This window comes from Vigna unguiculata, chromosome 3 (genome assembly GCF_037176805.1).
Source record: "Vigna unguiculata cultivar grain cowpea cultivar isolate G323 ecotype 2 chromosome 3, ASM3717680v1, whole genome shotgun sequence".
Taxonomy (NCBI): Eukaryota; Viridiplantae; Streptophyta; class Magnoliopsida; order Fabales; family Fabaceae; genus Vigna; species Vigna unguiculata.
In genome coordinates this window covers 36598662-36670750 of record NC_140794.1, presented here as the reverse complement: position 1 = coordinate 36670750, position 72089 = coordinate 36598662, and the positions used below count along the sequence as shown (strand labels likewise).

Here is a 72089-nt window from a genome sequence, read left to right as displayed (position 1 = left end):
GATCACTTTAGGAAGGCAGCCCTTCGTACCCCACACCTCAACTAGGAAATGATCCTTCAATGTATGGCACTCACCCTCCAATCCGACCCCTTCACCAACAATGTTTACCTCCACCCACTTGCCTCTATGCACGAGCTCAAGTTGCGTGCGGCCGACTACGTTCGCATGGAAGAAATGCAGACCCTCCACACCAAATTATGCAATGACTATGCAGCCACCTCCGCCAACCCAACCCCGCAGGCCCCTTGACCTATCCTGGTTAGCAACACATACCTTTTTGCTTGGTCAGCCGCTGACTTACCTAGGGTAGACCCTCTAGTAGCATCCCACAAGTTATCCATCTACAAAGAAGCCCGCTACATCTCCCAGAAAAAAATGCAAACTCGGCGAAGAACGACGCCTAGCAGCTAAGGTTGAGGCCGATAAGTTACTGAGCGCAGGATTCATTGAAGAAGCTCAATACACCACTTGGCTTTCCAATGTAGTCTTGGTGAAGAAAGCCAATGGCAAATGGCGGATGTGTGTAGACTACACGGATCTAAACAAAGCCTGTCCTCGAGATGCCTACCCCTTACCCAATATCGATCGACTTGTCAATGGCACAACAGGGAATAAAGTACTTAGCTTCTTGGATGCATACTTTGGGTACAACCAAATCCCTATGGCCGCATCTGACATGAACAAGACCGCCTTCATCACTAACGACGCCAATTACTTTTACAGAGTTATGCCCTTTGGTCTTAAAAACGCTGGAACAACCTACCAACGGCAAATGGACAAAGTTTTCAGCCATCTGATGAGACAATGCGTCGAAGTGTACGTCGATGACATGGTTGTCAAATCCCCAAGCCATCACCAACATGCCCAGGACCTCTTCGCAGTCTTCTCCGCATTACGCTAATACAACCTTCGCCTCAACCCCGACAAGTGTGTATTCGGTGTCGACTGTGGTAAGTTCCTTGGATTTATGTTAACCCAACGCGGCATAGAGGCCAATCCTGAGAAGTGCAAGGCAATTATCGAAATGCGTAGCCCCACCACCATCAAAGAGGTCCAACGCCTCATAGGCCACCTTACAACCATTTCCCGCTTCGTGCCCAAACTGGCTGAACAAACCAAACCCATAGTCCAACTCCTCAAAAAATTCGCCCGGTTCACGTGGACGGATGATTGCGAACAAATTTTTCAGAAACTTAAAACCATCCTCACCTCACCACCTATCCTCCACAAGCCAGACACTCGCTAACCCTTACTAGTTTACATCACAGCCACCGACCACACCATCAGCGCTGCGCTTGTCCAAGACATAGAGAGCACGCAACATCCTGTCTACTTCGTTAGCAGAATGCTACAGGATCCTGAAACCAGATATCAAATGATGGAAAAGTTGGCCCTGTCCTTGGTCCACGCAGCTCGCCGCCTACGCCCATACTTCCAAAACCATAGCATCACCATCAAAACCGACTACCCGATCCAGAAGATATTGCAAAAACCAGACCTGGCAGGACGAATGTCATCCTGGGCCGTTGAATTGTCAGAGTTTAACATTCGTTATGAACCTCACGGCCCCATTAAAGCCCAATGCCTCCTAGACTTCGTCAATGACCTCCAACAAACACCCATGGAGGACCAGCGGACACTTCATGTAGATGGTTCTTCAAATCCGAAAGGTGCCGGTGCTGGTATCGTGTTAGAAGGGCCCAACGATATTCTCATTGAGAAATCCCTCCATTTTGCCTTCAAAACATCCAATAATCAAGTCGAGTACGAAGCCATCCTCGCCGGCCTCTCTATTGCCCGCGAAGTTGACGTCAAAACGTTAATGTGCAAAACTGACTCCAAGCTTACTGTGGGCCACCTGAATGACGAATTCCAGATTAAAGACCCCGTCCTTTTACAATATTACCACCTGGTCCGAATAGTCATTCAATTCGCCTTTGAACAAGTCCGCATCGAACACATCCCCAAGACCGACAACATTAGAGCCGACATCCTCTCCAAATTAGCCAGATCCAAGCTAAAAAGCCGCCATCGATCTTTATTGCAGCAAACTTTATCTACACCTTCCATCACAAATACTTGCCACAACCTAACCCACGCCCCAGCCGACAATAACACCCCAATCCAAACCCACAACTGGACCACCCCCTATATCCAATATCTCCAAATCGACAACCCCCCACAAGATGCTGACAAAACTTGGCTAGCTAAGGCCGCCAAAAATACCATGATAGGCGATGACCTCTACAAATGCGGGTACGACCAACCGCTTCTCAAATGTGTCACTGCAGAACAGGCGCAGTATATCATTAAAGAGTTATATGAAGGCATTTGCGGCTACCACTCCGGCGCACGTACTATGGCCACCAGAATCCTTCGAGCCGGTTACTTTTGGTCGACTATAGAAGTAGACTGCCAGGACTACGTCAAAAAATGCAAACCATGCCAAAAACATGGCAACCCCATCCACCAAAAACAAGAACAACTCCATTCCATACTATCCCCATGGCCCTTTGCTAAATGGGGAATGGATATCCTCGGCCCTTTCCCCCGAGCAAGGGCTAGGTGAAATTTCTGATAATAGCCGTTGATTATTTCACCAAATGGATAGAAGTCAAACCACTGACCACTATCACGGCCCAGCAAGTTCAGTAGTTTGTCTGGAAAGATATTATATATAGATATGGTGTTCCACATACTATCATTACCGATAATGGCCGACAATTTATAAATAAGGAGCTAGCCAAGTTCTACACTGGTCTGGGCATTAAACACATAACAAGTTCTGTAGAGCACCCACAAACAAATAGACAGGCAGAGGTGGCCAACAAAGTTATCCTAGTAGAACTGCGCAAAAGATTAGATAACGCCAAAGGCCGATGGCCCGAAGAACTGGTAGAAGTGCTATGGGCTTACAGGTGCACCCCTCAGTCATCACGTCTTTACCTTTTCCTGGCCTAGTCGGCAACTCTGCTTTCCTTTTGGTACCACCATGCACGTGGACATCTACTAGTGAATCTTGCAGATTGCATTCACCGCCTTTTCCTTGTGCAAGGTTTGAAAAAGTGTCATTTCTTGCCCAGTTGCGCCATATGCCCTAAAGTCCACAATACACAAATCGTCAAAATACTCGAACGTATAACAATGCTCAAAGTTACAAAAAATACCTTCAATATCTATAATTGGGTGAACCGAATTATACACCCCAACTAAGCCCTTAGTGGGCATCTTATCGCTAAATTGCATCAAAGTATCCACCACATCCTTCTCCACCACCGACAAGTCCTCCCTCGATATCACCTTATATCTCTAAGGGTTACCAGTCCAGAAGAACGGAAATTTAGTGTTACCATCAACTGTGTAGAAGTGTGACCGACCAGCCGGTTTCACCACAACATTGAAGAATCCATCTTTAAAATGCTTAAACGATTGAGTGAAAGCGTCTAATCTGTTGAGACCAGGCCAGCTGATTAGTGACAACCATGTTATCGGACTCTTCGGCCTCGTAACAAAAAAGTATAGGAACGCTCGAGGTGACGGTTCCAAGTACAGCGCCATGCACAATAATCGAAGCACTCCCACGGTAAATTCGTCAAACGGTAGCCGGATGTGCAACTGCGAGAAATGACACATATACATATAAAAGAATTCTTCGGCTGATTCTTCTCGACCGTGGCACACACATTCCACAACAGTCACCCGCTCTGGAGCAACTATGTCCCTCTGTGCCCCCTTTTCGAAAATAGGCGTGCAGTTCAACCACGACCTTAACAAACGCGACCTCCAGAACAACGATCGCTGTGTCCGCACGTCTGCCGTCACCCATTCGTATTCGGTCTTTGCCGGCCAATTGCTCTCCGCCAACTCCTCGGGTGGATCTTCCCTGACTTCAACACCCTCTCCATTGGAATTCTCCCTATACTACCCATCTCTTCCCTATCACTAGTATCTTCTCGACTACTTCCACTATCCCTAGACGGCTCACTACCCGAATCTGACAACGAAACCCTATCGCTACTACTAGACATACCTGATTCTTTTAGAAAAGATGACGGAGGAGGAAAGGAAGATATCAGACAGCTCTAAAACGCACGCGAGCAGATTTTTTGCAAATGAGACAAAGTGAATGCACTGCCAACATTATCTTCATTTATACACACGAATCTCAAACGCCATAACCCTTTCCCGCCAAAAATACAACTCATTTCAATCATCACAAAGTATCAAAATGGCGGCACCAAACCTCCCTAAATTAGACTTCTAACACCCTTTAACCTCCCACAAACCCTTTCACCTACCACAAACCCCTTCACCTACCCGAAACTCCTTCATATTTTTTAGCCTTAACATTGTTCATCACATTTAAAGGCTAGGGTACTGGTGTATCACACCTAGCCGGTCACGACTAGTACATCAGCACATATCATCCTTCACCAACATACTATATCGGCAAAGGCTGGGGGACTGGTGTACCGTACCTGGCCAACTTAACCATATAAATAACAACAAACAACCCCCACATATATGCCGGAAAACACTAAAGTACACACCTCAGGCCGGCATAAACCTAAACCAGCCTAAACTCATAACAAAGGTTGTTAATGGAGCGACCAACCTAGGACAGTGCACGAACAAAGACGCCATAAGCCAACCTAGGAAAGTGCACGAACAAAGACGCCATAAGCCAACCTAGGACAGTGCACGAACAAAGACGACATAAGCCAACAAGAGAAGTAACCAGATCGGACCATTCCAAAAGACTTAGCGAAATCAAAACCCCCTGATATCCAATGAGCCCACAATAATCAAATGTAATTAATACTCTATAAATATGCGTGGACCCTAGTAATTAAAGGTACACATTCTTCTATTTTGATTCTGTTTTTATTTATTTATTTTATTTTATTATTTTTTTTTACGCATATACGTTTAATAGAGTTTGTTATTTTGTAGTCTTTAGTTTTCTTTTAATATATTCCAAGGAAAGTTCTATTTTTGTTTTGATTAAGGATTTCTTTTAAGAAATTTTTTGAGACTAGTTTGGAAAACTCTGTCTAGGAAAGACTTGGTATTTAAGTTGTCCACTATAACGCACCTCTCTTTCCTGGGAGTAGACCCAACGACATCTTAACTCATTTCTTTCTTAAAATCTTTCTCCAAAACAAGAATAGGAAGAAAAAAAAACACACAGGGAAACACTTTCAGGTGGACTGCATAGTGCATGACTCGGGCCAATCCGGGTCAATTTTATCAACTTGATTCAGAACTTGAAAGGAACTTGCATAAATCACGTAGGAGACTTGAACTCAGGTGTTCTACTGAAGGAGCACCGTCATCATCTGAACCTACCACTGAAAGTGTACCACTAGAAAGACCTCCGGTGATTAACATATCTTCTGATCCATCACCTGAACCAGAAATTCAAGAAGATAGAATGGAAGAAAGAACAATAAGAGAGTTGGCTTCACCGGATGCAGCAATTACACAAAACATGTGCATCCAATATCCAGATGGAGAATGTGAGCTTAAGTCTGGGTTAATCCATCTTTTACCCAAATTCCATGGATTAGCAGGAGAAGACTCGTACCATCATTTGAAGGAATTTCATGTTGTTCGTTCATCTATGAGACCTACAACAATGACAGAGGAACATATTAAGCTTAAGGCTTTTCCATTCTCATTGCAAGATGCTGCTAAGAATTGGTTATACTGCCTTCCTCCAGGATCCATCAATACTTGGGAGACTCTGAAAATATTATTTCTGGAAAAGTTTTTTCTAGCATCTAGAGTTGCTACTATTCACAAAGATATTTATGGGATAAGACAACAAGAAAGAGAAAATCTTCACGAGTATTGGGAAAGATTCAAAAAGTTATGTGCTTCCTGTCCTCATTACCAAATAAACGAGCATCTCCTCATTCAATACTTTTATGAGGGATTGAGTATCATGGACAGACAAATGATAGATGCTGCAAGTGGGGGGTCATTGGTGGAAAAAACGCTAACAAATGCAAGACAATTGATTGAAATTATGGCGTCAAACCATCAACAATTTTCCACCAGGAGTAATTCTATAACTCTATTGAAAGGAACCCATGGAGTAGAAGCTTCATATGTTGTAGATCACAAGAAAATAGAAGGGAAGTTGGATGACTTAGCGGCAATGGTAAGGACCTTGACAGACTTACAGAAAAGCCTACCCCTTCTACTTTATGTGGAATTTGTGCTTCTACTAATCATCCTACAGAGGCTTGTTCTATGTTAAAAGAGACAGGGACGTTAGACAATGAACAACCTCAGGCATATGCTGCAAACATCTATGGCAATAATAGACCACCTCGACAGCAATACAACCATGATTTGTCCTCCAACAAGTACAACCCAGATTGGAAAGAATATCCCAGCCAGAAATGGGGAAATCAACAGCCTCAACACCAACAAGTCTATGTTCCACCTCAACAGAGGCAACAACCACAACCAGCTGCAACCTCTGGTGATTCAAACATGGAAGCAATGATGAAAATGATGGCTGACATGATGAAGGGACAAATCAATGAGTTGAAACAGACGATGGAAGCAACCAATCAAAATTTGCAGAACCAGATTGGACAAATGGCAAATGAGTTAAATCAGATGAAGTCTCAACAAGGCTCAAGCAATTTGCCTGCACAAACTGTAATCAACCCGTGAAATGTAAGTGCTATTACTTTAAGATCGGGTAAGCAAATACAAGGCCTTGGGGATGCCCAAGAAGATGAAGATAAGGACAATGAAGTTGTACCTAATGATGAAAGAGGAAGATCAGATGAAGCAACACAAATGCCTGCACCTAGTGATAACTCCAGGTTGGTATCCCCTAATACTTGCTCTGAAAATTCTTCTCCTTATTCTCCTCCTCCTCCCTATCCAAACCGTTTGAAACCAAAAACTAAAAAGATGGAGGAGTTAGACAAAGAAATCTTAAATACTTTCAAGAAAGTGGAGATAAACATCCATTTGTTGGATGCTGTGAGACAAATTCCTAAATACGCCAAGTTTCTCAAAGAATTATGTACACATAAAAGGCGTATTATGGACAAAGAGGTAGTGAACATGGGAAGAAACGTGTCTAGCTTAATTAAGAAGCCTGCAGTCAGAATGCCGCAAAAGTGTAAGGATCCAGGTATGTTTTCTGTTCCCTGCATTATAGGAAGTACTAAGTTTGACAATGCTATGTTAGATTTAGGAGCTTCCATTAATGTAATGTCTTTATCAGTTTTTACTTCACTTCATCTTGGACCTCTTAAGTCTACTGGTGTGGTCATTCAATTGGCCAACCGTAGCACAGTTAACCCTGCAGGTGTGCTAGAAGATGTGCTTGCCAGTGTGGACAAGTTAATTTTTCCTGCAGATTTCTACATCTTGAACATGAAGGATGATGAAGGAATGAGTTCAACCACAATTATCTTGGGAAGAGCATTCATGATGACAACACGTACCAAGATAGACGTGCATGTAGGATCCTTAACTATGGAGATAGGAGATAAGAAGGTGCAGTTCAATGTGCTAGAAGCCATGAAGCATCCAATTGAAGACCATTCTTTGTTTTGTATTGATTTATTGAGTAATGTAGTGAACAATTATGCTTTTGGACTTTTGGACGTTTTATCTGGTTTTTCTTCTTCTTTGGATTTTTCTTTTTCAAATATTTCGGGCTCGAATTTAGACGAAAGAGAAAATTGTAAAACAGGTAATATTGAGGACGCGGTGTCACTATTTGATACCTCTGTGGCGTTCGAGTGTGATGCTGAGGTGGCTGAAATTACCTTAGGCAGTAAAATGTTGCCATCTGTAGAACAACCACCCATTTTGGAGTTAAGACCTTTACCATCTCATTTGAAATATGTTTATCTTGAGAGGGATGGGAAACTCCCTGTTATTATATCTGCCTTGCTTACTGACGAGCAGAAACAAAAGCTATTGCAGGTTATCAAAGATCACAAGTGAGCAATAGGCTGGACTTTGGCAGATATTTCTAGTATTAGTCCTTCTTTCTGCATGCACAGAATACTCTTGGAGGAGGATGCTAAGCCAGTGAGGCAACCTCAGAGGAGACTGAATCCTCAACTGATGGAGGTTGTGAAGAAAGAAGTCACCAAGTTGCTACAAGTAGGTATTATATATCCTATTTCTGACAGCACTTGGGTGAGTCCTGTACATGTGGTCCCCAAGAAATCTGGGATCACTATGGTCAAGAATGAGAGAACGAGTTGATTCCTACTCGTATTCAGAATAGCTGGAGGGTCTGTATTGATTAAAGAAGACTAAACCAGGCCACTAGGAAGGACCACTTTCCTTTACCATTCATGGACCAGATGTTAGATCGATTGGAAGGTAAGTCTCATTACTGTTTTCTTGATGGATTCTCTGGGTATTTTCAGATTTGTATTGCCCCAGAGGATCAACATAAGACTACCTTTACTTGTCCATTCGGTACATATGCTTATAGGAAAATGCCATTTGGCCTTTGCAATGCTCCTGGAACATTTCAGCGATGTATGATGAGTATTTTTACAGATTTGTTGGAGCATTGTATTGAGGTTTTTATGGATGATTTTAGTGTATATGATTCATCTTTTGATCACTGCTTGTCTAATCTTGCTAGAGTCTTGAAGAGATGTGAAGAAACTAACCTTGTTTTAAATTTTGAAAAATGTCATTTTATGGCGGAACAAGGTATAGTTTTAGGTCACGTTGTTTCCAAGAATGGTATATCTGTAGATCCTACTAAAATTGATATTATTTCACAATTGCCTTACCCCTCTTCTATGAAAGAGGTTCGATCTTTTCTTGGACATGCAGGATTTTACAGGAGGTTTATCAAGGACTTCAGCAAGATAGCCAACCCTCTCTCCAACTTGTTGCAAAAGGATGTAGTATTTGACTTTGGAGAGAGGTGCAAAGATGCGTTTGATACATTGAAAAAGGCGCTTACCATCACTCCTATCATCCAGCCACCTGATTGGACATTGCCATTTGAGCTTTTGTGTGATGCATTAAACTTTGCAGTAGGAGCGGTGCTTGCACAAAAAGATGGGAAGCTATCACATGTGATATATTATGCTTCTAGAACGTTGGACACAACGCAGGCTAACTACACCACGACTAAGAAGGAATTATTGGTTGTTGTGTTTGCCTTGGACAAATTCAGACCGTATGTACTTGGTTCCAAGGTAATTGTTTATACTGATCATGCATCATTAAAATTCCTTCTGAAGAAAGCAGATTCGAAACCAAGGTTGATTAGATGGATGCTACTGCTCCAAGAGTTTGACATTGAGATTCTAGACAAAAGTGGGGCACATAACTTAGTAGCTGACCATCTTAGCAGGATTGAAAATGGAGAAGATAACATTCCTATTAAGGATGACTTTCCTGATGAAGTCCTCCTAGCATTGACTGCTGTGAAAGGTATGTTTCCTGGACCTTGGTTTGCTGACATTGTTAACTATTTGGTTGTTTTTGCTATTCCTCCTTCCTTCTCCAAATATGAAAGAACCAAGCTAAAAAGTCAGGCAAAGTACTATATCTGGGAAGACCCAATCTTATGGCGCATTGGTAGTGACCAAGTCATAAGGAGGTGTGTTCCAGATATCGAGATACCTCATGTTCTTGAGTTCTGTCATTCGTCTCCTTTTGGTGGACATTATGACACACAAAGAACAGGTAGGAAGGTGTTGGATTGTGGATTATATTGACCTACTATCTTTAAAGATGCAAAGAGGGTATATGAAAATTGTGAGCAGTGCCAAAGGGCAGCCAGATCCATTACAAGAAGGGATGAAATGCCTCAACAACCCATGTTATATTGTGAGGTATTTGATATTTGGGGTATTGATTTTATGGGTCCTTTTCCTCCTTCTTTTGGGTTTTCTTATATTTTGCTTGTTGTAGATTATGTCTCCAAATGGGTGGAAGCCATAGCTACAAGGACTAATTATTCTCGAGTTGTTATGAGTTTTGTCAGGTCTAACATTTTCTGTAGGTTTGGGATACCACGAGCCATCATCAGTGACCAAGGGACTCATTTCTGTAATAGGCTACTTGAGAACATGTTGAAGAAGTATGGGGTGACACACCGCATTGCTACACCATATCACCCCCAAACTAATGGGCAAGCAGAGATCTTTAACAGGGAGATTAAAAAGAGACTAGAGAAAGTAGTGAAGCCCAATCGAAAGGATTGGGCCATAAGATTGGATGATGCACTTTGGGCACACAGGACAGCCTACAAAACACCTATAGGTATGTTGCCTTTTAGGGTGGTTTTTGGAAAGGCTTGTCATCTACCTGTGGAGATTGAACATCGGGCCTATTGGGCCGTGAAAGCATGCAACTTGGATTTGGAAGAAGCAGAAAATGAGCGAAAACTTCAGTTGCAAGAATTAGAGGAGATTAGGCTTGTAGCCTATGAAAACTCAAAGTTCTACAAAGAGAAAACCAAGAAGTTCCATGACCAAAAGCTTGTGGCTAGAAAGGATTTCAAGGTAGGCCAGAAGGTGTTACTATACAAATCCAAGCTTGGTCACATGAGTGGTAAGTTGCGCTCTACTTGGGAAGGACCATACATTGTTACAGAAGTCTTCCCTTATGGAGTAGTGGAGATCAAGGAATAATCCTCAACAAGAACTTTTAAAGTTAATGGGCATCGTCTTCGGATATTCAATAAAAATCAAGATATGCTGAATAAGACGATGGATGGGATGAACTTGACTTCTCCCTCATACCTTCCACCGTGAGGAGGTAAGTACCCTTCATACTTTTTCTTTGCATTTTATACATATTGAATACATTGAGGACAATGCATGGATAAAGTGTGGGGGTGTGGGGAGATTTCCCCCTTTTCTGATTTTGTTTTCCATTTGTTTTGTTTTTTCTTTTCTAATTTTGTTTTTTGTTTGTTTTTATTAAAAAAAAAGGTTTCCGCTTTCAATAAAACATATTGACATTGGATTTTGGGATTTGATTTACTAATTGGAACGATCATAATTCTGGGAAAATAAGAGTCATGTGCTATGAATGGATTGTTTTTGTGATTTACTAATTGAGTTGATTTGAGAGTTTTTGGAATAAATCTTTTGTGAAAGAGTTTTTGACCTTGTGAGTTTTGAGCTTTATTGTAAGGATGAACTATCATGTGTCATTCCTATTTTTCTTGTGTGACTTGTTCATGTCTTGTTGATACTCAAATGTTTAGCTTGATTCTGTTGTTTTGCATCTTAGGTGAACATGCATGATTTGATATGACTGAGGCATTTCTTGTTTTTAGCTACTTGGCCAAATAAGCTAACCATGACATTGATCCATTGGCAGCCCTTTGAGCTTAAACCTCTTTTTCTTGTTTTGAGCATATTGTTAAACCTTAAAAAGAAAAAGACCATGTTTTTCCTTACCTTAGGGAGAAAGAAAGAGCTAGTGGATTATGTTGAGATTGGTTGAGGAATAAAGTGTGGGGGTGAGTATTTCCCCCACAAGGTTATAAAAATGGCAAAAGGAAAATAATTGTTGATGACAGAGTGTTGAAATGAAAAATGATTGCTGTCTGAAAAGGAGCAACAAAGGATAAAAGAGAAAAAAAAACAAAGAAAAAAAAAGTAAGGATTGTTTTTGAAACTATGCTCCATAACTCTTTCTTCCTTACTATTTCAAAAACACACAAATCCTAAAGTTTTTCCTACCTTTGCCTTGGCCTCATTATAACGTGTGAAAAGTCCTCATGATTTTTGAATGCATGTTTTCTAAAAGCTGTGAATATTAGAGTCTTGCTAAGCATTAAGAGTGTTTACTTGAATGGATATTTTGAGTGAAAACACAAGCCAAAACACTTGAGCGAATTTTGGTGAGAAAATATACATTTAACTTGAGTGTTTCTCTTTCATATTTGATTATCTTGTAAACTCAAAAGATTAACTCATGTGTGAAAAACAAAATTTTATCCATTTGTTTGTGCATGACAACATGATTTCTAGAAGATTGATTTGTTTCCATTTGTATTCATTTCTTTAATCCACTGAAAATATGCAATAAAAGACCTCAGAATAAAAGTTTTGAAATTGTTCAATTTTTCCCAGGAGTGCAAAAGGATAAGTGTGGGTGTGTGATAAGTTCAAATTTTTGCCCTCATTTAATATTTAAATTTGAGGATTTAATTGAATTTGGGAACTTAAACGATTTGAAATATGAAGTTAAGGGTGTTCGATCCAGGCTGCTTACTTGTGGTAAGGGTGGGGAACTTAAACGATTTGAAATTAAGTTAGGGGTGTTCAACCCAGGCCGCTTACTTATGGTAAGGGTGGGGAACTTACACGATTTGAAATGAAGTTAAGGGTGTTCGACCCAGACCGCTTACTTGTGGTAAGAGTTGGGAACTTAAACGATTTGAAATTAAGTTAAGGGTATTCGACCCAAGCCGCTTACTTGTGGTAAGGGTGAGGAACTTAAACGATTTGAAATTAAGTTAAGGGTGTTCGACCCAGGCCGCTTACTTGTGGTAAGGGTGGGGAACTTAAACGATTTGAAATTAAGTTAAGGGTGTTCGACTCAGGCCGCTTACTTGTGGTAAAGGTGGGGAACTTAATAACAATGTGAAGGATGGATGAAGAGATGAGCGCATAATCAAGAACCCTTTGCTTTATTCATAATTTTTAGGGTGCCTCATTAAAAACTCCCTGGCCAAAACCCTTCTTAGGGAAACATGCCAGGTGAGGAAAAAAAGTACACCCAAGGTTACAAGTATTCGGTACAATAAGTATTCTAGCTAAAGTAAAATTTGAGATGGGACACGTTTCATGTGTTTGGTATTTCTTCGTCTGTTAGTTGTTCAAGTTTGTAAGCGCCACCCCCTGCATCCTCGCGTATTCGATACGGGCCGTCCCAATTGGCGGAGAACTTGCCATCCTTCTTTCTTGTGTTGCTAGCCATCCTCCAAACTAGGTCTCCTTTAACGAATGATTGCGAGCATAAGTTCGCATTGTATTTTCTGGTCGCTCTCTGTTTAGCTGCTAAGTTGTGTATTTGAGCTTTCTCTCTTAATTCATATAGGAGGTTGAGGTGGGTGTACATGTTTTGAGGTTTTGCTCCGGGTCATATAGTTCTCATCGTAGAGATGGTTCGTCAATTTCTACCGGTATCATAGCCTCTGCACCGTATACTAGGCTGAAAAGGGATTCGTTTGTTGCTGATTGGGGTGTACACCTGTAGGCCCACAACACTTCCACTAATTCTTCTGGCCATCGTCCTTTGGCGCTATCCAACCGTTCATGCAACTCTACTAGTATGATTTTGTTGGCTGCTTCGGCCTGCCCATTGGTCTGTGGATGTTCAACAGAGCTTGTTACATGTTTAATGTCGAGGCCAGTGTAGAACTTAGTGAGTTCTTTGTCTATGAATTGCTGGCCATTGTCGGTTATGATCGTTTGTGGGACGCCATATCGACATATGATATCTTTCCAAACGAACTGTTGGACTTGTTGGACTGTAATGGTGGCTAGTGGTTTGGCTTCTATCCATTTGGTGAAGTAGTCGATGGCTACTATAAGGAATTTTACTTGGCCTTTGATTGGGGAAAAGGGGTCAAGGATGTCCTTTCCCCATTTCGCGAAAGGCCATGGGGAGAGTATGGAGTGGAGCTGTTCTTGCTTTTGGTGGATGAGGTTGCCATGCTTTTGGCAAGGTATGCACTTTTTGACAAAGGTGTGGCAATCTGCCTCCATGGTTGGCCAAAAGTAACCAGTGCGGAGGATTCTGTTGGTCATGGTCGTGCGCTGGAATGATATCCGCATATGCCTTCATGCAATTCTTTTATTATGTACTGGGCTTGTTCGGCTGTGACACATTTAAGGAGTGGTTGGTCGTATCCCCACTTGTATAAGTCATTTCCTATCATTGTATACCTAGCGGCTTTAGCCAGCCAACTCTTGTTCGCATTAGGTGGGGAGTTATCGGTTCGGAGGAACTGGATGTAGGGGGTTGTCCAATAGTCGGCTTAGTTTTGGATTAGGTTAAGGCAAGTGTTTGTTGTGGATGATGCAGATAGTGTTTGTTGTAAGAGGGATCTGTGTCAACTTTTTAGCTTAGTGCTGGCTAGTTTAGATAATATGTCGGCCCTAACATTTTCAGTTCTGGGATGTGTTGGATGCATACTCGTTCGAAAGCAGATTGAATGATGTTTCAGACCAGGTGATAATATTGCAGGAGGGTAGGGTCTTTGACTTGGAATTCGTCATTTAGATGGCCCACTATAGGTTTAGAATCGGTTTTGCATGTAAGTGTTTTGACGCCGACTTCGCGAGCGAGGGATAAGCCAACGAGGATGGCTTCGTATTCGACTTGATTGTTGGATGTCCTGAAGGCGAAATGGAGGGATTTTTCGATGAGGATGTCGTTGGGGCTCTATACTGGCACCGGCCCCCTTCGGGTTCAAAGAACCATCAACATAAAGTGTCCATTGGTCTTCTTCGGGGGTGTGTTGTAGTTCATTGACGTAGTCGAGGAGGCATTGAGCTTTGATGGGGTCGTGGGGTTCATAGCGGATGTTGAACTCGGATAGTTCTACGGCCCAGGACGACATGCGGCCGGCAAGGTCTGGCTTCTGGAGTATCTTCTGGATAGGGTAATCAGTTTTGACATGATATTGTGGTTTTGGAAATAGGGGCGTAGGCGTCGCGCTACGTGTACTAGGGATAGGGCCAATTTCTCCAACATTTGGTATCTAGTTTTTGGATCCTGCAAGGTTCGACTAACGAAGTATACAGGGTGCTGAGTGTCATCGACATCCTGAACTAGTGATAAAGGATTGACCCCAACCAAGGATGAAGGCACATGCTTAAGAAGACTAAGCATGTTTAGAAAGGAAGTTCACTAATCCTTCATCCCTTTCATTTGTGTTTGTTATTTTTGATTCCCTAAGTTGACTTAGTTGAATCAACTTTAGTTGACTTGTTGACCTTCGACTTGTTGACTATAGTTGACTTGACTTAAGGCAACATGCTAATCTATGTTTATTTGCTTTGTAGGTTAATTAGAAGTAAGAAAGCAATGCTAGGTGGCGCATGGTGATTGGGGAGCATAAATGATGTGGAGGAGAGACTAAAGCAAAGGCATAAAGCATAAAGTAAAAGCCATGAAGCAAGTGTACCTATGTACCTTTGGTCTCCTTTGTTTTTAGCACACTTTGGCCACTTTTTGGAGACATATGAGACACATTCTTTGTCTCCTTTTGTGCTAGAACGAAATTAGCCTTGCACACACCATAGTTGGCTCTTTTGTCTCTCATTTTTGTAACCTTATTTGACCTAGCTTCTAGAAGCTAGGGTTAGGTTTTTGTAGAGACATCCTTAGGTATGTTTTATTTGCTTAGAGGCCCCTAAACTCTTCTATATAAGGGGTGCTCCTAGACATGTAAAAGGGTTGAACATTTTGAAGTAAAAACACTCTTGTGTCTCAACCATATGTGAGAGTTTCCTCCCTAGGGAGTGAATACTTTTAAGCCTTATCTTGCATAGCAAGTGGCGGCACACATCAACTCATCTTCAAGGTTGCAATGGCTTCTAGCCTAGCCTTGTAGTGGCGTGCTTCTCACATTTTTACCATTTCTTTCCTTTCCATTTTATGTTTTCTTCTTCCTTTAATTGTTCTTGGTTTTTCTATGGTTTATGTGCTTTCCATTTCCTTTTTGTTTGAATCAATCCATCATCTTCTTCTCTTGAGCTTTGTGAAAGGAACCTTTCACATCTAGATAACATGCTATCTTAATGTTCAGTGGAGATTTCACTTAACTTTCTTAATCAACTCACACCATATTCAATAATCTTAAAAGAAAACAACATACATTATTATAGTTTGCGGCTTGTTCAATTTTCTTAAGTTAGCAGCTTAGACCGCTTACTATTAATTGTTCGATATACATTATTATAGTTTACATCCTTAAGGGATTATGTAGGCAAATCTTATGGACATAGTCAAGTTAAACCGCCTAAATGTGGTATAATATATATATATATACATACATATGTATATATATACATATGTATATATATACATATGTATGTATACATATATATATGTATATATGTATATATATATATACATATATGTATATATGTATACATATATACATACATATATATATACATATATACATATATGTATATGTATATATACATGTATATATATACATATATGTATATATATACATGTATATATACATACATATATATACATATATATACATATATACATATATATACATATATACATGTATATATATACATACATATATACATATATATACATATATATGTATATATACATATATATGTATATATATGTATATATGTATGTATATATATACATGTATATATGTATATATATGTATATATATATATATATATATACATATATATATATATATACATATATATACATATATACATGTATATATATACATACATATATACATATATATACATATATATGTATATATACATATATATATATATATATATGTATATATGTATATATATGCATATATACATATACATACATATATACATATATATGTATATATACATATATATATATACATGTATACATATATGTATACATGTATACATGCATATATATACATATATATATATGTATATATATATATATATATATATATATATGCATGTATACATGTATACATATATATGTATACATGCATATATATATACATATATATATATACATACATGTATACATATATATGTATACATGTATACATGTATATATATATATACATGTATACATGTATACATATATATGTATACATGTATGTATATATATATATATGTATACATATATATGTATACATGTATACATGTATACATATATACATGTATACATATATACATATATATGTATACATGTATATATATATGTATATGTATGTATGTATACATGTATATATATATATATATATATATATATATATATATATATATATATATATTTATATATACATGTATGTATATATGTATATGTATATATATATATATGTATATATTTATATTTATATATATATATATATATATATATATATATATATATATATATATATATATATATATAGATAAATAGATAGATAAAGAAAGAAAATATATGAATAAAATAAAATAATAAGTCATATATATATATAGGTAAATAGATAGATAAAGAAAGAAAATATATGAATAAAACAAAATAATAAGTTCTTTTTACCACATATATCTTATATCTCTCATATTTTTATAATTTATATAAATTTTTAACATTCATAATATCTCATATTATAATTATATGACTCATAATATTTTATATTGTAATATGTGTATACAGATACATATATATGCATATACATATACATACATACATATATATATATATATATATATATATATGTATATATATATATATGTATATATATACATATATATACATCTTATATCTCTCATATTTTTATAATCTATATAAATTTTCAACACTCATAATATCTCATATTATAATTATATGACTCATAATATTTTATATTGTAATATGTGTATACATATACATATATATACATATACATATATATGTATATGTATATGTATATGTATATATACATATATATATATATATATATATATATATATATATATATATATATATATAGGTAGATAGATAGATAAAGAAAGAAAATATATGAATAAAATAAAATAATAAGTTCTTTTTGCCACATACATCTTATATCTCTCATATTTTTGCAATCTATATAAATTTTCAACACTCATAATATCTCATATTATAATTATATGACCCATAATATTTCATATTGTAATATGACTTTTAAAATTTCATAAGTCCGCATCTCAATTAAGTCCGCATCAAACTCTCAATATCAAATTGCGAACTTAAGCGAATGCTTACTGTATGTGGGCAAAAATTTTCAATCTTCATGCTGATTTGAAATTTTTAAAATTCATAACAGAATTTTATGCCTTGGGTCTATTGTCAATTGAGGCAGATAACCCTTTTATGCCTCGGGTCTTGGAACACCCCATTTAATTAATAACGCTAATTAAAGGAATGTCACGCAAAATAGTATTAGAAACAAAGTTCTGGAGTATAAACACTACTCCTCACAATTATCCAAGAGAAACTCGAATAGGGGTAGACTCTCGCTTAGGCGAGTTCGTGATGAAGGATTATCTTGTTCCTTTTTAAGATTATTGAATATGGTGTGAGTTGATTAAGAAAGCAAAGTGAAATCCCCACTGGACATTAAGATAGCAAGCTATCTAGATGTGAAGGTTCCTTTCAAAAAGTTCAAGAGAAGAAGATGATGGATTGATTCAAAACAAAAAGGAAATGGAAAGCACATAAACCATAGAAAACCAAGAACAAATTAAAGGAAGAAGAAAACATAAAATGGAAAGGGAAGAAATGGTAAAAATGTGAGAAGCACGCCACTACAAGGATAGGCTAGAAGCCATGACAACCTTGAAGATGAGTGGATGTGTGCCGCCACTTGCTATGCAAGATAAGGCTTAAAAGTATTCACTCCCTAGGAGGAAACTCTCACAAATGGTTGAGACACAAGAGTGTTTTTACTTCAAAATGTTCAACCCTTTTACATGTCTAGGAGCACCCCTTATATAGAAGAGTTTAGGGGCCTCTAAGCAAATAAAAGATACCTAAGGATGTCTCTACAAAAACCTAACCCTAGCTTCTAGAAACTAGGTCAAATTAGGTTATAAAAATGAGAGACAAAAGACCTAACTATGGTGTGTGCAAGGCTAATTTCGTTCTAGCACAAAAGGAGACAAAGAATGTGTCTCATATGTCTCCAAAAAGTGGCCAAAGTGTGTTAAAAACAAAGGAGACCAAAGGTACATAGGTACACTTGCTTCATGCCTTTTACTTAATGCTTTATGCCTTTGCTTTACCTTCTCTTCCACATCATTTATGCTCCTCAATCACCATGCGCCACCTAGCATTGCTTTCTTACTCCTAATTAACCTACAAAGTAAATAAACATAGATTAGCATGTTAGCTTAAGTAAAGTCAACTATAGTCAACAAGTCAAACCTAGTCAAAGGTCAACAAGTCAACTAAAGTTGATTCAACTCAGTCAACTTAGGGAATCAAAAATAACAAACACAAATGAAAGGGATGAAGGATTAGTGAACTTCCTTCCTAAACATGCTTAGGCTTCTTAAGCATGTGCCTCCATCCTTGGTTGGGTTCAATCCTTCATCAGATCGCGACAGAGGGCATAGGAAGTTTCGCGAATGCTCACTTAGGCGAGGCATCTCGCCTGAGCGAGATGGTCTTTCGCTCAAACCACAAGTCGCTTGCCTGAGCGAGTATTCGAGCAAAACTCCTAGGCGAGGTACTACTACTCTCGCTTAGGCGAGATGAACTCTCTTGGGCGAAAGTAATAGTTCCCTCCCATTGTTCTACACCTACAAAACAGAAAAAACAACCGAGCACTCCCATACAAATCATTCATACACAAAATACATTCACTTTCCATATTATTTAACACATGAAAACAGATGGGAACAAACCACAAACTTCAAACACGAAAATGGTCTAGCTTTCCTTACGTGGAATTAAGCTAATAACAGATTGTGACCCTTAAGCCAATGAACCCAGCAGCTCTAAGAGCAGGTTTACGAACTGGAACAGCGACACAGAGAGAATAACATGGTTACTACTGTGACCCCTAACAGAAACCACGAAAACAAACTTAGAAAGGGGGGAATATGATTCAAGGACCAACTTACGTGAGACGAGGTGAGCTTTTGAGCTAGCACGAACAATAGGGAACCAAACCCTTGCAAAGCTTCCGTTGAGAGGGAAAAGGGAGAGAGTAAGGTATTGTTTTCACAAGAATGGTAGAAATGAGAGGGGTTAGGCTGCCTTAGGGGCTTTGGACACCCTATGGGCCAGTCCTTAGGCACAACTGATGGGGCTAGGCCCCTTTAAATTTTTTGGGCAGAAAAGAGGGTTTTACATTCTCCCCAACAACAAAAATTTTCGTCCTCAAAAATTCATCGATGAAGTAGGAAGGAACTATGTTCTCCTTATATCCTCTGAGAACCACCACTCAGACGCGAATGATATAACTACTCCAACACCTATAGTCACTGGAAACTTTGCCTCTATGCTAATCGATATGTGTTCAACTGTGTAGATTAGTTTAGTCACTACTCTTGAAGCACTCCTAATCCTCCAACCTTAAAACTAGAATGCTCCCCCATACCTACCCCACTAACTTGTATTTGATATACTGACTCACTTACCATATGCTCACCACTACCCCTTGTAGGTTTTTACCAAAGTCTCAAATGACTTCAAGTCTCAAACTAAAGCATGTTAGTTATCACTTCACACCACCTTTTTCCCTCCTTGAAGCATCACTCTACTAACTTGATCGCCTTTGACTTCTGGTCTACTACCTCATATCAACACTCTTGGTCACCTTTATCCATGACGACACTCATAACATCTTGTCTCCTTTACTGACTCAAACCAATGATAACAAGGTCCTCAACCAAGTCATTCCATTTCCAAATTAAACTTTCATCTGTTACAACCACCCAATTCATTTCGGCATCTCACCTTCATTTCTGATCTACTAACTTGTAACAATCCTTCCACAAAAGCCTTAGAACCATTCTTTCCTTGACTTGAAGTTTCTAGCTAGATTTATACTTATAAACTCTGAGATACTTCTCAACTAAGATTTTTCTGAATTGCTTCTTCCTCAACCTTGTTGAGAGACTCACTAGTTCTAGTCGGATGACTAGGCTAATGAAATCTCCTCACACATTCTCTTCCCAACCCAAACACTTATGTTTCTCAACCAACCCTTACTCTTAACTCATCAAATCACGGATCTTGAATTCCATTTTCTGGCTAAACATCTACTCTCACTTTCTCACTTCCAAGTTGGGACCCCATGTAACATCCCGTCAGGATATTACGAATTTAATAAAATAAATCAAAGTAAAATAATTACACTGCATTTAATAATACCTCATTTCCCAAAAACACGGGAAATTTAAAACTTTAAATATACGAGTTATAAAACCAGGAGTCCATAATTCATAAAACTGAAATAAAAGTCAATGGCTCCTGCCAAGTTTACATAATCTTCACAAGGATAAAATAATAAACAAAATACATATGTATCTACATAATATCCCATGCTAGCCCTCGCTCCGAGTCTAAGCATCTCCTGGTCCACTTGTCACATCATCTGCTCCCGGATAACAAGTTAGCCGATCATCGCCACATACACACAGAAAGGGTGAGCTATGCACAACATATATATAAAGAAACATGAGTATAAATATGTTTCCCAACCCAAAATAACATAACTAATTTCATATGTCATAATCACCCAACCATGACCTCATAGTCCTTCATGAGTCATATGCATGAACTAGGTCTTGGGACTTCCCTGTGCTCCCACGAAATGACTCATTCGTGGTCCAACCCTATGAGCCTATCCCGCTCATAGTCCTGCCCTACAGACTCCTCGTCTGTAGTAAAAACATCCAAGTCTCACACTTGGACCCTGGCACGCATGCAATCACCATACTATGGACTCCTCGCCCAATAGTAGTTGACGGGAACATCACAGTTCCTTGCCCATCGTGCGCCCGACACATGCAATCACCATACTAAGGACTCCTCGCCCATTAGTAGCCGACGGGAACTCAACCAGTTCCATGCCCATCATGTGTCCAACCACCGAGCACATCCCAAACCCCTAATGGATTTAATCCTTCAAGCCCACACACCACACACATGCATATACATACCTACCTTGGTATAAACATCCAAAACCCACTCACAAGCACATAAAAACACAATAATTCACATAAACTCGCTTAGGCTAGGGACCTCTCGCCCATGCTAAGCCCACTGCTTCGCTTAGGCTAGTTCGCCTCGCCTGGGCGAGCTTTAAACAACCACAATTTCACGTTATCTCGCTTAGGCGAGATTCCCTCGCCTGGGCGAGTTATACCATCGCTCAAAGTAACACCCTCCCCTCACCTAGACGAGGAACCACTTAACCATGTCATTTCACATCGCGACCTCGCTCAGGCGAATGTCTCTCGCCTAAGCGAGACAGAGTCGCTCAAAACACCAATAATTCTCGCCTGGGCGAGATATCGCGCTCAAAAGCGCTCAAGTTTCCTTGCGACCTCGCTTAGGTGAGCTTTTCCTCGCTTGAGCGAGACTGAGTCGCTCAACATCAAACCAAGGTCGCCTGGGCGAGCAGCGCGACCCCGCATCAGACCTGAGGTTCTGCAACTCTCGCCTAGACGAGATAGATTCGCTTGGGCGAGACTTGTAGAGTTCCCTCACTGTCACATACGAATTTTACCCAAAACAGTGTCAAACCATACCCAAAAACATACCACAAAACATGCAATTGATACCAATGTTATTGTAATGGCAATTAGCACCCAAAACCATACTTTCCACACAAAATTGGCAACCACACCCGAACATACAATCACCAACAACCTGAAAGGTCAAAACCCTCCTCCCACAACACATTACCCACACATGATCAGGCATCTAAACTCAAATACCCCAATTCCCAATCACAATACATCATATACGAATTTTTCCCAATCAAACAGGACCCAATTGGAAACTCAAAGTCATACCACATAACAGATTATTGACACACGCAAAGTACAGCTCCTCTAACCTGGAATTAGTGACCAAAAATCAAAAAAGTAGAAGCCTTGATTTGCAGTCCCTGCTTGGTCCAGCCCTTACACACTCACAACTCCACTCACTCTCTCTCAAATTCGTTCTCCTCTCTGTAGGCACAATAACCAATTGCAGAAACCCTATTCTCTCTTCAATTTAGCCTTTTATAAGTGGCTCATGGTAGGTTAATGCAAAAAAAAAAAACGAATTAGACTTAAGTGTGGGCTTAATAGCTATTCAAGTCACTTAGTGGAAATATTTTTTCCAACACCTAATGGTTATCCTTCTGCTAGGTTTTCTTTACCCCTTCACATTCATACCACCACTAATAGTTAGCAAAAATAAAGCCTACTTTATGCCCAACAAGGTTTGAACCCGTGACCTTCCCCTCATAAGGCCAAAACACAACCACTATACCAAACCACATTTGGTGATACTCACAAATCAACAATATCTTATGATACTTATCACATACTCATACATATCCTTAAAAATCAATAACAAAAACAATCACACATAATTGGCATACATAGGACTCGAACCCAAGTCCTCTCACACAATCAAAGTACTCTCAACCACTTGAGCTAGTACTTTTCCACGTCACATTAATCAACAATTAATGCCATAAAGGCAGCTTCTACCCGTATTTATTAATTAATTAATTATTTAATTAATTAATTTTCCCGGGTCTTACACACCAACTTGAAATCATAACTCAAACCATCTCCTACTTCTCTTGCACAACTTTCTCTGAGTAACTCCATAATTCCAACTTTAAACGATCCCTGAACATCCTTAATTGATACTCATAAGAACAACACTTTTGTTGTTTAAAAAGAACTGGTTGTCGTAGTAATCCTCTAGGTCGTGACTAAAATAGTTCTTTTCAAGCACCTCTTACCCTTCCTAATTATCACTTGTCATCATCCCGCTGCACTACTCTGATCAACACAAAAAGTCACTTATTTGTTTACTCAAAATGATGCTCCTTTCATGTTTACCGTGACAAGGAATCAATCATCGTTGAGAAACCTTCCTCCAAAACTTCTATGAAACTTGCAAAACTCTTTGGACTCCCTTGCTTATACCCTTAACATCCTATTTTCTCAGCATCGCATCCACCCTTTTTTTTAAACCATATGTCTTACTAGTTACTCCAACCTTTGTCAATACTCCTCTTGAACATTCTAAAGACTCTCTTCATATTTGGAAAACTCGCCGCTAAACCTTGATGATACTGCTAACCTGTTTGAAACTCCTTACCTTCATCATGTTCCCACCCTTTAAAACCATAGGCCAAAAAAAGTCTATCCTCCCACTACCTCTCCTTTAAGATTCACCAAACTTGCAGTCATCCTTGTGGTTATACTTAGTATAAGCCATTACTTCTCCAACCTCTCCCCCACTTCAGTATTTACTTCTAATTCTCAGTTGGAACCATCCAATTAGGAACTATTGGCACAAGTCTTCCTTCAGACACCAATGCAAAAGTGAACTCCACCACACCAAGGTTTAAATTATAATACTTGCTTTAGAACATGTCTACAAACTCTTCTACTACCAAGATCCTTTGCGTTTATTATTCACTTTCCTTTGTGGGCCACTTTACTTCGAACATCCATTCTCCTCCTAACTTGGGTAACTGCTACCGCTGAGAAGACCCGACTACTCCTTACTGAATTGATCTGGTATATAACTCCTAATATACTTCCTTCTCCTATAACATCATTATACTTGGCTGATCTTCAAAGCTCTACCTCCCATAAGCTTCCAACTACACGTCTGCTTTCCCCATACACTTCATGGACTCTGTAAGACCCGTGAAATTTAATTAAATAATAAATCTAGGTCGTAGAAGCCTTTATGGCATTAAATGTTAACTCTCATGACGTGGAAAAGTGCTAGCTCAAGCGGTTGAGAGTACTTTAATTGTGTGAGAGGACTTAGGTTCGAGTCCTATGTATGCCAATTATGTGTTATTTATGTGATTTTATAGTTTAATATATATATATATATATATATAATCATTTTGGGGAATGATATAGTAATTAAATTATATTAGTTAGCATGAAACATGAATTGGCATGATGGTTTGGTATTGACTTGGCATTTCAGGGTTGTGGGTTCAAGCCTTAGGGAACCCAAATTGAACTTCATTTTTGGCTATTTTGGCTTTGGATTAGAATTTGAAGGGTTAAAGGAAAACTCTAATGGACATGGCAGCCAAGAGTGGCTGAAAAACAGAAGTTAAATAGGATATTGAATGGTAATTAACTTAGGATTAATGCCATTTTCGTTTTCTCACATTAAACCCACTTTAAGACCACTTTAAAAGGGTATTTTGAGGTAGGAGAGAAGGTTTTGGTTGGGCTATAATTGGGGTTGCAGAAGAGAGCACGAAATTGTGAGTTTTTGGTGAGTGTTGCGTAAGGTTGGGGGCTGAGTTGGAAGAAGGGCAAGAAGGCTAGTGGCGATCAAGGAGGAAATAGAGAACTTATCAAATTAAGCAATGAATACATGTTAGGGGAGTTCTCACTGCTTGTTTTTATTCTGTTATCGATTGATTATATGATCTGAACCATAATGAAAGAGTAAAACCTGTGTATTCTCGTTTTCTTCGCGTTTCTTGATTTTTCCAGAAACCGCCTGGCGGCAGTTCATGCGCCGCCAGGCGACCCATGTGTGTAAGCCCTATTTCTCTGGGTTTCCTTGAACCGCCTGGCGGTTGTGCGTGGTCCGCCAGGTGACGCTTCCTGTTTTGGTCAGTTCTGGTTCGTGGTGAGTTTTGTGATATTTGTGATGTTGAAAATAATTATGTAAGCATGCGCAGATGCATTTAAGGGAGAAAACCCGCTTGTGAATTGAATGGTGTGTGTAAAATTGGTATGAATGGGAATTCCATGTGGGGTTGGGGTCTATGGGGTGAGAGATGATGAAATGTTGTGTTGAGTTTGATCTATTGGATTGCTTGTATGATAATGGTATGAACGTAAACTGACATAGACTCGGATGATGGAACCACTTATATTTTGACTAAAAATGCGGATTGGTTTTGGTAGTATAAGTGGGGTGTGGGGAAGCCACGAAGAGTGCAAATAGACCTAGGAAAACCCAATTTTTCACGCACCGCCTGGCGGCAGCCTTAGCGCCGCCAGGCGACCCATGAGACTAGCAGAAAGGTTGTTTTGGGTATGTTCGCATGATGGGAGTGGTTGAGTGGGGAATTAAATGCGTCGTGGTATGTGATAGATTGGAATTAGTAAGCATGATAAGATTAACTGGCTAAGTTGTAATGTGTAATGTGAAGTAGAAGGGCATTCATAGTTAATTAAATTGTATGTTAAGAACTGAGAAAATGATAGGTGCAAAGTGTGTAAAAATGCTTATCAGATTTATACTCACGAATGGACTATGGAGAGTAATGTTTCGAAGTGATGGAGATTATATGCATCCTTACTTGTGTATTCCAAAAGTACATGTATATTATTGACAATCTGGATGGCATGTTATATTTAATTGTTGGTTTGCATTGATAAAATTTTTGGAATATATTGAGTGGAATAGGATAAAGTTCAATTCAGTACATAAAAGAAATCATGGTGTGTATAAATGAGAATAATTGTCCTATTGACTTGATTAAGAGGTGTGCATTGTGATCGAGTCATTTTAGCATAAATGGATAATTGTACATGTGATGTGAGTTATGAAATGTGTGATTTGAGGTCCCTTAGGACCTGTTTAATATGCCAAGAAACCAGTAACATAGCGCTACTGGTATGGCGCCTAGCGGCGAGAGTGAGCTGCCAGGCGGACAGAACACAAATTAGTGGCAGTGGCCACTGTTGACGCTTGGCGCCTGGCGGTAGGGGGAGTTCTGCGAAGCGGTATTGTATAGCAAAGATCCTGAAGGAGCAGTGGCGCCTGGCGGCGCGAGACAGGTGCGCCAGGCGGTGGCGGCGAGTGGCGCCCGACGACGTGGTGGAGTCCGCCTAGCGGTGATGGTGCAGTGATGATGCTGCAGGCGCGTGGCGCCTGGCGGTGTGTGATGCCCGCCAGGCGGTCTGGACCCAGTGTTTGCCTGGCGATGTGAGATGCGCGCCAAGCAGTTTTGGTTCAGTGATGGTGCGCGAGGAAAGGTTTCTACACAACTTTAGGTGAGGTTCATGATGCGAGGCTTTGGCTAAGGGTCCAGTTACGAGTATAACCCGTATTGGAGTAACACGTGACCACTCTAGGTTGTAGCCTGGTGGTTTAGGAAGTCCAGTGGAGTGTGTGAGTTGTGGCTCGTACGGCGAGGTTCGGGTGATTGCCCTCTTCAGAGTATTCTGATAGAGTTTTGGTAGTCTAGAACAACTACAAACTTTATGTTTGTTTCGGGGAGCTCCACTCGGTGTCACGGTGAGATGTTGTGACAAGGTTATTCCCACGTGTGGACTATCAGGTGGTGGCATGTAGTCGGAGGGGCGAGTAGACACTCGTGTAGCAAAGATCGATCATCGTTCTCACCTAAAGGGTATAAAAATGATAGACATCTAATGGAAGTAGAGAAGTACGAAAAAAGGGAGAATAATACTAACCCGGGTTTAAAATGTTTTGATGTTGTATTTAATATTTTATTGGTTGGTTTTATTTAAATGAGCTCACCCTATCTGTGTGTGTGGCGATGATCATGTAACTTGTTACATGGGAGCATATGTTGATGCAGGTGAGCGGACAGGTACATAGAGACAGAGTGGGGATCTCTTGGGGATTTTCTCACTAGTTTATTTTATTGGACTATGGAGTTATTGTAATAATTTTATAGACCATTTTAATTGTATTACAGTATTAATGCGAATTACTTTATCTGTTTTGGCGCATTGAACTTAAGGTTTTAAATATTTCATGCGTTTTGGGAAATGGTTGAATAATAAATGAGGTTGTTTTATTGAATTTTATTTTTGTTTTATTTTAATAAGTAATTTCCGGCTAGGACGTTACAGACTCCACCCTTAACCTTAAACCTCCCACACTGTTCCACTTTGAATCTTAGACATTGATGAAGGATTATCTTGTTCCTTTTTAAGATTATTGAATATGGTGTGAGTTGATTAAGAAAGCTAAGTGAAATCCCCACTGGACATTAAGATAGCAAGCTATCTAGATGTGAAGGTTCCTTTCACAAAGCCCAAGAGAAGAAGATGATGGATTAATTCAAAACAAAGAGGAAATGGAAAGTGTAAGACCCGTAGAATTTAATTAATTAAATAAATAATTAATTAATAAATACGGGAGGGGTAATAATTATGACATTAAATTATGGTTGGTATGACGTGGAAAAGTGCTAGCTCATATGGTTGAGAGCACTTTGATTGTGTGAGAGGACTTGGGTTCGAGTCCTATGCATGATACTTTTGTGTTATTATTATTATTTCAATCTATGAAAGCATGTTCTGTTATGATATGATGCTTGAATTGTGATGGTTAGCATGAAACATGATTGGTTGAAATGGTTATGCACTTGAGTGGTAACAAATGGGTCATGGGTTCAAACCTTTGAAATTCTAAATGGAAATTATGCTTGTTTTTATTTTGCTAATGGTGACTTTAGAGGGAAATGGGAAAGGTTAACAGAAACCATGGGAAGCCAAGGGAGGGCTGCATTCACCATTCATGATGAGAGATGGATGGTTATTAAAAAGTAAATGAACATAAATTCGTTTTAATGTTTTAAGTAACCTAAAGTACTAGTTTAAAAGGAAAAAGTTGGAGTTTAGGCAAGGTTTTGGCAAGGCTGAACTTAGACTTAGAAAAACAGAGGCAAGGGTGAGTGAGAGGGGTCTGACGTGAGGGAGTTGAAGGCAAAATTGAGAGAAACCAAGGTTGGCTATTGGTGATCAAGGGAGAGCTTCATCAATTGTTCAAATTTAAGCTAAGGATCCAGGTTAGGGGAGCTGGTCTCTGATTTTATTATTCGTAATTATAATTGCGTGATTAGCATGATAATTGGATATGTGATTCTATTAAATTCTGCGTTTTCTGGTTTCTGGGAATTTTCCAGAAACCGCCTGGCGGACAACACATAGCCGCCAAGCGGCTCATGTTATATTAGAGGGTTTCTGGGTTACCACGAGGGACCGCCTGGCGGTGATGCCTTATACCGTCAGGCGACGCAAACTGATAATGATTTCTGGGTTTTTCCTGATGAACTGCCTGGCGGTGATGAATACCCGCCAGGCGACGCGAATGGAATGGGCTCGGTTTTGGTGTTCTCTGTGTTCTGGAGTAATTCTGATCGGGAGAAAATGTAGTTACAACAAAGGAACGAGGAATTGAGTCATTATATTGTAAGAATCCATAGGGTAGAATGCCAATATGATAAAGTGCTATGAAATCCTTGTTTGATCGAACACTGTGATATCCTGTGGTATGATGGAACGCGGAGTGTTATGAACTGTCGTAGAAACTGATGATTAATGGGACTAGATTTTGGTTACTCTGAATGTGGTTGGAACCTGAATGGAGAATGAAGAGAATTATCAAAGTAGGGTAATTGGCAGGGGCACGGGTTCTGGAAAAGAACCTGGAGTTGGCAGATGGAGTGTACCGCCTGGCGGCACGAACCTTGCCGCCAGGCGCTGACGCGGAAGTTTCCACACCGCGTTGACGAGAAGAATGCTGAGGGGTTGGAAAATTGGTCTGGGAAGAATTAGTTCATTAAGAGGAAATTGGGGTCGAGAAACTAAGAGGTCATGAGTTGTTTTATTATGTTGCAGTCAAGTATGTTTGGCTAGGTCATATGAATAATCGAACACAAGAGTTGTCAATAACCAGAAGAAAGCTTAAGTCGGGGTTAATCAGATGGTTTGATTATTGATAGGTGAGTGGATTGGGATAGCGAGTATAAGGATTTAAAATGTTAGGGGCATGGGAGGAAGCGTTGGATTAACATATAAGCAAGCCTTGAAGAAAGAACCGTGAGCAAGTTACTAAGTAGTACATTGTTAGGGCTTAGAGTATTGAACATAATACTTAAATTGGCATTAGTCACTCTGTTAAGTCTAAGGTTTCAGGCACGACTCATAATCACGTTTTAGAATAGGGATTGTTGGGATTGAGGACATAGATGGTTGGAGTACATTATTACTGACTGAGTTATTGAGACACAATATGGTAAGGTAATATGGTAAGTTTTACATTTAGTGCCTGAAACTCATTGGTATTGAGATAAATCTGAGATAGAGAACCTAAACCAGTAGAGGTCATTGTACTGATACAGCGCCTGGCGGGAGGTAGCGACTCCGCCAGGCGGTAGAGGAGAAATCAGAGAGAGTCTGATGGAACAGCGCTTAGCGGTCGAACCTGTGGCGCCAGGCGATAACGGTGCAACAGTGAGCCATGTTACATAGGCGCCGGGCGGTCAGAATAATACCGCCAGGCGGTACCTGCTGCGAGATGAATTTTGAGGCGCTGTGAGGCTGGCGGTACGCGACACCCGCCAGGCGGTCTGGGAGCTGGCAGCGCCTGGCGGCACGTGTCCCCCGCCAGGCGACTTATATTGCTGCAGCTTTGAGTTTTAATTATGAATTCGTGATCTACAGTGCGTTTAGTGATGCTTTAAGGGTGAGATTGCTGGTGTTCCTGGAGTTGTGGCTCGGAACGTATCCCTTGAGTTGTGGCTCGGGATAGGGGTTAAGCACGTGGTATTCCTTGAGTAGTGGCTCGGAATAGCATCTCTAGAGTTGTGGCTCGGGATGGCGGATGAACACGAGAAACCCTTGAGTTGTGGCTCAGGTTGTCGAGTGTTGCCGGTGTGAGTGTGCTGGTTGTGGCCAGTACGGATGGGTCCGGATAGATTGCCCTCCTCAGTTGTTGGCTGACGAGTTTGGTAGTCTTGGGACGATACAGACTATGTTCGTATATGGGAACTCTACCTGGCGTTGCGGTGTATGATCCGTAGTATGTTTTCCCGCACGTGCTCTATTGGTTGTGGCTGATAGGTATGGCAGCAAGTCACCTTGAAGAAATCCTTAGACGTTGTAGAACACGAATAATCTGATTGGGGGTCAGATGGTAGAAATTAAAGAACTGGGTAATGTGATATGTTTATGTTATGTACGATATCTTGTGTTGATATGCTTATGTTTCTGCAACTTTATTCATGTGATTTAATTGTTAAGCTCACCCTATCTGCGTGTGTGTGGCGATGATCGTGTACGCGGTACACGGGAGCAGATTCTGTTAATGCAGGTGGCTCAGGTGCAGCTTAGTCGCGAAGAGGGGTTAGATGTGGGGAAAATGCTTATGTTTCTTTAATTGCCTTTGAAAACAGTTGTAAACCCTGATGGGTAATTTTATGACGTGTTGTTTTGGTATTCATAGACTTTATGTGATGTTTTAATAAAGTTTCTAAATTTTCCCGCCGTTTTGGGAAAATGAAGTATTATTAAAAGCACGTGGTTTTATTTATTTCAATTATTTATTTATAAATCAGTAATATCCTGGCGGGATGTTACATTTGGTATCAGAGCAATGGTTTTCAAAATGATTTTTTGGGGTCTATGGGGAGTGAGCATACTGTGTTACGTTTGCGTGACTAATTGTCTATGTTATTAGTTTATTTCTGGATATGAAATCCTAATATGGGCTGTGTGTGTGAACCAGCTGTAATATGTGGCGTGCACGAGCTATGGCTAATAGGAGGAGGAGGAACACCGCTGGAGCTGATGACATAGCCCAGGCGATCCATCGTATGGTGGACGCGATGCAGCCCATAGCGGTGCCACCCAGAGCTGTAGTGGCACCTACCCGGCCAGTAGCTATGGAAGATTTCATGAAACACCGGCCGGCCAAGTTCTCTGGCAAGGCCACTCCTGATTAGGCAGATGCCTGGATGCGGGAATGTGAGAAGATCTGTAGAGTGCTGGGATGCACAGATGAGCAGAGGTTGTTGTTTGTCACGTTTCTTCTGGTGGCAGACGCAGAGTATTGGTGGCAGGGGATGCAGCAGTTGATGCAGACCCGTGGGGAGCAGGTGACGTGGACTGCCTTCAGGACGAGGTTCCTGGAGAAGTACTTTCCCGACAGTGCGAGGCACGAACGGGAGGCTGAGTTCCTTACTCTTCAGTAGGGGACCATGACTGTGGCGGCCTACATAGAGAGGTTCGAATATCTGGCGCGTTTCTACACTCCAGTAGTCACCGAGGAGTGGAGGTGTAGGAGGTTCGAGGGCAGATTAAAACATGAGATACGCCGCTTCATTGTGCCACTTCGGATTAGAGAGTTTCCAATTTTGGTCGAGCAGGCCAAAACTGTGGAGTAGTTGGAGACCGGGTCGAGTAGTGGAGGGAAACAGCAGAGGACTACCCCAGATGTCAGACCTCAGAGGAAACCTTATAGCAGACCGCCGACTACCTGGGGAAGATTACGGTGTTATAACTGTGGCGGGGAACACTTGAGGAGGGATTGTACTAAACCTGCCAGCAGTACAGGTGGAGGCAGTAGTACTGGTAGGTGCTACGTATGCCAGCAGACAGGGCACTTTGCACGTCAGTGTCCTAACAAAAGACAAGCTGGTGGTGCGCCAGCTACGAGGCCAGTAGGAGACCGACCCAGAGCACCGGGGCGTGTGTTCGCCTTGACGACTACAGAGGCGAAACAGTCAGGTAACCTTTTGTAGTTTCTATGTTTGTTGTGTGACCACGAGGTAGTAGTGTTGTTCGACTCAAGAGCCACTCATTCGTTTGTGTCTAATGAATGTGTGAGGAGGCTCGGGCTCACGATGCGAGAGCTGGGGTGCGAGCTTTTAGTTGCGACGCCAGCGTCTGGAGAGGTATCCACCACTTCTATGTGCGTGGGGTGTCCTATGGAGGTGGCAGGCCGTAGGTTCAGGCTGAATCTCATATGCTTGCCGATGCAGGGTTTAGATGTGATTCTGGGCATGGATTGGTTGTCGAGTAACCATGTCGTCATTGATTGCGGGCAGCGCAAGATAGTGTTTCCTGATACGGTGGGGTTAGAACTTATCTCGTCTAATCAGGCGGTGAGGGAGATTGAGGCTGGAGCTACATGTTACATGATTGTGGCTCAGGCAGAGAAGATGAGCACGGCCGAGCAGATCAGCAGGATCCCGGTAGTGGATGAATATGCAGATGTATTTCCGGATGAGATTCCAGAACTATCGCCTAGTAGGGATGCAGATTTCTCCATTGATCTCATCCCTGGCGTTGGGCCAGTTTCTATGGCACCGTACAGAATGGCGCCTGCTGAGTTAGTTGAGCTAAAGAAACAGATTGAGGATCTGCTTGAGAAGAAGTTCATCTGACCGAGTGCATCACCGTGGGGAGCACCAGTTCTGTTAGTGAAAAAGAAAGATGGTAGCTCCCGGTTGTGTGTTGATTACCGGCAGCTGAATTAAGAAACCTTTTGTCTGTCACCCTTCCTTCCCCAAACCTTTAGAATTAAGAAAGGAAAAACAACCTTTGATCTAGTCATGAGTGTGCACCCCCATCACTTTATCAAGACGTTTTCTGTTCTTAAAACCTTTGGTTTCATTGACAAACTCGACTAGACTTGACAACTTACGCCCGCAAGGCATGACAAACCCACAACCTCAGGTCATCCTAAGGACGAACTACTCTGATACCATTAATGTAACACCCTATTTAATTAATAATGCTAATTAAAGGAATGCCATGCAGAATAGTATTAGAAACAAAGTTCTAAAGTATAGACACTACTCCTCACAATTATCCAAGAGAAACTCAAATAGGAAAAGGGCACACCACGATGTCAATAACAAAGTAAAAAATAAATAAATTAACAGTATTTAGAATTAAAGCCTAAAGACAACGAGTACATGGGCCATAGCCCTAAGGAAAAGCCCAGCCAACAAAATCCAGCTCAGACAAGCTATGCAACGAAACCTCACATCTGCTCACATCAATAAATTGATGACATCACAAAAAGAGAAAACCACACATACAAAATATACAACAAACAACAGAAGGGTAAGCCAAAGCCGAAAAATAACTTATCATGCAGTTACATACAATTTCACATTCCAAAATAGTATGCGTCTACCGAACATGTTATGACTTTTCAAACAATACACTAAGACTCAGACTCGACTCATTCAGATACATATAATTAGTCGGATTCAGCGGATGCTTGCACTTGTGGTGGATTTCCCTGCTCACCCCCGAGCCAAGTGTTACAATGTCTCAATCCCCCACACACAAGGTTAGCCCTTAATGAGTTTCAGGCCTCATGCTACTCTCACCACAAGAGTCAGTCCGCTCTATGTGAGACTAACTGACTCCTTAGAGCGTCAGGATGCAACCTTACCTTGAATCCTTACTAAATTACATAGATGGGGCACCACCATGAACTCCCACTAATAGGGGTCATGGAATTACGTCCCGACCAACTAAGGCACCACCATAAAGTCTCACCTAGAGACCCATGGAATTACATCCTAACCACATACCAATCATATTCCACCAACCAAGTAATACTTCTCATGCATATAAATCTCATGCCAACCTTTTAACCAATCCTCATGCATATTCCATGTTAAAATTTGCACCAACTCATCATTCTCAAACCATAAAATATTGAATTGTATTTCATACCGATACCATCCCACTTTAATTACCAACCATCTCATTTGTTTTACATACTAAGATCACCCTAATACATCAATCCAATTCATAACCACAAATATTTCATGCATTTCACAAGCCTCATGCTTTAAATAGAGTAAATCAATCAATCAAACAATCAAGCGAGAGGATCTCGCTCAATCCAAGAGCCCTCGCTCAAGCGAGAGGGGTGCCCTCGCTTAAGCGGTAGACTCTCGCTTAGGCGAGGTCGCGACAGAGGGCCTAGGAAGTTTCGTGAATGCTCGCTTAGGCGAGGCCATCTCGCCTGAGCGAGATGGTCTTTCACTCAAAACACAACTCGCTCGCCTGAGCGAGTATTCGAGCAAAACTCCTAGGCGAGGTACTGCTACTCTCGCTTGGGCGAAAGTAACAGTTCCCTCCCACTGTTCTACGCCTACCAACCAGAAAAACAGCCGAGCACTCCCATGCAAATCATTCATACACAAATACAATCACTTTCCATATTATTTTACACACGAAAACAGATGGAAACAAACCACATACTTCAAACACAAAAATGGTCTAGCTTCCCTTACCTGAAATTAAGCTAATAACAGATTGTGACCCTTAAGCCAATAAACCCAACAACTCCAAGAGCAGGTTTACGAACTGGAACATCGACACAGAGATAATAACATGGTTACTACTGTGAACCCTAATAGAAACCACGAAAACAAACTTAGAAAGGGGGGAGTGTGGTTCAAGGACCAACTTACGTGAGGCGAGGTGAGCTTTTGAGCTAGCACGAACAAGAGGGAACCAAACCCTAGCAAAGCTTCTATTGAGAGGGAAATGGGAGAGAGTAAGGTACTATTTTCGCAAGAATGGCAGAAATGAAAGGGGTTAGGCTGCCTTTGGGGCTTTGGATACCCTATGGGCCAGTCCTTAGGCCCAACAAATGAGGCTAGGCCCCTTTAAATTTTTAGGGCAGAAAATAGGGTTTTACAGGTCTCATTTAATCGAGGCATATAATATTTTATTCCTCGGCTTTCATTTAACCAAAGGCAATAAGCCTTCCAAGGGTTAAAAACCCAAATTGCGCCAGTCTTCAGCATCTTCATTTGGTTCGCGATGGTTGTTGCTGTTAGTGGTGATGCTTTGCAAGTTTGCAAGGGCCGCCACGGTGGGTTGCAACTGCGATGTGTTTTTTGTAAGTCTGTAGTTGCAATATACGATATGTGTCTACTCTATGGTGGCTTGCGAATAGGAGCATTGTTGGCGTTCTCGACGTTGCTGGATTTGGAGCATCGTTGTCACTAATGCAATGGCAACATTGGTGACACTGATTTTTTTTTAAGTTGTCTTAGGCCTTGATTGACTTTGAAACCGAGGCAGTAAGAGCTAAATATGTCTCGGTTCATAACCGAGGCAAAATGGTCACCCCTTTTTTCCTTGACTAAATATGTCTCGGGCCTTAAATCGCGGCCAAATGGTCAAAATAACCGCGGTGGAAAACCTTGCATGAACTAGTGAGTGAATTTGAAGATGAATTTTGTGGAAGTTTGTTAATTATTTGAATGATATGATGAATAAAATAAAAAGTTATATGAAAATTACTATATTACCTTGATGATAAAAACAATATTGAATGACTTTTAGATCAATTAAAATATTAAATATGAATAAAATTTATTTAATAAATTTCAATTAAAAATAAAAAAAATAAATCAATGATGACAATTTAATTTTTATGTAAAGTATATAAATTTTTAAATCATTTTTAATTATTTTTATTTTTTTAAAATTAAATAATAATATATTCAAAATTAATAAAATTTAACTTAAGTATTTTTTTTATTTTATAAAGTATAATAATAAAGAATAAAATATAAAATTAAATATATATAAAGAAATAAAATTATTAAGATATTTTTTTTATTTTCTCTCTCATTGTCTTTTGAGTTTTTAATATGTTTATTCTTCTCTCATGCTTATTTATTTTCTTTTGTTACTAAAAAAAAATTAGACATAAACTTAGTATTTCTATCCTCGTTTTATTTCATATTTTCTCTTCCATTATTAAATATTCCTGCAGAGAACAAATAAGATATGTGAGACACAAGTATTACCTTACCCTGGTCCGCCATCTCCTTAGTAGGCTTCTTCCCGGTTGATATATATCGCTTATGGGTATCTCGGAGTGGTCGGTTTGGACCCGGGAGGGGTTACCTGCAGAAGGGACTCTGAAACTCAGGTCAGTGAAATCTCTCAAAAAGTCAAATATGGTGATTAGGGAAGTAATGAATGCGTACCTTTAATTCACGGGGTCTATGCGTATTTATAGATTATTAATTATATCTGGCCACGTCATGGACTGGGCCCTGTTAGGGCTGTAGGTGGGCTTGGGCCCTAGCGCAGGCCCTTAGTTTGATTATTGTGGGCTGGTGAATCTTATTGAAACGTTCTATTTTTTGCCAAGTCCTTGGTTATTTTCGTGGAGTTGTCGGCCTAGGCCGGTTACCCTTTAACGGCTTAGGCTGCTATTGTTGTTTTGGCTTGTTTTATCAATGTCGCTTCTTAGTGGTTTAGTCTGGGTACCTTAGCAGGTGTATGGTAATTTCTATTATTCGGCTTAGGCCAACTAGGTGTGGTACATTAAATAAATAAATAAGGTAACTTTTTCTTATCTCGCTTAATAGTGAACTATTTATTTAACATTTAGCATTATTTTTTATCTCATGACCTTTTTGTATATTCATTTTTTATTAATATAGAAGAAGAAACAATGTACTATGTGATTTTTCATAGTTGATTTTTAATTGTAACTTGATTATCATAGTTTTTTTAGTAATTATGTCTCTCAACTTTTGATTAGATTATGATAAATTATTTTTTAGTCTTAAACTTATTTTTTAAATAGGTATATTAATGAAAAATAAAAGAATAAATTTATTTGTTAAAATTGATAGAGAAACTACTGGTGAAGATGAAAACATGATAATATGGTTATTTATCGCATAACAATGAAATGAAAGCTTGTGAATATTTCTTGAATCAAATGCATGTCATAAAATGGAAGACGAATATTTTGCAGATAATATGATTATTTGCATCAAAAAAAGTTAACTAAAAAAATTTAATTATAATTCAATTACCATGAGTTCAAAAATATGAAGAAACGATAGACATTCCTTTAGATATGTGTAAGATAATTATAAATGTACTAGATTATGTATTCATTTTTATTGAATTAGTCACAATAATATTCAATATATAAATTTTGAGTATATTATTTTGGCTCCTCCAAAAATTTTGGTGAAGATCCGCCACTGTCTTTGACTGAAAGCAAAACAAAACAAATGAAAATATCAACGTCTAATGATAAGGTTATAAATGTCAAATTACCATGAATTCTTCCAAATATGTTCTCTTATGAGGAGATGAGATTTGAAATGTTCATAAATCCATCTTTGAGAATACGTGTACGTCCTCTAAAAAGAATACAATTTTTTGAACATCCATCTTAGTAATCCTTCTATATGAAGACACTCTTAATGATAAAGAACTTTGGTTTAATGGTTATATATATATATATATATATATATATATATATATATATATATATATATATAGTCTTACAATCTACAATTATATAGAAATTTGGTTTTATTTTTACATTTGTTACTTTTATATCATACCGGTAAATAATGGCATTATTTTTCTGAGTGTCCAATTTTTCTTACGTTGTATTATTTGCTTTGTTTTATATTTTCTTTATTTGAAAAGTACTTTCAAATAATAAATGTTCTTAACTTTTCCATTTGTTGCAACTAATGATGTAAAAAAGATTCACAGATGAAACCCACAACGGTAGTGGTGGATTTTGATCATTAATCTTGGGAAGCAAAAATAACATACTAAAAAATTTATATATTTTATCATTATCGCTAATATAACAATTTGAATATGTAATTTAATGTGTATATATAAAATAAATCACAAACTACAAGATAATTCCTAAATAATGACAAATTTTAATGACTAAAAATAAGTAGTCATTGTAGTAATCAATTTAGATACTAATTTTAAAACTAAAAATTATTGGTAACTAAAATAATTTCTATTATGAATAAAAAGTTATAATTAATCTCTACATTGGTAACTAAATAGTTTTTATTATGAATTGGTCAATAACATTAGTTACTAAGGTTTTGGCTACCAAAGAAATTAGTCTCTCAATTGATCTTTACACATAATTTGTGTCATTAAAATTGTTGATTATTTAGGATAAAACATCTCTTTAAAAAGATTACCAAACTTTTAGCAACCAACTTGACTCTTTCTCTTGTTTGTCCTCATAATAACTGAGAAGTTGAGTGGTGACAAGCCATTCTTCGCGCGGAACTTCATTCACGGTCTCTGTGTATTTACCTGAAAATAAATTTCTACTAAAGCTATCATTATATCTACCCACAATGTCGACATCTCTATTTGGTTTTTGCAGTGGATTAAAGTGGTGAAATGATGCACATGGAGATGGTGAACATGCAAGCAATGGTACAAAGGGAGTTTCTTTGAAAGAAACATTATCAAGTCTAAAAAATTGTACTAACATTAAATCCAAACTTTTACTTTAATAAGTAAATTAAACCATAATCACCCATGGTATCTATAGTACATAAGTTCAAATATAAAAAAAATGGTAAAATGTTTCTAAAATTAAGATTCCTTTCAATATAGTATATTTGCATATGGCTTTTTTATATGTAGTTTACTAATAAGAACTAAATTAAAAATGTTGGGAATTATTGTCATCAAATGTTTTACTAAATATGTATTATTTTTATAGAAAAGTAATCTAAGCATAATTTGTTACATTTCAATTTATTTCATAAAGATTAGGCCTCAAAAGTTTATACTTCTCCACAACAAATGTTATGTTATGGAAAATCCATAAAAATTCAGTACAAGATTATCTTCAAACACAAATGTAATAATTGTAGAAAATGGGTAAAATTCAACAAGGGAGAGTTGAATAATCTTTTTAAAACTTTTTGTAAATATTTTGTGATGATACGTTGTCATATGATAGTCTTACACTTGACAGGTAATCTGTCATAGACTTTCAAATAACTTAGCTTGAAAAGATTTGTAATATAAACAAGACAAGGGAATAATGATTACTTATTATTTTATCCTAGTTTGTTTGTTAGGACATACTATATTTAGTTATTCACCAACTTGTCAAGTTTTACTAGGTAAATTATTGTTGCAAAGTACAAATGAGTATTCTTTCGAATTGTAGTTACTCGTTGCTAATTCAGATAAGTATTTTTTTTTTTTGACACTTAGCCACTTCTTGCTAAATTTTTTGAGTATTATTTCAAATAATGGTCACTCCTACCTAACCTCGTCAAATATTCTTTCAACCATAGGTCACTTTTGGCTTAATAGGAGTATTCTTTTGACAACAAGCCACTCTTGACTTAATACAACTATTTTTTAAACAAAAATCCACTTTTATCTTAAGATAGAGAAAATGTCTTTATGGTTAACATATCATAGGTTTCACTCACCAAAAAGGATTACATCTTTTTGACATTTTCAAGGTTAAGTTTTCTCTATAATTTGCTAAAGTGAACACAAACAATGTTCTTTCCAAAACTTTTTAAGCACAAAAGCTTTTGGCAACATTTCAATACTTTTTCAAATCTTGCTTTCTTTTTCTTCTTCAAGAAATATGACTTTAGGTAGGCATGACGAATAAGAGTCATTGCAAATCTTTTTCCTGTCCATTGAGTCAACTTCATAATCACTTGAGAGTCTTCCTTGCTTTTAATGAGCTTTGTAGTGAATATGCATTAAATGCACTTATCTTCTTCAAACAACATCCTAATAGCTAGTTGGACTTATTAAGTCTTAATTAAATAGCCTTTACTTGAAATTACGCAAAGGGAATATCTATATTAAACATATAGTCCTTTTCAACTTTAATAATATAAGCAATAAGGAGTTGAAGAAGCAAAGTAACTTTAACTTGAGTTCAAAGATATTATTGACGTGATAGAAGCTTTAAATGGACCCTCTTTCCCTATACATATAATAAAATAAAGGGTTAATTCTTAAACTATAACGTAAAATTGGATTTTGTGTCTGTTTCAAATTTTGATAGTGTTTGATCCCAAACTTTAAGAATGAATGAATACAATCCTTGTTACAAAATGACATTATGGATTTGTTAATGTGACTAATAATGTTGGCATGCGTAAGTCCACATGTTGACCATGTTAGCATGTGGATACATACGTGTCAACATCATTTGTCACATTAATAAATCTTGAACGTTGTTCGGTGACGAGAACTACAACTATTTCTTTATAAAGTTTTGACACCATACACTATTAAAACTTCACATAGTTTAAAAACTAGAAACACATTTAATCCTAAAATAAAACTGTTCCTGCGGAGAACAAACAAGATAAGTTAGGCACAAGCGTCACCTTACCCATGTAGTCCACTATCTCCTCAGTTGGTCTCTTCCCGGTTGGCATATGTCGGCTTGGACCCAGGAGGGGTTACCTACAGAAGGAACTCTGAAGCTCAAGTAAGTCAAAGCTCTCAGAAGGTCAAATCAGTGATTAATGGAGTAATGAATGCATACCTTTAATTATTGGGGTCCACGTCTATTTATAAAGCATTAATTATGTTTAGTCATTCTATGGGTCGGGCCTTGGCTTGGGTTTTGGCTGTAAGTGGGCCTGGGCCCTAGCCCAGGCCCTTATGACCTATTGAATGCTGGAGGGTTTTCATTATACTGAGTTTATTGGAGTAGTCGGCCCAGGCTTTAATCTTACCGGTTCTGCTGGAGTAGTCGGTCTAGACCGGCTACTTACCTTGACGACTCATGTTGGTTATCTGAGGTGCAGGTTGTTCTTCTAGATGTTTAGGTTAGAACTGGTAAAACTTAGGCTAACTCGGCCTAGGCTGAATACTTGACTGCCTTGGTGTATATATATTGTTTACTTATTTGGTCGAGTTTGGCTAGGTGTGGTACAAAAACAATTATCGCAAAAAATAAACACTCATTTTACCTGTTCAAAAACTTTGTAAAATTGTTTCCTCGAACCGATAATACAAGTAATACTCAAGGTAATATTAACTAAAGAAGTGAGAATTTTCTTTTATTACTTATATGTTTCAAGATTCTTCATCATTAAGATTCTTCATCATTAATATAGTACATCTTCCATAACAAAAAAAAGTACTTATCAAATATGAATGTATTGATATGGAAGAGTTATCTAATTTTTTGAAAAAATATCTAAAATAAAGAAATCTTAAGAAACATCTACAAAATCAAACCTATTCATCGATTATAAAATTCGTCAACCCTTTTCAATAATCCTTTAAAAAATTGGTAAAAAATATATGTTTAATGATTTAAAAAGAATTCACCAATCATGATTTTTTACAAAAGATATGTTAATTAAAAAAAATGAGTGTTGACATGTAAAAGCACATATTATTACGTTAGTCAATTTTGTTTTATTCAAAATTAATATTTAATGATTTTTTATTTCTTGACTAATTTGTTCTGGATCGTAAATAGTGTTTATTTAGTTTATAAAAAAAGGTTAAAACATGAGAGGAAAAGAAATATAACATATGTTAATATATTTTTTTAATTATCCATAAAGTCTTACTTGTCTCGAATAAAATTGTTTTTAGTAAAAGATATAGTTGTAGTGTAAATTAAAATGAAAATCTTACAACTAAATTAGTGGAAGCTTACTTAAAAGAATAGGAGTTTAATATCGATTTTAATAAAAACGGAAAAAGCTCCCGGCGAGGATCGAACTCGCGACCTTTCGCTTACGAAGCGAACGCACTACCACTATGCTACGGAAGCTATTACTAAGATTATTAAATACTTTTGGTATTAATATTATTGATTATTAGAGTCAAAGAAGACTGAGTCAAAGCCCTACGTAAAACCACCCTCACTCCGTGCTGCTGCCAGAATAGAGAAGACATGTGTGGAATAGCATTGATAGTCTCAGGCATTCGTATTGACACCTCATGGTTGCCCTTCGATTCAACAAGTTCAACTCGGAAAACCGAGAAAGTAAGAGCAACTCTCATACTTTGAATCCAACGAAGAACTCTAAAGTAATTGGTTATAAGAATTCGTACCATTTCCTTTTATCTGCCACAGTTGTTGTTCTCTTTGGATGATCTCAAAGCAGCTCTGCGGAGAAGAGGTCCCGATAGCGTGTGCGCCAAGAAACTTCTTCTCCAATCCGAGGAAAACCTAATTTCATCTTTCACAGATGATGGCGTGTCATCTTCCGAACGCGACAACGCCGATGGCATCCACACCGCGAAGCTTCATTTCTTCGGTGCAACCTTGCAGCTCAGGGGAATTAATCCGCTTGTTCAGCCACTGGTGGATGCGTCAGGGAATTTTCTCGTGTATAACGGTATTCTGTGCTACTTTCTGACCCTCGGTTTTTTCTTCTTCTTCGAGTCATTCTAGGTTTTAATTTCTACTTTGCTTTTTAGGTGAGATTTTCGGTGGATTTGACCTGGAAAGTAATTGCAACGATACTGAGTTTCTCATGCGGACTCTAGGGGAATGTTGTTCCTGTGGTTCTTGTTCAGCTGGTCACTGTGTTGAATGTGGAAAAAGTTCCGTTGTGGGTGTTCTTTGCACAATTAAAGGGCCTTGGGCTATCATTTATTGGCAGGTAACACCCAGTGGTAAGTTTCTTTGTGTTTGAATCTTTTGCGACATGATTTTCGTGGACATTGTGTCAGAGGTGGTGCTTTCTTTGTTCGCTATAGGATAGCTCTAGGACTCTTTGGTTTGGTCGGGATGGGTTCGGTCGGCGGAGCCTTCTCGTTCACTGGCCCACGGAAGATGACTCAACCTTTCTGCTTTCTTCCGTTTCACCTGTTTCGCCAGTTCAGTTGGCCACTGGTAAGACTATCCGAAACAGTTATAGTTATCTTGCTTCTGAATAGTCTATTGTCGGTTAGTTAAGCATTGGCCACTTTTGTAATTTAGTGATGGTGGGAAGGTATGTAAACTACGCACTCAGTCTGGTCTTGTTATAATAGAGGGATGTGTCATCATGAAAGGCTTGCAGGAAAGAGTATGGCTGATTTTAGGAGATTTTGTGCTCTTTATTCCTTGTTCAGCACAATTAAATCTACTGGCCCGGTTTAGGTTTTGAAACTATTGCTAGTTATGTCAGTTCCTGAATTTGTAAACTGAATTTTGGAAGAATGAGTTTGTGACTTAAAATTATTTATTTGCTTCAGAGGATGAAACTCTAAATAGGATAGGATGTTTTGGTTACTGGGAAGAGCTACCATGTGGAATATATAGTTTGCATGTGGATGTTTCAAAATCAAGCGGCTATCTGGTTGCTCAAGTCAAAATGCATGAATATGCAAATTCAATGTTAACTGAACTTATCAAGTGGGATAGAATTTCTGTTGAACCAAGCTCTGAAGACCTGAAAACATGCTCTCATAAGTTATCCAAGGGCCAACTTTCTATGCATCTGGCTTCTTCAGAGTCAGTTCCAAATGAAACAGGTGATTAATGTATAATTATAATAGTGCGCGAAAGTTCTATTTATCTATTCAGTACTTTAATTTCTTTGTCATACATTCTAGTTTTTAACTTCCTTTAGCATTGTTTGGGAACTCTGCTCTAGCATCTTTGTCTTACTAGTTTTAGGCACATGTCTTCATTATGAAGGTTCAGTTCAATCTTCAATTCCGGGTCCGGCTCATATTTTGCTTGATGCTTTAAAGGAATCTGTGTTACGACGTACTTCGTTGTATACTGTTTATCAGGTATGTAACCTAACTTGAACTGGTAGTGAGTTTTGTCACTCATATTGTGTATTCTATAATTGTTGACTACATCAAGGATAAATGTTCTTGTCTGTTTGTACATTGTCAAGACTTTGAAGACAGTTTCAGCTGTAGGGATTTCTCTTACATTTTGGATCAATGAATTACATTTTGGATCAATGAATTACATTTTGGATCAATGAATTTGAGTCTTAAATTATATTCTTATTAACTTCAACGTGGGGCTGTCTCCATAACTAAACATTGGCTTGCCTGGTAACAATTTTTGGCTCTGAGTTAATGCAGACCTGTGGGAATTTATATTTGCTTCCTAAATGGTTTCTCATATAGAAATTCCAATGGAAAGATTACACTGCATATTTCTGTCAAAGTAAAAGTACTTTTCTGAAAAGTACTAGAATAAAGAGCAACTGTATTGTATTATTGAAAAACTAAAGGCCAAATTAAAAGAGAGTGAAGTCTGCCATATATAGCTGATTTAGAGATACTAGCAACTTGTAACAGAATGTAACTAACTGAGATGAATATCTTACAGACACAGTTGTCAAGAGTCTTAACAGAAAAAGAAAAGGTATATTTACAATAGGGTTCTTTTAAACATTACTCCAATAAGCAGGAGGACTGATAGCCTTGGACAGGAATTCATAATTAATCTTATACAATTGAATGACTTCATGTATGATGTTTTTCTCGCAAAATCCAGTTTTAGATAATGTTAAGTTCCCATCCCATGGATAATATCTGCAAAATTTGTTAATCCAAAATTATTTTATACATTTACAAAATTCCAAGTGTGTGGATAAACTAATTGAGTCGAATAAAAATAAAAGTAATCATACTGTTAAATAACTTTTTTATCGTGTGCTTTTCTCTTAAAATCTATCAGGGTATAGAATATTCTCATCATGTAGGTCTTACCAAAAATGTTATTCAATGCCATGGTACAGGAATTGGTTAACATACATTACACAACATATGTACGTATCCTTGTGTTATGTAGAACTTAATGCATTATCTCCTTGTGTTATTGTTGACCAAAATCATGCATACTAACTAAAGTGTATGTATGTGTATATTTGTATAAAAATTAATAATTGGATTTAAGAAAAAGATATGAAAGGTGAATGATAGAAATGAATACTAAAAGAAGAAAGTGGGTTCATGAAGGGAGATGAAAGGGGAAAGTGGAGATGAAAAAGCTGAACTTATATTGTCTAGCTAAGCAATATTTTTTGTTCCCTTACCTTTATGACCAATCTTATTCAGTCATTTATTGGACATATTTTAACGAATAAGTTTTGTAGGGAATTCAAACCACAAAAAAGTGAATATTACAAAAGTTTTAGAATTTCTTAACTAACAAAATAGGTAATGCTTATTCTAGGATGCTTAACCAAATTATTGAAAATCTGTTGCAATGCTGTGTTCTGAAACTAACTGTGATTACTTTAATGTGTTTCCCAAATGCAAGTTGGAACTACTCAATGTCTCCACTGATATCTTTAGATATTTTGTGACCGAAATGTACTCAAGTAATCAATGGATTCTATTGTATGTTTTGTTACCTTTAGGATATCTATTTGCTTTTGGATCTCTTCTGTAGCTTTTATAGCCAAAGAATTTGAGCTCTTGGATGCCCTTTGAATTTGTTTGACCTGTTCTTGTTTGTATACCCACTTTTGTATTATAAATTTGACTTCTCAGTTTTGAAGGAGATTGTATTTAGGAACTATTTCCAATTTCCTTCCCCATATTAATCTGCATGTGTTTTCAACATTGAGTATTTAATCTATTTTCGTATGACAATTTTTATTTCTGTTAAATACTATTTCTTAAGATTAATTTCAATTTTAAATTTGAATGTTGAAATATTATTGTATCAAATTGAAATTCTTTCATTTTATTGATAAATTGAAGTTTACTATTATTGTAATCTTCTCAAAATTAGAAGAAAATAATTTCTATCTGATAGAACTACGAATTACAACTGGAAACAAGACTCTGTCTTGTAAATCTTTATTGCTTATTTCCAATTCTGCACCTACCAATGTAATAAATATAGATATAGAAATGGTATAAAATGTTACAAAATGTTTCCCCCACTGAGGTTGTTCGAGAGAACCTCACTCCCCACAATTCTCTTAAACTTTTTCCTTTCTAAAAAACCTCCCCACCCACAGTTAACCCTGGACTATTTATAATAGTCCATTACAGCTGGCACATTCCCTTTGTAGAAGTAATTAATATATCTAGGCAATCATGATTGTAAGCTAGGAGGTTGAGTGTTGGATAACCTCTAACCTAGCACTTAGTTGCAACCTTTAATGTTTCAACTTCTTTGTATCTCCTTCATCATATATATAAATATCAGGAACAGTAGAGGGGATAAATTAAGCCCTCAAACATATTTTGTCTGTTTTAATCTCAGCTTGGTATCAGAGCGGGTCGATCCCACTCTGGTTTCCGTCTGGTCTGTCCATCGACACTTGTTGCCATCGTCCGCGGCTGTCCGTCGCCATCCGTCACTGTTAATCACTGTCTGCAGCTGTTCACTGCCATAAAACACTATCCAAAGCTACCCACTGTCACTCTTCACAAAACCGTCACTGTCTGCCACTATTCTGCCGCCGTTCGCCACTGTTCGCCGTTGGCCGCCGTCTCCGGCCACCTCAGTTTTCGCCGGCGACCACTGGATTTGGAGCGCCTCTCCGAGCGACAGCCACCCCCACCAGTGCCGGAACCAGCCTCCCGTCCACGTGCCGCCACGCGCCGCAACGCGCCGCGTCTTTCTCCGCTGCGAACATTCGCGTGCAGCCCACGCGCTGCCTTCTGCTGATCGGAACGTCACGGCGCCACCTCCCTAGCTCTCGCCGAAGTCTTCTGCTGCTGTTCTAACCCTTAAAACTCCGATTCAGTGAGGTCCAGACGTCACCCTTGCGGACATCTCCCTCGGTCGTTTAAAAATCTCCACTATTTTTTGCGTTTCTGCGTTTCTGCTCTCTGTTTTTGTTCCCTTGATCAGAAATGGCCTTTGGAAGTGTTATTTCATTCTCTGGAAGTCCTTCCATTACTTCCGAGAAGCTAGATGGACAAAATTATCTCCCCTGGTCCGCTGCCGTCGAGATGTGGTTCCTTGGTCAAGGACATCATGACCACCTTTAGAAAGACGGAAGCCATGTGCCTCAAGAAAAAGCCGAAGAGTGGAAGCAAGCAGATTTTCAATTGTGTGCCTTGTTGTGGCAATCCGTGGAGCCGAGACTGTTAATGTCTCTTAGGGCATTCAAAACATGTCACTCGTTTTGGAAGAGGACTCAAAATATCTATGCCAACGATATCCAACGCCTATATGATTCGGCGGACAAGTTGGCATCTCTGAAAATGACCAATCATGATATGATCTCCTTCATGAATGAAGCACAATCAGCCGTGGAAGACCTGCGGATGTTTCTCGAAGTCGACGCTTCAAATGAAATGAAGAAGTTGGACAAATACTATATGGTGATGATTCTTCGCGCCATTCATCCAGACTTCAATCACATTAGAGATCAACTTTTGACCTCTCATGAGGTCCCTTCCATGGACACCCTGATCCAGCGTATGATTTGTGTCCCGAAAGTCCCAACACTGGAAATTCAAGAATCTCATGCTCGAGTAGAATCATTTGTTATGGCCGCAACTCGAGGAAGAGGAGGATGTGGACCTAGAGGAGGTGGACGTGGAGGCCGTGGACGTCCTCAATGCACGTATTGCAAGAGGATGGGTCACACTCAGGAAAACTATTACTCCTTACATGGTTTTCCTTCTAAGACTGCCAATGTCTCTCAGGCTGACACTACTGAGTCCAAGTTCACTGAGGACGAGTATCAAGAGTACCTACGTCTCAAGTCCAGCAGCCTGACACAATCATCTCAAGCCCCGAGTACTTCAACAGCTTGCATTTCTCAATCCATTGAAAGTCACAATTCGTGGGTAATTGATTCCGATGCTTCTGACCACATCTCTGGTAATACCTCTTTGTTTTCAACCATTTCATTTCAAGACAAACCTCATTTTATAACCCTTGCCAATGGCTCTAAAACTTCCTCAAAGGGAGTCGGTCGAGTCATCCTGTCTATGTTAGTATTATGGTGCTTGATTTAGTCTCATATCGCTTAGAATAGTGAGATGTGGTTCTCTATTTTACTATATAAGAGACTCTATGTATGAGAATCTAGTCAGGATTACCCAAGGTATTTTGGGCAGATGCAATAAGCACAACAGCCTATCTCATAAACAGAGGACCATCAATTCCTTTAGGCTATCAATTACCTGAAGAAGTATGGTCTGGAAATGAGGTAAACCTTTCACATCTTAAAGTTTTTAGTTGTGCTTCATATATTTTGTTGAACTCTAATAGTGGAGATAAATTGGACCCTAAGGCAAAGCGATGCTATGTCATTGGCTATGGATCTGACATGTATGGCTACAGGTTTTGGGATGACCAAAACAAGAAAATTATCAGAAGTAGAAATGTTACTTTTAATGAAAACATGTTCTATAAGGACAGAACTGCAGAATTTGCAAATAAAAAGCCAGAGCAGGTATCATTAGAAGAAATTTCAGAAAGTGATGTAGCCAACAGAAGGCAGAATGCAGAAGTAGAGCCTGAGTCAGAGCCCGAGTCAGAGTTTGGGTCAGAACCTGAACAGATAGTAGAGTCAATAACTCTTGAATTACCGATTAGAAGGTCTAGCAGAACAATTGTAGCACCACAAAGTTACTCCCCTCATTGCATTACTTGTTGTTGACTGATGCTGGTGAGCCAGAGCATTTTGCTGAGGCTATGCAGGGAGGTGAATCTATTAAGTGGGAGCTAGCAATGGAAGATGAGATAAAGTCTCTTCAGAAGAATAAGACATGGTCTTTAACCAAGCTTCCAGAAGGAAAGAAGGTTTTGCAAAACAGGTGGGTCTATCGGTTAAAAGAACCAGATGACAGCAAATGATATAAGGCCAGACTCGTAGTGAAAGGGTTCCAACAGAGACAAGGAATTGACTTCACAGAAATTTTCTCTCCTGTTGTCAAGATGACTACCATCAGAGTTATCTTGAGTATAGTAGCTGCAGAAAATCTTCATCTGGAGCAGTTAGATGTGAAAACTGCATTCCTACATGGAGATCTTGAGGAAGAAATCTTTATGGCACAACCAAAAGGTTTTGAAGTACAAGGCAAAGAGAATCTTGTATGCAAGCTTCATAAAAGTTTGTATGGGTTGAAACAAGCACCGCGACAATGGTATAAGAAGTTTAATGAGTTTATGAGAAACTCAAGATTTCACAGATGTGAAGAAGATCATTGTTGTTACGTGAAGAAATATGTTGATAGTTATATCATTCTTGTCTTGTATGTTGATGACATGTTGATTGCTGGTGCTAATATGGCAGAAATTGACAGGTTGAATAAACAATTGTCAGAAAATTTTGAAATGAAGGATCTTGGTCCAGCCAAGCAAATTCTTGGTATGAGAATTTCCAGGGATAGATCTAAAGGTACTCTAAATTTATCTCAGGAAAAATATATAGAAAAATTGCTTAGCAGGTTCAATGTTGGAAATGCTAAAACCAGGAATACACCTTTGGGAACTCACTTAAAGTTCTCAAAAAGGCAATCTTCTCAAACAGAGGAAGAAGAAAATCACATGTCTAAAAAGTGCAATATGCATCTGCAGTAGGGAGCTTGATGTATGCTATGGTTTGCACCAGACCTGATATAGCACATGCAGTGGGAGTTGTGAGTAGGTTTCTATCCAATTCCGGAAAGGAGCATTGGGAAGGCGTGAAGTGGATATTGAGATATTTGAAGAGCACTTCAAAGATGCATTTGTCCTTTAAAAGAAGTAATCTCACTTTACAGGGGTTTTCTGATGCAGATTTGGGAGGTGATTTGGATGGTAGAAAGAGCACAAGTTATATTTTTACGTTGGATGGCACAACTATCAATTGGAAGTCCAAACTTCACAGAAGAGTTTCCCTTTCAACCACTGAAGCTGAATATATAGCTATCTCAGAAGCAGCAAAAGAGATGATATGGTTGAAGAATCTTCTAAAAGAATTAGGAAAAAGGCAAGATGAACCTTCATTGTTCAGTGACAATCAAAGTGCCATTTGTCTTGCTAAAAATCCAATTCTTCACTCTAGATGCAAACACATTGAATTGAAGTATCATTTTATCGAAAACTTGATAAATGATGGAGATTTGATTTTGTTCAAGATTCCAGGTGCAGAGAATCCAGCTGATATGCTGACCAAGACTGTCATAACAACTAAGTTGAGGCTTTGCATTGCCTCAACTGGCCTTCGAGAAAATTGATGATGAAGGCACTACACTAGGTGGTAATGTAAATCAAACCCCAAGTGGGAGAATTGTTAGTATTATGGTGTTTGATTTAGTCCCACATCGCTTAGAATATGAGATGTGATTCTCTATTTTACTATATAAGAGACTCTATGTAAAACTTTAAGATACACCAGAAATACAAATACTTCCTAGTGTAGTCGTGGACGTAGGCATACACATTGTACGCCGAACCACGTTAAATTCTCCGTGTCTATTTTTCTCTCCTTTATTCTTTCCTTTATTGCCTTGTTCCTAACAGTCTCCCTCCCTAACTCTAAAATCTGTCCTTTTTGTCCCTAATTGTCCCTTTAATTTAATTTCCTTAAGCCAGTTAACCAAATTGTTCAACTGTTCAGTAACCTTTGATCACAAATCTTTTGTTATACAGGAGCGTGGTTCGGGGAGACATATTGGAGAAGGATATGAAGCCGACGGTTTATATCATTTTGGATCTCGTCCACGAGTGTCATGTGTTGCAGCTCCTAGTCCTAAAGTGTTACATGATCGACTTGGTCACCCTCATCTGTCCAAGTTAAAAAAATGTGTCCTGAACTTAGTGGTCTCCAAACCTTAGAATGTGAATCATGTCAACTAGGCAAACATGTTAGATCTGCTTTTCTTAAAAAGTCTCTATCACAATGTAATTCTAGTTTCTCCATCATTCATTCCGATATTTGGGGACCTAGTCGTATTTCGTCTTTTGGTTTTAGGTATTTTGTTACTTTCATTGATGAATTTTCACGATGTACTTGGGTTTATCTTATGAAAGATCGTTCTGAATTGTTATCCATCGTCACATCTTTTTTACACGAAATCAAGAATCAATTCGGTCGAGTAATCAAAATCTTAAGAAGTGACAATGCCAAAGAGTACTTCTCATCTGCTTTGTCTGCAGTTTTAAGTTCACATGGTATCTTGGATCAGTCCACTTGTCCACACACACCACAACAAAACAGTATAGCAGAAAGGAAAAATCGACACTTGGTTGAAACTGCTCGTACACTTTTGCTTGGTGCTCATATCCCTGTCCATCATTGGGGAGATGCCCTCTTAACTGCATGTAACCGGATGCCCTCTTCCTCTCTCAATCATAAAGTCCCTGTCTCCATCTTGTTTCCAGATAACCCTCTTTTTCACATTCCTCCTCGGGTTTTTGGTTGTGTATGTTTTGTTCACGACCTGTCTCCAGGTCTAGATAAGCTTTCTGCTCGTGCTCTCGAATGTGTCTTCTTGGGCTATTCTCGTCTTCAAAAAGGGTATCGGTGTTACTCTCCTGAAACCAAGAAATACTACATGTCTGCCAATGTCACATTCTTTGAACAAACCCCTTATTACTCTTCCTCTGTTCAAGACACTCATGTCATACAACAAGTCCTCCCTCTTCCTGTGGTTGAGTCCCCTATCTCAGATGTCTCTGTCAACCCGAGTCCTACTCCACCTCCTCCCGAGCCCCATCCCCACCTACTGATACCTTCCCGAGTCCCGACCTCCAAGACAGGACTCTGACGGATAGTCCAATTATCCAAGAATATGGTGAATCCTCGACTTCAGATCCTTCTCCTTCGTCTCTTGCTCCCATGCCTCCTGATGAAGGTAATTCTGGTTGGCCCATTGCTCTCAGAAAAGGTATTCGTTCCAATCGGAACCCCCATCTCATTTATAATTTTCTTAGTTATCACAGATTGTCGCCTTTCTATTGTTCTCTTTTATCTTCAGTGTCTTCTGTTCCTATTCCCAAAAATGTGAAGGAAGCACTTGATCATCCTGGATGGCGACAAGCCATGATTGCAGAAATGCAAGCTGTTGAACACAACCATACTTGGGAGCTCATGCCCCTCCCATCGGGCAAGAAGGCGGTTGGTTGTCGATGGGTATATGCAGTTAAGGTTGGCTCTGACGGTCAGGTTAATAGGCTCAAAGCCCGATTAGTTGCCAAAGGGTACACTCAGATTTATGGCCTTGACTATTGTGACACTTTCTCTCCTGTGGCGAAAATGACTGCTATTCGACTCTTCTTTGCAATGGCCGCCATTCGTCATTGGCCACTTCGTCAATTGGATATCAAGAATGCTTTCCTTCATGGTGATCTTGAGGAGGAAGTCTACATGGAGCAACCTCCTGGATTTGTTGCTCAGGGGGAGTCTGGTATGGTGTGCAAATTGCATTGCTCTTTATACGGCCTCAAACAATCACCACGTGCCTGGTTTGGAAAATTCAGCTCCATTGTTCAAAGTTTTGGGTTAAGAGGCAGTGAGGCAGATCACTCGGTCTTTTACTCGCATACTTCTCCTGGGAAATGTATCTACCTAATAGTATATGTTGATGATATAGTCATTACAGGAAATGATATTGTTGGCATATCTCAATTAAAGGAGCACTTGTGTAGGCATTTTCAAACCAAGGATTTGGGAAGCCTCAAATACTTCTTGGGCATTGAAGTGGCACAGTCTAAACATGGCATTGTAATCTCTCAAAGGAAGTATGCTCTTGATATCCTACAAGAAACTGGTATGATTGATTGTAAACCAGTAGAGAGTCCTATGGACCCAAATCAAAAGTTAACAACTAAAGAAGGTGAATTATTCTCTGACCTTGAAAGATACAGGAGGCTGGTTGGAAAACTAATTTACCTCACCATTACAAGGCCAGATCTATCCTTTGCAGTTGGAGTGGTTAGTCAGTTTATGCAGTCTCCATGTGTTGGCCATTGGAATTCTATCATCCGCATTCTAAGGTACCTAAAAAAGGCTCTCGGGCAAGGGTTGTTATATGAAGATCGAGGAAGCTTTCATGTCTCTGGATATTGTGATGCAGATTGGGCAGGATCTCCTATGGACAGACGATCTACTACTGGATACTAGGTATTCCTTGGAGGTATATTATTTCATGGAAAAGTAAGAAGCAGAGTGTAGTAGCTAGATCGACAACTGAAGCTGAATATAGAGCCATGGCATCACTAACATGTGAACTTATATGGGTGAAGCAATTTCTTCAAGAACTTAAGTTTTGTGACATCAAGACTATGAAGATGTATTGCGATAATCAAGTTGCTCTCCACATTGCTTCAAATCCAGTGTTTCACGAGAGAACAAAACATATAGAAATAGACTGTCATTTTGTTCGTGAAAAGTTATTGGCAAAGGAAATATGTACTGAGTTTGTGGGATCGAATGACCAACTCCCAGACATGTTGACCAAGTCATTAAGAGGACCTCGAATTGAGTTTATTTGTTCCAAGTTGGGTACATACAATTTGTATGCTCCAGCTTGAGGGGGAGTGTAGAAGTAATTAATATATCTAGGCAATCATGATGTGTAAGCTAGGAGGTTGAGTGTTGGATAACCTCTAACCTAGCACCTAGTTGCAGCCTTTAATGTTTCAATTTCTTTGTATCTCCTTCATCATATATATAAATATCAGGAACAGTAGAGGGGATAAATTAAGCCCTCAAACATATTTTGTCTGTTTTAATCTCAACTCCCTTATTTATTTCTTCTCTTATATACTATACCAAACCTATCACTCTTATTGAGTCTCATGACTTATGATATATACACATATATTGAATGGAAAATTTAAGAAACGAGCATAGGTTATTCTAGGAAACAAATCCCTGAGATTGTGGGATTGATATGCTAGTAATAAAACCAAGATCCAACCAATATACGGAATTAAAACCAATAGGAATAAAATCAGAAACTTCTTAAAATATTTTTACAGAATAAACTCTAAAACTTCCTAAAATATCTCAACAAATCCTAATCTAATTTGAATTTTGTTAGATATCTTATCTTTTATCTATTATATTTTGTTTCTATGTTATTATTTCTTTTCTATCATTATTTGTATTTTGGGTGTAGCCCGTATTTTTTTTTATTATAAATACAATATCCTATGTGTATCTTCTAACGAAGGGAGATTAATCCTATACCTAGTTTTTCATTATATTCAAGCCTGGTTAGAGCCTATCATAGCGAAATTTGATATTGTTGGGTATATTGTTCTATCCGTTATCGGGTCGCTATAGACTACCCATTAATGTATAGTCTCATGCACAAGATGTATATACTTCGACATGAGGGGGTGTGTTGGAAGTCCCATATTCATTAGAGATAAGGCCAATTCACAATATATAAGTGGGTGCGAACCTCATCTTACAAGCCGGTTTTGTGGGTTAAGTTAAGTTTAAAGTCCACTTAACAAATTTGATTTTTAAAAATTTTGCACTTCATATAAAAAATTATGTTTGTTAAATGGTTTATTTTTATAGTTTCCTCTTGAATTCGAAAATTTTTCTCTTTTTAATTTATTCATATCTAATAGTGAAAACATATAGCTTTCTCTTTGAATTTCTTATTTATAATATTTAATTAAATTTAATGTGCTTGCGCAATGTGTGGGAAACTTGATAGTGTTATTCGTACACATGATAGGACTCTTTGGATTTGTTTGCATAGGCAGTGACATCTGGTATCAGACAAGAGGAATTTGTTCCGGTTGCAATTCTTTTCTCAGGTGGCCTGGACTCCATGATACTTGCAGCATTATTGGATAAATGCCTGGATCCCAATTGTGAGTGCTTCTAAATTGACTTAATTTGCCAACTCTAATGTTGATTATAATTTATATGATACAAACTTTATTAGTTTCTTTTTTGGTTTTTAGATGTATAAAGTAAGAGACTTGGTTGAGTTGACATGTTCCAATTTGAGAGCCTTCTGTTAATCTGTTTTTTAATATATTTTGGATTGACAGATGAAATCGATCTACTTAATGTAAGTTTTGATGGTCATTTAGCTCCTGATAGACAATCTGCAAAAGCAGGGTTGAGTGAACTAAGAAGAGTTGCACCTTCCAGGAAGTATGCTATCTACTGTTTTTCTATCTGTTTATCTTTTTGTTCCTTTGTTTATTTATTTGTTTTTTGTTTGAATGCATAAATTCCTTTTTCTCTCTCTCTCCTTTTCAATGCTAAATTGTTATCTAAATTAGTCTGTTCTTCAAGTATATGTTGAGTAATATTAAGTTTAGGCTTATAGTGTTGACTTTACCAATTTAGTTGGTATGAAAATTTTGAAAAAATAGAGGAAACTTTACTTAATATCAGATTAAATATTTCAGCAGGAAACTATTTCCTGTTAAATGGTCTGAAACATATTTCTATTGTTATGTGGGGCAAAGAAAATGGTCTGGAATATCTTTCTGCTGTTAGAAAGATATTTCACTAAGGATAATGTATTTTCCATTGTTGTGGGGGTATTAAATATGATCTGAAATATCTTTTTAGTGAGATAATGATAGAAGTGGTTAAATCTATACAAAAAGATTGCTGTAAATCCTAGGAAATGTTCCCAAACAGAGATGAAAAGGAAAAAGAGACATCGTTACAGAAAGAGAGACCACAAGCTCACTAGGAGTTCAAGAGCCTAATCTCTCCCAACTAATTACCCACTGATTGACTCCTCCCCAGCACCCCTTGTCCTTCTTGTCCACTAAATGGGAGGCCTTTGACGAACAGAGTAGGGATGTAAGTGAGACAAATAGTATTGATACTTAATTGAACCTTAAATTAATTATATTTTATTATACAACAATCCTTGAATGAGAAAATTTCAATTTTTTATGAAAATAAGTATGCAAAAGGATGACGTTGATTACTATCTGAACTAGGTTGATACTCTAATCAACAGCAATGAGTTTTTGCATACCTCAAATTTGTATTGAAAATAAGAAAACAATACAAATGAGGGGACCTTGCTCAAACCCATAGAAAAGCTATTAGAATCTAAAGTAAGACCAATTAAGTCTGTGTTCAGAAAAATCAACACCAGTAGTAATGACCACCTTTTTTGAAGTCTCCACTGAATAAGGTTTTGTAGAAATAGCTGTTACTACATTAGTAGAATTGTTCTCAATCCAAAGGTTAAACCAATTTTCTGACAAGCAATCTCAGTAGCATGCATGATCCCTAGTAATTCAGGTTCAGAGAATTATGATGAGGTTACATGTGACCCAATAACGAGAAATCCAAGGCCCAAGAGGATGGTCAATAGGCCTGTTGGTTGGTTTGATTTCATTCACTGATATGCTTTTAGGACTCATTTTCCTTCTAGAAGAAGTTTGTTAAGTTTTCCACTGTTGTTATTTGGCCTGTGTGCCACGTAGCATAGAGAATCTTTCAATAGCAATTGTCTTATATATTCTGTACTGTGCATTGAATGGAGGCAGAGAAAAGTTTTCCCATTCCTTTTTTCATCTCTTCTTAGGAGGTAGCCTGACCTCAAATTTGGGCATCCCTTTTATTTGTTATCAATTGGTGCTCTCGTTGAGAGACTCGGTCCATCCCATGGCTGACAGCACCCACCTCAAAAATCTCTCTGATAAACTAGATGACCTGCTCAACCAAATGTCCCTTTATTCTACACAAATGATCGACATGAACAATCATCTTTCTCTCTTGGAATCCCCATCCTCCCCTCCGTCTTCCCCCACCCACAATCCCAGTCAACGTCATTTTCTTAAACTAGATGTGCCGCGTTTCGATGGTATTGATCCCCTGGGATGGATTTTTAAAATAAACCAGTTTTTTGACTACCATCACACCCTAGAGTAGGAGCGCATTACTGTTGCGTCATTTTATCTTGATGGACCTGCATTGGCTTGGTTTCAGTGGATGTATCGTAATGGGCAGCTCTGCTCATGGCAGCATATGTTGGACGCATTGGAAACCAGCTTTGCACCCACCGCCTTCGATGAGCCCCATGGGAAACTTTTCAAGCTCACCGAAACGACTTCTGTTTCGGCCTTCCTCACTGATTTCGAGGCCGTGAATCGTGTGACCGGATTACCATCATCCTTTCTGTTAAGCTGCTTCATCTCAGGTCTCAAGGCCGACATTTGTCATGAGGTGGTCGCGCAACAACCCTCGACTCTATCCCAAGCGGTTGGTTTGGCTCGCTTACAGGAAGAAAAACTTTGGGATTCCTCTTGCATTCAGCGTGCTAAGCCTGTTTACTCATCTCCAGGCCCTCTCCATCACTCACTCGTATAGTTAAACCTCTTCTCCCTCCTCAACCACCAAAACCTCTTTCCCCTCTCTTACCTACGCCATCTACAAAACCACGTTACAGACAGTTAACCAAAGCTGAGATGGCAGATCGATGTGAGAAGGGCCTTTGCTTCAACTGTGACCAAAAATATTCTCATTCACATCGTTGCCCAGCTCATTTTCTCCTCCTCATTGCTGATGTCGATGACACCACTGCTGAGGCTAATCCAACTTTCCATGAATGGGTTCTTGATGCAGGGATTGTTCCCCAGCCTGTTGACAATTCAGAAAATCAGGCTCAGATTAGCCTACATGCCTTGTCGGGAACCAGAGCTTCGGAAACCCTCCGTCTTAGAGGTTATATTGCCACCCACCCAATCTGTGTGTTGGTTGATGGAGGTAGCACTCATAATTTCATCCAGAAACAGGTGGCCCATGCCTTGGGTTTGGCCAATCTCCTACCACACCTCTCAAAGTTTTGGTCGATAGTGGTGAAGAGTTACATCCAGCGGTGGATTTATCTATTCAGAGGCATTCCTTCCACGTGCATTTGTATGTCCTTGATATGGGAGGTTCAGATGTGGTTCTTAGGGCCCAATGGTTAAAACAATTAGGGCCCATGTTGATGGACTATCAGGCTCTCACCATGAAGTTTGTTCACCATCAAACTGTCATTGAACTTAAAGGGGAATTGGGTCCCCAACCTGCCTGTATTTCCTCTTCATCAGCTTAAACGGGTGGCTCGCACAGACAATACAACTCAAATATTTTCCCTCACTGTTTTTCCTAACTCTGTATCGTCTTCTCCACCGACACATCCCAATCCTGAAGTGCAAAACCTGCTCACATCTTATTCTTCCCTGTTTACATAACCTTCCTCCTTGTCTCCCCAACGACGAATTGATCATGCCATTTCTCTTTTTCCCAATTCTCATCCGGTCAATGTTCGTCCTTATCGATATCCACATGCTCAAAAACTCGAAATTGAACAACAGGTTCGCAAAATGCTTGAATTTGAATGGATTCAACCGAGCACTAGCCCCTTCTCTTTGCCTGTGCTCTTACTGAAAAAGAAAGATGGTACTTGGCGCATGTGTGTTGATTACCGTGCTTTGAACGCCCTCACCATCAAGGATCGTTTTCCTCTCCTCACCGTGGATGAGTTACTGGATGAGTTGGGTTCTGCTCGTTGTTTTTCCAAGTTGGATCTCACTTCCGGGTTCCATCAGATTCGCCTCCAACCCTCTGACGTGCATAGAACTGCCTTTCGCACGCATGACGGTCACTATGAGTATTGTGTCATGCCCTTTGGCTTGTGTAACGCCCCTGCCACCTTCCAATCAACAATGAACGATATGTTCCGGCCTCTATTGCGGAAGTCGGTAATCGTTTTTTTTTATGATATATTGGTGTTCAACAGCGACAAATGTTCTTTTTTTCAATCCCAAATTGCCTACTTGGGACATATCATTACTAATGGGGTGTGTCACCTGACCCTGCAAAGATCCAAGCGATGATACAATGGCCTACCCCAACATGTATCAAAGGGTTGCGTGGGTTTTTGGGTCTCATAGCGTTTTATCGGAAGTTTGTCCCCAGTTATGCCGCCATTGCCTTGCCTTTGACTGACCTACTTAAAAAGGGAAGTTTTCATTGGTCTCCTGTTGCTCAAACGACTTTTGAAGCACTGAAAACAGCCATGACTAGTGTTTCTGTCCTTGCATTGCCTGATTTTTCTAAAACATTCATTGTGCAGACTAATGCTTCTAGATCCGCAATGGGAGCCGTATTGATTCAAGATAATCACCCTCTTACTTATTTCAGCAAGGTTTTTTGCCCTTGTCTGTCAAAACTATCGGCCTATATACGTGAGTTACATGCCATCACCAGCGTTGTGAAGAGGTGGCGTTAATATCTATTGGGACATTTTTTTATCATTCAAACTGATCAGAAGATTTTGAAGGAATTGCTCACTCAGGTTATTCAAACACCTGAACAACAACACTACCTCGTTAAGTTACTTGGGTATGACTATGATATTCAATATAAGCCAAGCAAATTGAACATTGTGGTCGATGCCCTTTCCAGGTCCCCATGTCCAGCTCAGGGTCAATTGTAAATGCTTACCATTCCCCAATTTGTGTTCTTAAGAGATTTGAAGGACTCTCTACTTCTGGATCCAGACTTCATTCTTATGCGTGATAAGTGCCTTTCTGATCCTTCTTCCCATCCTTAATTCAAATTGCAAGATGGGCTACTCTTGTATCGTGGTAAAATTTGGCTTAGCAACAAGTCCACATTTGTTCCACTCTTATTGAGAGAGTTCCACGAGACTCCTATTGGGGGGCATGCAGGTGTCAACAAAACCTTGAAACGCATTTGTGCTAATTTCTATTGGGAATCTATGGCAAAGGATGTTAAATCTTTTGTTGCTCAATGCATCGTTTGTCAACAGACTAAATACAATACCAAGCAACCTAGCGGTCTTCTCCAGGCCTTACCCCTTCTGATAGGTGTTTGGGAGGACATCTCCCTTGATTTTGTCTCTGGTCTTCCTTCCTCCAATGGGTATACGGTCTTGTTAGTTATGGTCCATTGCTTCTCCAAAGCTGTTCATCTTGGTGCACTGCACTCTAATTTCACGGCTTACAAAGTTGCCGAGTTGTTCGTCTCGATTGTTTGCAAGCATCATGGGCTCCCAAAGAGTATTGTTTCGGACAGAGACCCCATCTTTATCAGTCGTTTCTAGTCGGACTTGTTTAAATTCAGTGGCACATTACTCCGAATGAGTTCTTCTTACCACCCCCAAACAGATGGTCAAACGGAAGTCATGAACCATACTATTGAGCAATACCTTCGTGCTTTTGTTCATCACAAACCCAGCCAGTGGTTCAAATATCTTCCTTGGGCTGGGTATCATTATAACACATCTATTCATTCAGGATCGGGTCTGTCTCCGTTTGAAGTGATGTATGGTAAGCCACCGCCATTCCTATGTATATTGGGGCACTTCCTCTAATGATGGGTGTGATTCTGTCCTTTCAACTAGAGAAGAAATTTTGTCTCTTTTAAGGAACAATTTGACTAAGGCATAGGCACGCATGAAGAAATATGCAGATCTGAAATGTTGAGAGTTGAATTTTCCAATAGGCTCTTGGGTATATGTTAAACTTCAACCATACAAGCAGACTTCTTTGTCAGGAAGCAAGTATCACAAATTGGCAAAGCGTTTCTACGGGCCTTATCAAACTTTAGAGAAAATTGGTCCTGTGGCTTACAAAGTTGAGCTTCTTTCGCAGTCCAAAATTCACAACGTATTCCACTGCTCTTGGCTGAAGTTCCATGAGGGTCCCCCACCAACGCACGTTGATCAACTTCCCCCAGACTCTGTTGACAACAATCCCCTCCTTACTCCTTTGGCAATCTTGGATTTTAAAACTATTGTGGTTGATGGGTCTCCTATGCGTTTTGCATTGGTCCAGTGGAACGGGTTGCCTCCCGATGACACATCTTGGGAGAACTGGAGTGAGCTCAAGTCCTTATATGACCTTGAGGACAAGGTATTTCCGAAGGGGATGGTATTGTTACATGTGACCCAATAACGAGAAATACAAGGCCCAAGAGGATGGTCAATAGGCCTGCTGGTTGGTTTGATTTCATTCACTGATATGCTTTTAGGACTCATTTTCCTTCTAGAAGAAGTTTGTTAAGTTTTCCAGTGTTGTTATTTGGCCTATGTGCCACGTAGCATAGAGAATCTTTCAATAGCAATTGTCTTATATATTCTGTACTGTGCATTGAATGGAGGCAGAGAAAAGTTTTCCCATTCCTTCTTTCATCTCTTCTTAGGAGGTAGCCTGACCTCAAATTTGGGCATCCCTTTTATTTGTTATCAAAGAAAAATTGAAAAACAACATATAATCGCAGCCCTATATTGAAAATTCCTCCGCACCTTGCTATAGAAGGATAGTTAATGACCGCTCCATCTGAGTTACACTTTACCCAATAACAAGGTGGGGGTAGTAAATTTACATGAGTGATCTTTGGAGCAAGTTTCAACTTGATTACCAAGTTATTCTTAATTATTGGTGTTGGAGATCCCACATCTACTAGAAGACCAATGACCAAATTGTAATATATAAGTGGATGTAAACCTTACATTACAAGCCAGTTTTGTAGGTTGAGTTGGGTTTAAAGTCCACTTTCTAGTATGGCATGAGAGTCATTCAGGGCCTATCCTAACCAAATTGCAGTTTATAAGGTGGTGCAAACTTTAGTTTATAAGTGAGTTTTGTAGGGTTTTAGTTAGACTTTAAGTCCACTTTTTAATATGGTAAAAAATCGATTTAGAGTTTATCCTAACAAAGTTTGTTGGACCTATCGTGCTACTCCGCTATCGGGTCTCTCCTTCTCATCCTTAAGATTTCCAATCCTTAGTATGATAGGGTGTGTTAGAAATTCTACATCAACTAGTTATATGATGAACTTATAGTATATAAGTACCTCATCTTATAAGTTGGTTTTGTTGGGTTGAGTTAAGCTTTAGGCCCATTCTATAATAATTGGAAAAATCAAATGACCTAATTCAATAAAGTTGTCCTAACAACCCCAAAATACTAAAAGTTTGAAAAATTAAAAAATTTTCATCCTCTTTGATATTATATAACTAATAATCTTACCATCCAATTTCCATTCCTCATTCTTCACTCCATTAGTTAGTCTCATGAATTCATGATGCTTATGTTAAGCGTAAATTGTATATCAAAATTTATTGTGTTAGTTTTTAGTTTCATGTGTAGGCTTGAGCATATGCTAGGTATGTTTACTACAAAAACAAATTCAGTGTCAATTGCACAAATTAAGTGATAACATTGGGCTGTATTAAGGAGAATAAAAAAGGGTATCCTTTTCTTGGCTTCATGAACATTCCATTTCGCACTTACTCGGTTAGGATGAATCTCTTATTCTGTTATTTTACTTATTATATATATATATTCTGTCATTAGACTGGATTCTTATGTAGTTAGGTTATTGTGATCATGCACCTATTTACTATATTCTTTATGTCGAAATATCTATTTTTAGCATCTATCATATTCAGGTGAAAGGGTGCTATAATTTCTAATTGCAGGTGGAGACTGGTGGAAATTGATGCTGACTTGTCAGACTTGGTGTTCGAAACTAGTCATGTTGTGTCACTCATAAATCCTGCCAACACCTACATGGTAATACTTAATCTTCTGGATCTGAAATTTACTATTTTTATTCTGTCATGTATATACATTTCTAGTTATTTTAGGTTGATTTGAGTGATATGCATATCATCAAGGTAGTCAATAGCATATGTCTATGATACAGGAAGCATTTCCCAATTTAGTTATTTGGAGATAAATGATTATGGGAAAACGAGATCCATTGGAAGAGAGAGAGAGAAAGAGAGAGACAGAATTGACAAAAACATTCAGATGTTGACAAGTCATAATAACAGAAATTTACTATGCCAGTTTCTAGGGATTTAGGTACTGAACATTAAAATTGTTGGAACCTTCTTAAAAGTTTTTGAACTATATGAATTTAACTTAAAACTAGGTGAAGTTATAGGGATACTTGGTTTTCATGCTGAATGAAATCTTTTTTTTTTTTTTTTTTTTTTTTTTTTTTTATTTTAAAGTCACTGAAACATTTGAGAGGTGAAATGGAAATTTTAGACTGAAAACCATGTTGATGAGTTTTTTAACATCTTAAGTATTTCTATTTAATGATTGGTCTGCACTTACTTTTTCAGGACCTTAATATTGGAATGGCTTTATGGCTTGCTTCTGGTGGCAATGGATGGGTATCTGATGCAAATATATCTGATAATGATCATGCACGAATTAAGTACAAGTCGAATGCAAAGATTCTTCTAGTTGGTTCTGGTGCTGATGAGCAGTGTGCTGGGTATGGGAGACACAGGACAAGTTATAGACGTGGAAGGTACTAATATGAAAACGGTAAATTGTGTTTTTGTGCTATTCTTGTCCTTATGTTTATGATAAACAATGATAAGATCAATTTTTATTCTTTCATCTTTGTTTAATAAATAAAACGTTTCCTTGTCCATTTTAGTTTTAGTTAGGATCTTATAGTATTCAGCTCAATTGTTGATTCTTGTATCTTTGCATTATTCAATGAAAATTTAAGAAATTTACTCAGATTTAAAATTTTGTTCTGCAAACTTTGTTTCCAAAAATAATGAAACCCCCTCTAATTTCTTCTCCTAAGATACGAGCATTAGCAATTTTCTTTCTCTAAAAATATTTGTCCTTGATATGGTTTCTCAATTTTCAAAGTGCCATCAAATTGCTATTTTTTAAGTTGAGAGAATTAAATGTTATTTTAATCCTAATTTTGGGACAACTTTGACAACATTGTGCATGATTGGGGAACTAAATTGATGTCACTTTACATTATTGAAGGACTAAATCGTTGACATAATATTTCAAGGACCTCATGACCCTTGTATCTCTAGATGATGAAAACATGTTTGACCTAAAGAATTAATTGAGCTGACAGTGCTTGATGGATAATTTATTTAGAAGATTTGTCTTTTTTTAATGTGGTAGTTTAATGCCTTTCTACTAAGAGAAGCAATGTTATTGAAATTCTTAGTTAACTGATTGTTAATAGTACCGATTAACTGTGGAATATATGTGCATTATCGTCTAATGTATTGATGGCATACTATGCTTTGATCAGTTGGCTGGGGCTCCACGAGGAAATGAGACTCGATATGCAAAGAATTTGGAGAAGAAATTTAGGGAGAGATGATAGGTGTATTGCTGATAATGGGAAGGAGGTAATAATCAAAGTCTATAAAAAATCAATATGGACCTACCAGTTATTTATCTTTCCCCCCATTTTTACTCCTGTTTCCTTTAGGCTAGATTTCCATTCTTGGATGAAGATGTTATAAGGCTGCTGCTCAATATGCCGTTGTGGGAGGTTGCCAACCTTGATCAACCTATCGGCGTTGGTGATAAAAAGATCTTAAGAGAGGTATTACTATTTCTTTTTGAGTTTGGATGATTTGCTTACTTTTCTCCTTTTCAACTGTTTTATTGTTGGGCATTTAATGGCTGGCTGAACCGACACTTGCACAAGATCTTTTCGTATAACTTTGACTGAGCAGAATCTAGTGATACGAGTGTTCAGTAACGTAATAGGAGCAAAATTATATGCCTTGAGATAATTGCTGTTGCCTAAACTGAATCCACAATCCATACTCGAGAAAAGAAAAGCTTCTGCTGTAGATCCGACTGGAAATTTGTTTTCCCTTAATATGTTTTACATCAGTGTCAGTATACCGGTGGAATGTATTTGACACCCCCCAATCCTGCTTATATTTTATAAGATAAAGTAGTGATCTGTTCTTGTTTCTGGTGATTACACGGATTTGATTTTCAAATTTACCAAGTTAATTCCTTTTTTATTTGAAGTGGCCCCAAAAATGAATTCCCGAACTTGAATCTCATAGTTGATATATTTCTTGAAGGTTGCCAAATTGCTTGGTTTATATGAAGCAGCAGTTCTGCCAAAACGAGCAATTCAGGTGTGTTATGAATCTTTACACTTGAATTTACTTGATGTAGAACACAGTGAATTCCTAAAACTACGTAAAACTATCAAAGGACAGAAAATTTATTTGACGAGTTGCAATTTTTAAATATAAATCTTGTAGGTTAATTCTAATTTTAATCCACTGCATAGGATATAGTTGTTCCATTCTTAGGACACTTTTAGGGGCACGTTCGCATGAATCCTTCCAATGCACTGAATTGCGAAGACGGATTACAAAAATATATGTATGATGATAATAATAATTATAATTATTAATAATAATATTTATATATAATATATATAATATTGATATATTAAATAATATATATATATATATATATATATATATATATATATTAATTAATAGTAATAATATTAATAATAGTTTTAAGTGATAGTAATTATTAAAAAAATAATAATAATAATTTAATATAATTTATTTTTATTAAAATTTATTTAATAATAATTTTTAAAATATAATAATTTTTATTAATTTAAGAATTATTTGATATAATTTTATTATAGAGGGTATTTTAGTAATTTTCATATTTTATTTATTATAATTTTTTATTTAATCTATTACAATCATTCAAATCATTCACTAATTTTCACAAAATTTATCTTTAAATTCACTCACTTTACCTTTTATATCCTTTAAAAAAACATACATATTCATCCACTCAAATCTACACAAATCAATCTTCACACTTTTCAAAATTCATCTTTTCAAGCGAACACAACCTTAGTCTTTGCTTAGATTTAACGGTGGAAAATGATAAAATAAAGAAGAAATAGAGGGGTAACTCAAATTGTTTGGATTATGAGGGAAATATACTAGAAAGTGAAAAGAACGACATTGCCTTTTCACTAGATTTCTTGTTAGATGTCAAGTTGTCAATAGAGCTTATGCATTGTAAAACGTTGATGAGTATAGTGGAAACTTTTTATTTATTTATTTTTATTTCATATGCATTTCTATTAGAAAGTAGCGTATCAGGAAATAATAGCCAAACCAGAGGAGAGGGTGCAGCTTCACTAGATGAGTGAATGACTATATATGTTGGTAGTGATTGATTTGTGTTTGTATTATATATGTTTGTTGTAGTTTGGTTCAAGAATTGCAAGGGAATCAAATCGGAAGAATTTTGGAAGCAATCGAGCAGCAAATCAGGCATCAGCTGGCAGCGTGAGGATTAATAATAGGAAATCCAGTTTTTGTTGATTTCTTTTTGCACGCGGAACGCGTATTATTTTCTATTCAAAATCATTAATATATCGAGTTGTTTGAAATTACTTGCCTATATATTTGATTAAGAAATTGGATTGGGAAACAAGGAAGTTGAAATTATATATTTAATAAAATTATACACAAATTTAGTGACCCAATACTACTGAAGTTTAAATGAGGTAAAGTTTTATATTTTAAGATAGATAAATTGAACAGTTTATAAAATGGAAATGAACATAGATTTGTTTTGGATTTAATGCAGTCTCATTATTGTAGTTGGCTTGTGATTCGGTAATGAGTATTTATATGATGTTTTTCCTTTTGAAAATTTTTATATTATTTATTTGGTAATTTTTTACTATAAAATGTCCAACTTTTTTTATGTTTAAAAATTTCATAATAATAAAAATGAATTTAAATAAAACTGGTTTTGCTTTTATATTAAACTAGTAAAAACACATGTTCTATGTGCATGTCTATTTTTTTTTTATGATAATAAAAAATAATAAAATTATTATTATTATTATAATTATAAATATAAATATAAATATTCTTTACAATTTTATTATAGATAATTATTTTAATTTTAAAAAATGGTAAAATAAAAAATATCAATTTTATAAAACGGTTATGTGAAGAATAAAATTGATAAAGTAATTATATTAATTTAAAAAATAATCATTAAATAGGTAAAAATGAAAAATAAATATGTATACCATAATGAAAAATCTCCTTTACACATGTTGCAATTTAAATTACGATGGGATGCGACAATGAGCAATTTAAATTATGGAAAAATCTTTAAACTAAAATGCAAAGTCCACAAAGATCAATTTTGTTGGATTCAAGAGTTGATTGTGTGTAAGGAAGTTATTATCATCTTACGATATTCTTACTATATTTTTAATTAATTTTGAAAAAAAATGTGTTTATTTTACAATATTATTTTTCTTAAAAATAAGAAATTATTGAACAAAAATATTTTTGAATGAAAAGAATCCCATAAGGTTATCCTTGCTCTATATATTCTTGTTCAAATTGAGAAATCAATCAGTGGTTACATACACAGTTCTTTGAAAAGCGTAGTTGGAATGTTAATTTAGACTTTTTAGTTTTTGAAAGTTTTCTTTTTACATTTTTACATATTTTTGATATTTCATAAAAAACCAGTATGCATAGATCCTTCTACATTTAAGATTCTCCTATTAAAAACTCTATATGCCTTACTAGTAAGAGGATATCCTAAAAATATTGTTTCATCAACTTTAGAGTCAATTTTTTCAAATTCTCTTTTCCATTATAACACAAAACATTTACATCCAAAAATTATTAAATGTTCCATTATAACACAAAACATTTTCTTCCTTTTGAAATTGGCCTAATGAGCATTCTATTTGATGAAGGCTTATCTTGTTTTCTTTTAAAGTTATGAATATGGTGAAGTTGTTTAAGTTGAAAATTCCCATTGGACATTAAGATAGCATGCTATCTAGATGTGAAGTTTCATTTCTCAAGCTTTTGGATTCAAGTTAACACACACACATGAATTCAACAACACTAATGGACAAATGAAAAGAAGAAACATTAAAAATGGAAAGCATAGAAGATGGAGTATGAAAGAAGCACGCCACTCATAGGGAGGGATCTAAGCCAACCAAGCCCTAGAGATGAGTGATGGTGCCGCCACTTGCAAGCAAGATAAGGCAAAGGCGAGTTCACTTCAAGGAAGGAGAGCTCACGAAAAAACAAAGGTTGAAACACAATAGTTTAGCAACAAAATGATCAACCCTTTTACAAGACAAGGAGCACCCTTTAAATAGGAGTTCATATGGGTCCTTAAGCAAATACACAAACATGAAATGGGACTAACAAGCAAACCCTAGAAACCTAAAGCTAATGGAGTTCTCGCCAAATGATTGAACATGATTGGTGGATGCATTTCCTTGAGGATTCTAGGCCAAAAGAGGAAGGAGACCAAGTAGCCTTCTAAGGAATAAACCAAAAAGGCAAAAGGAGACAAGGTACATGTCTACTTTTGCTTTTGCTTTATGCTTTTTGCTTTCCTCTCTCTTCCACATCATCCAAGTGCTCCAATCATCATGTGCCACCTAGCCATGCTCTACTTTTTCTTAAATACATACAAAAATAAGACAAACAAGGATTAGCATGTTGGTTTAAGTTAATCTAATATTGGTCAAAAGGTCAACTTGGGTCAAAGTCAACAAGTCAACCAAAACAAGTCAACTCTAAACCAACTTAGGGAATTCAAACTAAAGAAATGCAAAACAAAGATAAAGATGATGGAATAGAAGACTCCCCTCTAGATATGCTTCTAGTGATCCTTCTTGAGGGAGCTTCTAAGGAGGTGGTGGTGGTGGTCACGCCTTCATCACTATTCAAGACATAACAAGCAATACTTATAACATCAGTCCAAAAGTATTTAGGAATATTTGATTCATTTAACATAGTCCTAATAAGTTCCTCTAAAGATATATTTTTCCTTTCTATAACTCTATTTTGTTGAGGAGTCCTAGTTGTAGAAAACTTGTGTAATGCCATGTTATTCACAAATTTTTTCAAAAGATTCATTTTGAAATTACCCTTTTGACATGCTGGACAAATTTTATCTTCTTCAAAATTCATTTTTGGCAAGCAATTACTAGATCCTTATATATCAATTTATTCAAATGTTACATATGAATATGAGTAACTCTATTATGCCATAACGATGGATTTTCCTCTTGAACAACTAAAGATGTAATATTCCTAGGTGATGCATGATCAAGATCAATTAAATAAATGTTATTGTGCCTTGTACCTTTTAGAGCAATTTCCTTTGAATCTTTGTGATAAATGGTGCAATAGTCACTTTCAAATAGTGTAAGACCTAAGAAAAATAATTATTATTTAAAAGAGTGGTGATGGATGTGAGGAGTGTTATTTAAATTAATAAATAACAAATTTTTATAATTTATTTTGAATGCATTAATTGTGTGAATATTATTGTAATGTTTGTTGTGCGTATGGTTAATAAGATAAATGTGATAGTCTATATGGTTAGGAGTGTTTTCTTGAGCCTTAGGGGTTGTGTGTTTGAACCTTGGCTAGAGTAAAAGGTAAAAATATTAGTTTTATTGGTATTTTGTTTGTCCTCGTTGGAAGGTGAAAAATTGAAGGTAGGTTGGTTGATTTTGGTCATAGGCACAAAAAAATAATACTTATTAAGGTGTCCAAAGTGCAAATTAATATTAAGTTTAATTTTAATTTTTTTATTAATATAAAGTTTAATTTTAATTTTTTTTATGAAACATAAAAAGAGAAAGGTTAGTTAGAATATTTGTTAGTGCCACCAAAATTAGTTAACGTTGGTTGGGGGAGATAGAAGGTTTTTAGCTAAGTTAATTTTTGGATGGTGAGGCAACGTAGGTTTGAGAGAGAGTGATCAAAAACATTTTGCTAAAGCAAAGAACGGAAGAAGGAGAGTTTCTTTGGAGCTGTGGAAATTTTCAGTTGAGAAGAAGAGAACTCTTGTTTTAGGAATTCCAGGTAAGGGATGCTAAGCTTTATTGCTATTATTTTGTGGCTAACTGTGTAGAAATATTTTGAAGGGAAAATATGGAATTTGTATAGGAAACTATGTTTTTTTTTTCTATAAAATGGTTGAAGTTAGGATGATAAGATGTATCTTCCGGATGATTATAATATTTTTTGTCTCTTTTATTGTATGGATGAGTTGATGATGAGACAATGATGCAATGTTGTTGATGTGATTTGTTGGGGTTAGAGACATATTGATGCAAGAGAAAATTGGGAATTTCCTTGTTTGGTGGAATTATGTATGCATAGGAAAATTTAGGTTTAGGTAGAATTTCCATCTTTTAGGGTGTTCATGTTGTATTGATAAATTTTACTTTGTGGTTGAGTAGAAATTTTGTTATTCCTACGTTGATATGGTGAGGAGTTCATGGTTTTAGAATATCATTGTATGAAAGAGAAATTTGCTTGATATTATGAGTTTTGGGCCTTTGGAGTAATGTTTAATTCGGTAGAAGCAAAATGTGTTGGATGGAAGAATTTGCATGGGAGGTAAGTTGATTAATAATTGATCATGTTCATGTATGTCATAGGTTGTGATCATGGTAATTTTTGGTATGTAATATTTGCAGTACTATTGATGCTTGAGGATTTGGTATTTTGGTGTTGTGAATGTGAATAGGAAATAATTAGTGGTGGAATTATGTGCCAATTGGTCAGTGCTTAGTATTAGAGTGAAGTGTGAGTATAGGTTGTGTAAGTTTTTGGTAAGTTTTGTTAACATGCATGAAGATAAATATGTGCAACATTGTACCTTTTGAGTTTTTCTAAGAATTGGTAAATGTGTGTAATTTTGAAGCATGCAAATATTGGTATAAGAGTTTTCCTTGATGTGTATTTGACTTTAGGTTAATAGGAATGATATGGGATGGTTGGTATTTCTTTTTATGCATGTTTTGGATGTTTAGTATGTTGAATCGGTACTTTATCCACGAAAATATGTATTTTTATGCTGTTTTTAACATTCAAGTAGGTGTGTTTTTTCTAATCTGTGCAATTTTTGAAAAGTTGATTTTCCAGTTCATTAACTATTAGATTGAGTCGCAATTTTGACAATTGATTGATAATATGTTATTCTTCAGTTTGACCATTGTGATATTCGTTTGGAGGTCTATAGTTTAAGAAATGTGTCACAAACTATTGTAGGACATTAATTTTCGTATTCTTGTGAGTGTGTATTTTTTTGGTCTACGTAGTTTTGGTAAAATTGAGTTTTCTAATTCATTAACAGTTGAATTGAGTTGAAAATTTTTATTGCTGATCCATAGCATGCTACTCTTTGGTTTGACCGTTGGGATCGTCAATGAGAGGTCTGTAGTAGGAGAAATATGTCATGCACTATTGTAGTGTTTTTGGTTGTGATGATTATTTTTGCTTTAAAATTTTGGTGCATAATTATGGTTGTTGTTTCTGTGAAATTTTGTGCAGAATATCTAGTGTATTATATGTTAAAATCATTAGGTGCAAAAAAATAATGCTTGTGTCATTATATGATTATATGTATATGTGTACATATGCGATGAGATAGTATGAATTCTCCGATAACCGTAAAGGAAGAATGATTCTTTTACCCAAAGGACTTTGTTGAGTCAGGGTAAAAAGGGTTTCTTTCAGCAATAAGGCTTTGGTATGAGCTTAGCAAGAGTGCTCTTATCCAAGGCTTTGTTGAGTGGGGAGAGTTGTTGCTTGTAAGTCTATGGAAAGTAGAGGAAAGGATTTTTCCAGGAGGTGTTGTTGGTTATGAGAGAATGTCATACCGTTTGATATTACTTGGTGGTAATATGTTAAAGGTTTGGGAACATGTGATGGGTTCTTATCATGGTTGAAGTTATGCATATATTGTGATAATGCAAGGTGAGTTGTATGTTGGCAAAATAATGTGGTATTATGTTTTATGTGGTTAGCTCACCCTTGTTTTGTGTATTGTTTGTGTTTATGTGATGATCGTATAACATGTGTTATACGGGAGCAGAGGTTGATGTAGATGCTAGT

The 72089-nt window shown here is 37.7% G+C and overlaps 3 protein-coding genes and 1 non-coding gene across 7 annotated transcripts; 3 read left to right on the top strand and 1 right to left on the bottom strand.

Moving 5' to 3' along the window:
• Positions 1-1345: 1345 nt before the first annotated feature.
• LOC146887799 (uncharacterized) lies at positions 1346-3946 on the top strand. The gene is made up of 2 exons (XM_085670406.1): positions 1346-2384; positions 3747-3946. The coding sequence occupies exons 1-2, from the start codon at positions 1346-1348 to the stop codon at positions 3944-3946; spliced, it is 1239 nt and encodes a 412-aa protein (XP_085526532.1).
• A 28596-nt stretch (positions 3947-32542) lies between these two features.
• LOC114175332 (uncharacterized) lies at positions 32543-33085 on the top strand. Its single transcript, XM_028060112.2, has one exon. The coding sequence runs from the start codon at positions 32543-32545 to the stop codon at positions 33083-33085; it is 543 nt and encodes a 180-aa protein (XP_027915913.2).
• A 9116-nt stretch (positions 33086-42201) lies between these two features.
• TRNAT-CGU (transfer RNA threonine (anticodon CGU)) lies at positions 42202-42273 on the bottom strand. The gene has a single exon. It is a non-coding gene; the product is annotated as a tRNA-Thr (tRNA).
• An 81-nt stretch (positions 42274-42354) lies between these two features.
• On the top strand, positions 42355-66663 carry LOC114179866 (Asparagine synthase family protein). Of its 4 annotated transcripts, none has more exons than XR_014993841.1 (14): positions 42355-42489; positions 42580-42844; positions 42927-43111; positions 43209-43344; positions 43689-43967; positions 44134-44231; positions 55086-55200; positions 55384-55489; positions 62808-62901; positions 63462-63652; positions 64415-64514; positions 64603-64714; positions 65211-65267; positions 66381-66663. XR_014993841.1 is itself a non-coding variant. In XM_085671209.1 (14 exons), exons 1-14 carry the CDS (start codon positions 42397-42399, stop codon positions 66495-66497), a joined length of 1947 nt encoding a protein of 648 aa, XP_085527335.1. In that variant the 5' UTR covers positions 42355-42396; the 3' UTR covers positions 66498-66663. The 4 variants fall into 4 exon arrangements, 2 of the variants coding, with proteins under 2 accessions (XP_085527335.1, XP_027922147.1); XM_085671209.1 differs by having other exon boundaries at positions 44140-44231; positions 64598-64714; XM_028066346.2 differs by having other exon boundaries at positions 64598-64714.
• Positions 66664-72089: the final 5426 nt, after the last annotated feature.

Bases quoted from the DNA above. Each gene is read 5' to 3' on its own strand.
- LOC114175332 (XM_028060112.2), top strand. From the start codon at position 32,543: ATGCGAGAGCTGGGGTGCGAGCTTTTAGTTGCGACGCCAGCGTCTGGA.
- LOC114179866 (XM_028066346.2), top strand. From the start codon at position 42,397: ATGTGTGGAATAGCATTGATAGTCTCAGGCATTCGTATTGACACCTCA. The intron at 63,653-64,414 runs GTACTAATATGA...TGCTTTGATCAG, and splicing joins ACAAGTTATAGACGTGGAAG to TTGGCTGGGGCTCCACGAGG. The intron at 64,515-64,597 runs GTAATAATCAAA...TGTTTCCTTTAG, and splicing joins TTGCTGATAATGGGAAGGAG to GCTAGATTTCCATTCTTGGA.
- LOC146887799 (XM_085670406.1), top strand. From the start codon at position 1,346: ATGCTACAGGATCCTGAAACCAGATATCAAATGATGGAAAAGTTGGCC. The intron at 2,385-3,746 runs GTTACTTTTGGT...TTTCGAAAATAG, and splicing joins CACCAGAATCCTTCGAGCCG to GCGTGCAGTTCAACCACGAC.